At 29.3% G+C, this 70,497-nt stretch overlaps 10 protein-coding genes across 10 annotated transcripts; 3 read left to right on the top strand and 7 right to left on the bottom strand.

Annotated features, from left to right (window-relative positions):
- Window positions 1-1,943: 1,943 nt before the first annotated feature.
- LOC109814358 (Auxin-responsive family protein) lies at window positions 1,944-4,084 on the bottom strand. Its single transcript, XM_020378767.3, has 2 exons — window positions 2,970-4,084; window positions 1,944-2,767 (listed from the first exon to the last, which is right to left on the bottom strand). The coding sequence occupies exons 1-2, from the start codon at window positions 3,718-3,720 to the stop codon at window positions 2,313-2,315; spliced, it is 1,206 nt and encodes a 401-aa protein (XP_020234356.2). The 5' UTR covers window positions 3,721-4,084; the 3' UTR covers window positions 1,944-2,312.
- Window positions 4,085-5,646: 1,562 nt separating this feature from the next.
- On the bottom strand, window positions 5,647-8,806 carry LOC109814316 (putative MO25-like protein At5g47540). The gene is made up of 11 exons (XM_020378714.3): window positions 8,526-8,806; window positions 8,263-8,424; window positions 7,979-8,097; window positions 7,814-7,891; window positions 7,588-7,681; window positions 7,144-7,203; window positions 6,701-6,769; window positions 6,407-6,505; window positions 6,255-6,299; window positions 6,042-6,144; window positions 5,647-5,954 (listed from the first exon to the last, which is right to left on the bottom strand). Exons 1-11 carry the CDS (start codon window positions 8,646-8,648, stop codon window positions 5,845-5,847), a joined length of 1,062 nt encoding a protein of 353 aa, XP_020234303.1. The 5' UTR covers window positions 8,649-8,806; the 3' UTR covers window positions 5,647-5,844.
- A 2,460-nt stretch (window positions 8,807-11,266) lies between these two features.
- LOC109814376 (polygalacturonase) lies at window positions 11,267-13,156 on the bottom strand. Its single transcript, XM_020378793.3, has 4 exons — window positions 12,927-13,156; window positions 12,506-12,817; window positions 11,871-12,389; window positions 11,267-11,676 (listed from the first exon to the last, which is right to left on the bottom strand). The coding sequence occupies exons 1-4, from the start codon at window positions 13,050-13,052 to the stop codon at window positions 11,458-11,460; spliced, it is 1,176 nt and encodes a 391-aa protein (XP_020234382.2). The 5' UTR covers window positions 13,053-13,156; the 3' UTR covers window positions 11,267-11,457.
- A 744-nt stretch (window positions 13,157-13,900) lies between these two features.
- LOC109814381 (uncharacterized) lies at window positions 13,901-15,128 on the top strand. Its single transcript, XM_020378797.3, has 2 exons — window positions 13,901-14,051; window positions 14,615-15,128. Exon 2 carries the CDS (start codon window positions 14,618-14,620, stop codon window positions 14,960-14,962), a length of 345 nt encoding a protein of 114 aa, XP_020234386.2. The 5' UTR covers window positions 13,901-14,051; window positions 14,615-14,617; the 3' UTR covers window positions 14,963-15,128.
- Window positions 15,129-19,401: 4,273 nt separating this feature from the next.
- On the top strand, window positions 19,402-21,405 carry LOC109814372 (polygalacturonase). Its single transcript, XM_020378783.3, has 4 exons — window positions 19,402-19,583; window positions 19,694-20,005; window positions 20,214-20,732; window positions 20,922-21,405. The coding sequence occupies exons 1-4, from the start codon at window positions 19,458-19,460 to the stop codon at window positions 21,138-21,140; spliced, it is 1,176 nt and encodes a 391-aa protein (XP_020234372.2). The 5' UTR covers window positions 19,402-19,457; the 3' UTR covers window positions 21,141-21,405.
- Window positions 21,406-25,251: 3,846 nt separating this feature from the next.
- LOC109814338 (uncharacterized) lies at window positions 25,252-32,677 on the bottom strand. The gene is made up of 16 exons (XM_020378748.3): window positions 32,449-32,677; window positions 32,224-32,375; window positions 31,998-32,077; window positions 31,820-31,915; window positions 31,571-31,694; window positions 31,025-31,083; window positions 30,848-30,913; window positions 28,078-28,151; window positions 27,841-27,937; window positions 27,372-27,446; window positions 26,464-26,562; window positions 26,145-26,288; window positions 26,028-26,057; window positions 25,877-25,939; window positions 25,698-25,775; window positions 25,252-25,603 (listed from the first exon to the last, which is right to left on the bottom strand). The coding sequence occupies exons 1-16, from the start codon at window positions 32,562-32,564 to the stop codon at window positions 25,523-25,525; spliced, it is 1,434 nt and encodes a 477-aa protein (XP_020234337.1). The 5' UTR covers window positions 32,565-32,677; the 3' UTR covers window positions 25,252-25,522.
- A 124-nt stretch (window positions 32,678-32,801) lies between these two features.
- Window positions 32,802-38,409, top strand: SAR3 (SUPPRESSOR OF AUXIN RESISTANCE 3). The gene is made up of 5 exons (XM_083064020.1): window positions 32,802-35,423; window positions 36,088-36,211; window positions 36,872-37,020; window positions 37,563-37,660; window positions 38,028-38,409. The coding sequence occupies exons 1-5, from the start codon at window positions 33,021-33,023 to the stop codon at window positions 38,221-38,223; spliced, it is 2,970 nt and encodes a 989-aa protein (XP_082920146.1). The 5' UTR covers window positions 32,802-33,020; the 3' UTR covers window positions 38,224-38,409.
- Window positions 38,410-45,279: 6,870 nt separating this feature from the next.
- Window positions 45,280-46,909, bottom strand: LOC109814356 (NAD(P)H-dependent 6'-deoxychalcone synthase). The gene is made up of 3 exons (XM_020378765.3): window positions 46,507-46,909; window positions 45,943-46,186; window positions 45,280-45,787 (listed from the first exon to the last, which is right to left on the bottom strand). Exons 1-3 carry the CDS (start codon window positions 46,824-46,826, stop codon window positions 45,407-45,409), a joined length of 945 nt encoding a protein of 314 aa, XP_020234354.1. The 5' UTR covers window positions 46,827-46,909; the 3' UTR covers window positions 45,280-45,406.
- Window positions 46,910-61,414: 14,505 nt separating this feature from the next.
- Window positions 61,415-64,203, bottom strand: LOC109814355 (PTB domain engulfment adapter). The gene is made up of 4 exons (XM_020378764.3): window positions 63,869-64,203; window positions 63,531-63,612; window positions 62,685-62,843; window positions 61,415-61,849 (listed from the first exon to the last, which is right to left on the bottom strand). The coding sequence occupies exons 1-4, from the start codon at window positions 64,046-64,048 to the stop codon at window positions 61,785-61,787; spliced, it is 486 nt and encodes a 161-aa protein (XP_020234353.1). The 5' UTR covers window positions 64,049-64,203; the 3' UTR covers window positions 61,415-61,784.
- A 1,311-nt stretch (window positions 64,204-65,514) lies between these two features.
- Window positions 65,515-67,225, bottom strand: LOC109814346 (uncharacterized). Its single transcript, XM_020378754.3, has 2 exons — window positions 67,070-67,225; window positions 65,515-66,354 (listed from the first exon to the last, which is right to left on the bottom strand). The coding sequence occupies exons 1-2, from the start codon at window positions 67,082-67,084 to the stop codon at window positions 65,836-65,838; spliced, it is 534 nt and encodes a 177-aa protein (XP_020234343.1). The 5' UTR covers window positions 67,085-67,225; the 3' UTR covers window positions 65,515-65,835.
- Window positions 67,226-70,497: the final 3,272 nt, after the last annotated feature.

Genomic DNA, 70,497 nt, shown 5'->3' with positions numbered 1-70,497 from the left:
TTTTTTTAAAGGTGCTTTAGTCGATTAAGGAAGTATTTTATAGATTAACATCGGTAACGTATTTTTAATCAAAAATGGAGTTTTACATTGTAATATGCGTTAAATATTTGATAGAATCATTTATTATGTATATAATTGGATAAAATTTTAATTTTGATTGCAGAATTGGAGAATAGTACCTGTATTATTACATGTAAATTTTATCATTTATAAAGTATTCTTAACCTCTTTATTCCTAATCAATGCAGGACTTTTTGTAGAAACAAATGATTTTTTTTTATCAACATTTTTTATGGCTTATTTTATGGTTCAATTTTAGGATTTGTTTTTATCACATTTTAGAAAATTGTTTTGCTTTTTATTCAAAATACTTGAAAAGGTAGCCAATTGTTATTTTCTAAAATCTGCTTGTGCTTCCCTCTCTGGTTTTACTTTTTTGAAAAGATATTCTGAACATTTTATCTATCTCAAAAATTTTTTCAGTATATATTTTTTTCTCTTTCAAGTTCCAATTGTGAATATAAAAAAAAAAACTTATGAGAAAGTTAATTTTACCATGTTATAGATTTTTTTACTTAAACAATCTCTTGTAAAATATATTTATAATATAGATCAAGAAAGAGACAGATCGAAAGCAAAAAAGAATTTATAGTAAATTATACGAGATTCTAGTTGATTTAAATATTTGTCAAACAGAAGCATCATTCAAAACAAATATATATTTATTAAGAAAAAAAAAATGATTATGCTGCCATTTGTTTGTGTTGGCTGATTTTGGAAAGTAATATTGCATCCAGCAGGAGTCAGAAGATATGGAGTCGAATAAAGTGAAAACCTTCTATATTAGTAAATTTTCTTCTCCCTACCATTGTTTGAGCCCGTTTCTTTTCTCGTACTTGTTTAATCCAATTTTTATATTTTTATGCCATTTGTACACCACAAATGCAGACCATACCGATGCTGGGAAATTTAAAAAAAAATAAGGTGCGTAATTGGATAGTGGGGAGCAACGAATATCGAATAATATACAATTTCCAAGGGAAATGAATAAACATGGTATTTGCCTTTCTATTCTTCTTTTTCATGTGGTACCTGGCCCTTTAATCCATCTAATATGTTTTAGATTTTCAAAAGAGAAAAAAATAATTATCAACGTTTACGCTAAGTGTTTTTTTATTTAATAAAAGAATTTATTTTAGTAAATTTTATTTTTTTTTCAAAGAAATTAATCTCTAATTTTCTATTAGAAAATCTTTAGTATATACAACACACATATAATATGTGGAGGTCTATTTTATTTTGATCCCTTTCTTACCTGATATTAATGTTTTAATCACCCAATATTAAGGGTACATGCATAAGAAATAGAATATTGGGAAGGGGAGGGGGGGGGGGGGGTTCAAAATAATAGATATTTGGTTATTCTCTAGTCCTATTGCACGTCCCATGTGCATGAATTTTAGCCTATTTATGGGACGGTTGTTTCGGGTTTAAACCCATCTATATAAATCTCCCCTTAGCCAATTAGTTAATTTTTAATTCAGATTTAGTTCAATCATGGTTTAATTCTTGTTTGGATTATATATATAAGTTGCAACATTATATACATATAATATATAAAATTTTTGAAGTAAAAACAAATTAAAACTTAAAGAAGTTTTATAATATGTCTCAATTTTATCAATATTTATATTCATATTGTGCAACAATATTAATTTAAATTTAAGGAAAATAACTATTTATCACTAATATTTAATGCTTATAGATTCTAATTTTACTTTGATTGAAATAACTCAAATCCAAATAAAAAATTCAGTAAAATTGACTCAATATTTTTAATTAAGTAAGATGTCAAATTAGATTAGGATTTTAAGAATTATGGATTACATCCATTCTCAGGCAAAGAGTTGAGTCTCATATTTGATTATTATAGACAAAAAAAGTTACAATTAAAAGGAAAATTTTCATTAAATGTGATCAATGTGGATGAAAATTTTGCGTCAATAATACTAAATATACATTAAAACTTATTTATAAAACTGAAATCCATCGACATTCGGAGGAGAGATGTTTAAACTTGCAAGTTGCAACAGCATGTGATTTGATATGTCCAAAGGCATTAATGCTTCCCCAACAGCAACAGCAACACCAGAATTTACATCGATGAATACCATCCCTCTAAAATTGCTCTCATAAGTAAACCTCGTCTAGCAAGGGAATGTTAAGTACTATATGTTTTTTGAAAATCATAATTTTGACACACAGAAAAATGTAGTGAAAGAGAAATGAAGAGCAATTAAGATGTTACTGTACTAGTTATGAATGCCACTTGCACTTCCTTTATCAGAAGTTCCAATGAGTCCCTCTCTCCTCATTTTGTCTTCCTTAGCTTTCCTACAGAAAACGACCCAAGAGTTGACCTCCAAAGCAATGGAGACTCCGATGAGAGTAGAGAGGCCCAAGCAGTAAGTCAACTTAGCGTAGGACCTGCTGGCACCCATAACCTCGAACCCCTCGAAGACGTTGACGAAGCCAAGCACCACACACGAGTACCCTACAAAGTGGTGGTACGACTTCCAATACTTTCGGAACTTGTTCCTTGCGTTTGGTCTGAATAACAAAGCAAGAGTTTGCAACGCGCCAAGACTAAACACCGCTACTCCCAGCTTACGGTGGAGACTGTACTCCACTCCCGGTGAGAGTTGCCCCAACCGGATTCCGATGCCAAATCCAACGCTTCCCACAACGAAACCCAATAGTTGTATTCCTGCATGCATGCAACATGTTTTCACTACAAATTAATATCGTAATTAAAGTATGAAAAAAAAAAAAGAAAGTAATATTGATGAGTTAATCCCAAAGTTTTTTTAGTCAACTACAGTAATTATATGTTACTGTAAATACATTTATTTTTAACAGTGATATAACATAATTAAAATATATAATTAATTTAAAGATGATTAACTAACCTGCATGCGCATAGAACCATGCAGGTCCAAGTGTCTGAATGTGCCTAAGGTACCGCGCGCTGATGGCTCCCATCGGAAGCATAATCCCCCACGAGACGGCGTTAATGATGCCATGGATGACTCTCAACGCCGTCAGATCCGCGTGCTGTGGAGCGGAGGAACCCGACAACACGTCGAAAGTGGCAATCGAAGACAGATCGGTGGCAGTGGTTGGATGAATGGTGGGAGAGTATCCCTGAACGTACAATCCTCTGTTCCACACCAGGTGAATCTTCGTCTTGTTCGGTTGAAGCTTCACCGCGGCCGAGATCTGGATGGCGGCGCCGTTGTGCACGGTGGCCATCTTGCCGCCGTACATGGTGGCGGTGGAGGAGAGCAAGTGGATGTCGAGCGGGCGAGAGAGTAGGGGAGACTTTTGGAGCTTCACGGTGGGGTCCAGGATGTAAGGTAGGAGCACTATTTGGCCCGAGTTAGGGTCTGGAAACGCTATTAGGGCACGTGTTCCGGTCATCTCCGGCGATGTGGGATTTATGCCCCACCCGACCCAACCTGAAGGCGAGATGAAGCTTCCGAAGAAGGCTAGTTCTAAGGTCGAGTTGTGGGGGTGGAATGTCCACGCTATGGAGGCTTGTTGCGTTGGGAGGTTCATGCATTTTTCGAACGTTCTCGTGGTGGTTTCGGTGGTGCAATGGGAGGAGAGTGCGATGTGGGGGAGGGAACACAAGAAGGAGAGGTAAAGAAGATGAAGCATGGTGAATGGTGTGATCGATGGAGATGAATTCAAGTGATCAAGGATGGCAATGGTTGAATGCTTTGATGCTTGCTTTTGTTAACCAGAAATGATAACTAACTCTCTAAAGAGTTTTGTGTTTCATTTAATGAATCTCTTTTTTGATATGGTGATACAAGTGGTGATCATGGATGGAGAGTTGAAGTTGAGGATGGTTGATGCTTGCTTGTTTTTGTTAACAATGTTGTGTTTTGTAATGATGTGTTGAGGGGAGAGTGTAATGCGTGCCATTATGGACGTAATAATAAGTGAAGAACATAGTTTGGGGTTGGTGCTTGACTTTGAAGGAAAGACAATGTGGTTGTGTGTGCGTTTGGTGGGAATGGGAGAGTGTGGTTGGCTATAAAATTTGTATGATAGTAGAAGGCAATATAGTATCAAAGGAGATATTATTATGTCGAGTGCCACTACTTCTTTTGATTCTAGTCGTTATCGTCACGAGATACGGCTGATTCATCTTTGCATATTCTGCTTCGCTTTGAAGCTATGCCATAATCATTGTAATTCAGAAATCTTACAGTCAATTTTGTTTATAAGAAAATGAGATCAGTACTGTTTAATAGTCCTTTAATTATGTTCGTAGTTTGAATTCCAAACCAGAGAAAACAAGAGTGATCATATTTCGAAACATAAAATTATCAACCATCAAGGGATGATGACACTCCTTATATATTTCTTTTTATCTTCCTCTCTTTTTGTTATATTAAGTCTCCGATAATATAATTAATTATCTCTCTTTTCTTATTTTTTTTTTCTCAATATGTTTACACCTTATGGGTATTCAAGAATCATTTTGAAAAGAAAAAAAATTGTAATGTCAATATTGCCGCAACTTTGTGGGTATATAAAGAGACAATTCTATAGTGTGAATTTTCCGATTAATCTTTAGGATTAAAATCACGATTTTAATTGTAATATATGGACGTGAAGGAAATATATTCATGAATTTTGTCAATGACAAATTTTTATAAAAATTTTTAACTATTTTTTTTCATTTATAAATTTTTTACATATTAATTAATTTAAATTATTTCTAAAGTAATTTTTAAAATATTAAAAGTCAATCATTTCTGTTATTTGTAAAATTGTAAGATTAGATGATGGTATAATTTTTTTTTATACTACCAATGTATTATAATTAAATTCAAACAAATTAATTAATGATAGACAACATAACTTATTATTTAAACACTGTAAAAAGTTTATTATTTAAATGAGAATAAAATTTAGATATACTTTTTCAGAAAAGTAATAGTGCTGTTATATTTTCATGCAATAATAGCGCTGCTATATACAACTCATCAACAATTTTATCAAAATGATATCTAACTTTTGAATTATTTATTAAACTAGATTAAACGTAATTTCAGTTAACGACTTATTACATTAACCTTTTTATTTAAATCGTCATTAACATTTTGAAATCGTTGTCTTTGAAATTCCCGGTAAGAAATATTAAACAAATATATATTAATATTTTTTTATTGTGTTATATGATAATTTTCTTATAAGCCAATCATTTATATCATCATATGGTGATGTTATAAGTCATATTTTTTTAACCGCCGTTCCTAGATTATTCTATTTTTCTTGAACAATAAAAGGTTCATCAACTATATAACATCATAATTTGTCTTTGTGAAAAAAATATCAAATAAAAAAAAGTATAAATAGTTTGTTCATAGGGGCTATTTAAATATATCTTCGCGCGCTCTCAGCCCAAAAACTTACTCAAATCAAAATATTTAGTTTGGTTCCAGCCCAAAATCTAATTGAACATGCCCAATATAACCCAACTGAAACATTTTGGTAGGCCCAGTCCAAAACTAAAGTTTTACAGTAAACTACTAAAGTAAATATATGGACAAAAAAGGTAGAATATAAATATAATAGAAAATAATAATTAAACAATAAATAACCCAAATAATAAGTTAGTCAAAATCCGTTGCCTCTTCTATTTTCATTGAAGTTATATTCCCAATAATAACATATGCCAAAATAAAAGAACCATGAGGCAACTAGTCTTCACATAGCAAAGTGGGACTTAATTAGAGAAAGATAATTAAAAATTGTGGCGCCAAGTATTCAACATGGAACTTCACAGTTGTCCAAAGATGTGCATGGACGATCCTTGTGTTCAAGAGAGATTATCTCGCTAATTACTTGTTGTTTATCTGCTTGAAAATGCTCGTCCGCTGAAAAGTTAAAGAATTAAAAATTGAATAATTAGACATACATAATACATTAATTACAAGTGAAGCAAGATCTTAATTTAATCATACCTTTGTCGCTGTTGAATTTCTCCAAAAATTGCAAAAGCTTATGTTTGTTTGTAACAAGTATGCTAATAACTTCAGGAGGCTTGTTTTGATTTGCAACAAATAGCTGTCGATCACAGAAAATTACACCAATTCATTCAAACTAATTAATTAAGAATGCTCTATATAATTTAGAAGAATTCATAAATAAACATATATTTTCTCCATTCCACACACCTTGAAAACGTGGAAGGTGTCCAATTGAATTGTCTTATTTGAATCCTGAAAATTAAGGAAGAAGAAAAGAATGAACAAATAATAAGTATGTACTTTTTTTTTTTTTTAATGTTTTGCAGGTGTGAAAAATGTGAGTATAGGAGAAAACATACTCTTAGGAGATTCATGAGGATCCTCATATTATCTAATGAGCTCACATACCGGACCATCACAGCAGAATTCGAGCGATCCAATAGCATATTCCCCAATAACTGTAACATATTTTATTACTAAATATGATTAGGAAAGTCTTCTAAACACTAAATAACATGATATGACTATTGCAAAAGTGAAAATGGTATATATAGAATAGATGATGAAATAGAAACCTAAAAGGCAAAAGAGACTCAAAAGTGAAAATGTATTTGGGACTTGAAGAATAAAAAAAAGAAGAAATATTTTTATACCTTGATCGCGTAGCGTCTAGTGAAATAACTTGTAGATTCAAGCAACCGAGAGTTGTACTCACTGAAGAACTGTCAGACATATAGGGAAACGTTGTAGCAGATGATCGATATCTTAAAATATTGCTTAAACATAAAACATAAAAGCTATTTTAATTTTGTGCGAAAACAACCAAATTATAAAAATGTTAGAATTTGTGATTAATTCATGTTGCGTATGTTGACATCAATCATAATTTTTAGAAAGTCACGAATTCATGACAAGTGAAATACTTGTTAACCAAATTAAATATAATTTAACCTTTCACTAACATGGAAGATAAAACAATTAATTAATGATAGGAGAAAATTATATCCCTCTTCAATAAATACTTGTATATATAGCTTTGTTGCATGACATAGAAATATATACATCAAGTAGAGTAGACTTTGTATGGTGCACTTACCCAGTCATAATTTTTAGAAAGAAATTCAGCGACCGTAGATTTATGCCTTGTCAATAGCTCCTGTGTGCATCAATCAGGGGAATGTATCAGCATAGATTTGTAGTTTAAGGGTATTATTTGTTTGGATTTTTTAGGAAACGATGGATAAATAAAAGATGCAAAATAAAAATATATATATTGTCGGTATGGATATGTGATTTTTTTCACATTCATTATCGTTTACAGTCCTTTGATTTGCAGATTTTTATCTCTTTTCATTTCCCGTCACATATACTCCTTCATACCCTATATATGCTCCTTCTTAACCATTATACAATAACAAACTTAGACATGCATGCAATATATATTATAGATATGTCTTGGGCCTTATTATGTAGATAGTGAGAAGTGACGTAGATTTGTGAATGCAACTTAAAAGATATGGTATATCATAAGTATATATACTTTAAAAGTTGCAACGGCATCTGATGCTATTTCAAAATTTGGTAGTTGGATATAGTCAAAAAACTTCTTCATGTTCTCTGATTCCAACACATGCCTGAGAAACAAAAATTAAGCTCGTCAGAATCTATAAGAGGAAGAAAAAAAAGAGAGGAAGGAATTGCGTGTTGGATAACTCAATATTATGATTATTTAGTTAATTAAGAGATGATTGAAATTGCGTACGTACCTCGCTACGCACTGGTGGCGTATGCACTCCCTTGCAACCGCACCATACGTGAGAGCAATGTCACCCTCTAGTTCATACCTTTTATTAAATCAACTTTCCAACGTTAACCATTAATTTATGCAGACGGAAATGAAATTCGAAAATTGAATGTGAAATGTTACGTACCCACATACGAGCATATCCACGAGATCTAGGTTTTTTTCCAGATACTGAGAAGCAATTATCTGCGAATTAACTCGCTGCCTTTGCAAGTTCGCAATCACGTGGGTTACATCTTGGCGTGCCTAATTAAACACATAGATGAATTAATTGATTCTTCCATATGCGGGAAACTTGTTTGATTCACACTATTATTTGTTCGTTATAAAAATTTAAAAAAAAAAAAAAAAAAAAGTAGCGAAAATAGTAATAGTATATAAAACATTATACAAAGGGATAAGAATGATTACCCCGAGTTTGAGATTTGTGAGAAAGAGGATAAAGAGGCGAAATGTGTCGTCTCTGAAAAACTCGCGAGTGATCTGAGAACACGCATCGGGATTTGGCTCGGATTCGCCGTTTCCATAGAGAACAGTCCTTATTTCCAGTATGGTTTTGCATAGCTCAGATAGCTGCAACGCATGCATTTCAATTATGCATGCATATCAAAACATGGAAAAAGAGTAATTTAATAATCTCTTTAAAATTAGGGACTAATGAAAGAATTAATTACCTTCTCTTCGCGTTTACTTTCTCGAGTAATTGTTTTGGATTGGAGAAAGATGAGGAGTTCCCGGGCATGGCGCACGAGCTCGACGGGTGTTTTGGGCTTTTGCTTGAAAAGGGTTTTCTTCATGTTTGGTGTTAGGGCATTGGAGATGATGGTTAGGTTGTGTGTTTATTTGATGTGTGCTTACAATAATGGAAAAGGTTATTTTGGGAAAGAGAGAAAAGCAAGGTGAGTTGTTAAGAGATAGATAGATAAATGAAAATAGCAAGGGACTCCTGCATTCCCTCTCAACTTCTTCTTCCTGTTATTATTAACAAACAACTTACCTTCAAATAGTAGTGACACCATTCTTCCACCTTTTCTTAATCTAATATATATAGAATATGTTAGCAAATTTATAAAATTAGACTTCTCTATATTATGTTACATGTAAAAATTGAGGGTATTAAAGTCTTTTTTAATAATATTTTTATTTTTATTTTTTTTAAATTCTTTTTAATTTAAAAAATAAAATTTATTTGAAATCAATTATTATAAAAAGAGAATATTTTATTTTTTAATTGAATTTATAATCTAAATTTTTACTTTTTATTCCTTTTATCATCATTCTCAAAATATATTATCATTATCTAATTTGCATATATTTTATTTTATTTTTCTCTTACTTTCTCACATCGATTATAAATAAAATAATTAATTAAAAAAATAAGAAAATTAAATAATATATAAATAGATGACAACTCTTATCTCAAACTTTTAGTAATAATAACAAAAAAATATTAAATATTAGTAAAAAAATGTCACAAAAACTTGTACATTTTTTCCGGCCATAATAAAGGTCTTCACCAGCATGAAAAATAATTGTTGATATTCTAGTGACATTGCATACAATGATTAATGTGAAAATGTTGGTAAAAGATTTTGTAGTAATTTTTATTTTCACTAAAAATTATATTAAATATCACTAAAAATTTCTTTTATTGTAATGTGGCTCAAACATTCCTCATATCATATTACTCATCATTCATATTTATGTACTCGTATATAGATTAATAGGAAAATGAAGATATTAAAAATAATAAAAAAACATGGATCACATATTTTTTATTTTTTCACAATCTATACTGCAGTAATGAACAATACACATTTTGAAATTAATTTTTAATCGATTGAAAAGATATTGAAATCAATTAAATTGATATTTATACATAAAGTTGTAAATGTTATTTTTATTTAATTGATTAAATAAAATAAACAATTACGTGTACTCTTTTTTAAGAGAGTATATTACATCACCTTTTTTGAGAAATAAGAATATCCTTTATTATTATATAAAAATATATAATTTAATTTATTTAACTTAATGTTGTTAAAGTAAGTTATATTACCCTCCTTAAAAGACATATATTATATTATCATTTCTTCATATATTAAAAATATAGAATAAATTACATTTTTATTTTTTAGAGATATATATGAGTATTATATCATTACTCTCTTATTATATTAAAATATATAATTTAGAGTATTTAACTTAATATCCTAAAAAAATTCACCATAATTAACATTTTAAAATATATTTTTGATTAAAATATATGATAAAATATTTTTAATTTATTATCATCTATTCACTTGATAAAAAATCATAAAATATATAATTAAATTAAATTTTTTAAAATAATAAATAAAATAAATTACATATGCAGACTTATATATATATATATATATATATATATATATATATATATCATAAATTAACACATGCACGTATATATAAAATAAATTAACATATATATAAGTATTAAAATTTGTAACAATTATATTTTATTTCATAATAGATATGTAATATAAATATGTTCATAAAAATTTATAAATTTAATATACATATTTTTTACATTATATTTATTAATAAGATAAGTAATATTTTATCATAAACCACCAATTTATATTTATTGAGATGTTTTATTAGTATAATGAGTAGGAATTTATTTATTTTAAGAGTAAGTTTTGATAAATTTACTTTCATTCAGTAATTATATTTTATATCAAATTTTAATGATTTAAATCTTTAAATTAAATTTTTTTTATGTATAGATCAAATCTACATATTAATTTATTTTATTTTATGTGTACATATCTATAAAAATTATTTTGTCTTATCAAAAATATTGCTTAAATATTATTTATTAACTTTTATTTTTTTGTTTTAAAAAATATAATTTAACAAATATTAAATGTCACCTATAAATATTTATAAAATTTATGAAAAATATATGCTTCAAGAATACTATTTCAAATACGAGGTGAATTTTGATTCAAGGGGCAACTTGGCATCCCTTGACATGATTTACTCCTTCTCCTTCTAGTGGATTGATTATTTTATACACAACACAAAATATCATAAATTCTTATTCTTTACTAATTTATGTTAGTTTGTACAAATCTATGTGATTATTTTATATTAAAATTAGAACCCTTTTATCCCTCCCTTCTAGTCTTTTCTGTCACTGTCGTATCATTGCCGAATTGGCTTCACTCTAGTTAGTTTCAATGTCTTGTAAATTTTGTTTAGAAATATTATAAACAATCACTTTTTTATATATATATATATATAAACACACTCTAATACAAATAATATAGTATTATATAGAATATACTATTTACGTAGACTCGAAAGAAATTTTCACCGAAATTTTGGCTAATATGAATATTTTTTTATAATTTGAATGTCATTCTTAAGAATATACTCTTTAACAAGGCTTTCTTATTCAATAAACTTTGACATTGTTGATGCAACTAATACAATTGGTTATTCATTATAGATTTTAAATATTTCTAATCATCACTTTTCAAGGATGAATTATATATTTACAACAAAAAAAAGTAAACAAAAGAAAAATTTAATAAAGAAAAATGTTGTTTCATCTCAAATCTCTTAAGCTTTGCAAGCTGGTGCTTTTCCTGTGATTAAGGGCTTGACATTAGCACATTTAGCATCTATTGGAGCTCCATTGAATGTAAGATTAATATCACTTAATTCCACTCCATCACATGGTACACCGCTACTGCACATCAAAATCACCCCTTCCTTGGTTTTTGAAGTACCCTTAATATTCTTAAAGGTAACCTTACTTATCTTTATTTTTGATGGAGCCTGAATCATTGCAAACATCCACAAAATAGACAAAAATAAGGTATAAGAAACCTCATTGTATTGCATGTTAGGTTAATAAAACTAAAAGATTAGTTATTTAAGTATAATAGCGACTCTAGTATGATTATAAAAAAAAAAGTAATGAGAAAAAACAATCAAATTTAAGAATAAGTATTGATTAAATATACAAGTACCTTTTTATTGCATTGATTCCAAGGACAGTATTCTTGATCAATGATGACTGGGTTCTTGACATCAACCATGTTAATATCTTCAAAATGCATATCAGTAATAGGAGAAGTTCCCGGACCACTAGGCCAAGTTTTGATCCTGACACCATTGTCTGTATTTTTCAAAGTGCAATTTTTGACTATAAGATGTTCTACAGGCTCTTCTTCTGGGTACTTGCCAAGGCTTCCAACACTAATGCCATGGCCAGGTCCGCAAATCACATTCTGAACAGTTATTTGTTTGCTGCCATCTCCCAAGGAGACACAGTCATCTCCAGTAGCAATGTTGGTGTTTAAAATCTTCACATCAGTCGATCTTCCGATGTGAATCCCATCAGTATTGATGCTATCAGCAGGAGCACTGACATGGAAGCCATCAAATGTGAAGTTGGTGCATCCCAAAACATTCACGTGAAAGTTTTTGCTATCCTTAGTAGTTATGTCTCGAACAGTTGCATGTTTTAGGAAATTGAAACTAAGATTCTGTCCAAAAGAGATTCAACTCATTAGCAAGTTTTGTTAGATGTTGCTATTCTAGTAATGTGGGATTAAATGTATGTATATATATATATATATATATATATATAGTGTATATTTACCAAGGAGCGTTTTTTGCATTTCTGGTTTGTTCCACAATCATTTTCTTTCCAAGCTTTTGCGCCTTGACCATCAAAAACACCATGACCGGATATAGTTAAAAAGTCAACATGTTCGATCTTGATCCATTCATAAGCATCATTCATTGCATTGGGGTCAGGTGGTGCTTGAATTATGCCAGCAACATTAATTTCAATGGGAGCCTTACAAGGACCTTTTACTTGAATTGCATTCATCTTGTATGTCCCACCTGGAATCACAATTTTAGTTGCAGTTGTTGATGCACATGCTTCATCCCAGGCCTTTGTCAAAGCCTTCAGAAAACATATAAATTACAAATCAAGAACAATATAAGTAATAATAATAATCCATGGAATCTTCAATCACTTCTTTTCCTCTCAAGTGAATTCAATTGAATTTTACCTGTGTTATATCTGCATTTGGTGCTCCCCCAAATTTTTTTATATCTATGACAGCTGATTGAGTGGAACCTAAAATAGTCAATAGTAAGAATAAAACAAATGTTTCCATATTCAACTTCATATCCATGTTGTAATGGGTGAACTTTGTTTTCTCACACTCTTTAGCAATGAATGTTGCTTTCAAAATATTATGGATGACTTTGATTTCTCACACTCTTTAACAAAGAATGTTGCTTTCGAAATATGAAGGAATGTTATTTATACTAGAGTCACGAAGTCACAAAACCATTAATCATGTAAACAGATTTCTATATCAAATTAATTTAGTCCTTACAATTGTGTGATTGAACACGTAATTATAATAACCGTTCATTTGTTAACACTAATTTGTAAATAATATCCTATTTATATCCTTTCCTAAATTAAATTTAGGGAGTAAGTTGCACCAAATCATGATTTCAAACATCACTTTAGCACTATACTTAAGTTCTAAAACTCGAAAAAAATATCATCATTTGTCGCAATATCCCATAGTCTTATCAAATGAAAATATATTTCTTGAATCGGGAGATTTTTTTAATTCATTCTTCAACTATAGTATTGCTAATTATTTCTTTAATAACAATATATTAAAAAAATTCTTAATATTTTATCTCTTTTAATCAATATTTTATTATTTTTAAATTAGATTTAATATTTCTAAAAACGAATAATAATTCAAAATATTATTATATTATAATATAAATTATTATTATAATATTAAATATAATTTAATGATAAAATATTTAAATACAATTAATTTTTATAAATATACTTGTATAAAATAAAAATAAAATATTTTATACATGGTCTAATAGTTATGTTTTGTCGATATAAAGTTTTAATATAATTTTTAAAATAATTATTAAAAAGTCTACAAAACAAATTTATTGTATAAGTAGATAATAATATAAAATTGTGATTTCTATAATATACGAGGTTAAATAGTAATTAAACAAATATGAGAATAGAGACAATGCAACAGTATAAAAGAAATAAATAGGAGAAAGTGAGAGTGAGAGTGAGAAATATTTGTTTCACAAAGTGGGTGGTGAGTGCAGAATTGTGTTGTTTTGGATCAGATCAGGTAAGTTTCTCCTTCTCTCTCCAATCAATTTAAATTTTCCGTTACACCACCTCCTTCCATTTCTTATACTTGTTTCGTAACCCTTTGAGCAATGCCCACTATTTTGCATTTCAACTGTTTGATCAAAGTTGCCAATCAGATCTTTTCATTAAGAAGTGGGGTTTTTTCATTTTTAAGGTCTTACATGTTTTCGGCTTCACTTGTTGCTCATTTTTAGGTTTTTAGGGCTCTTACAGCACGCTCTTAACAAAACATGATAGATATATTCTCAAGTTATTTCACATTTTTACATGATAGATATGACCAGTGGAGGAATGTTGAATAGAGAAAGGGAGTATATTTAGTTGATATTTTGAAATTTGCATTTACCAGATAGTCAAAACATGAAATGAACTTATATTGGCTTATCGTTTGATATACAGTGTTCCAATAAATAGTTAGATATATGTTGGTTTCTTGAGTTATATGTGATTTGCCAAAAATGACACAAACAGTGAACTTTTTTATTTTATTTTTTATTTTAATTATATGCTTATATTAACGAGGATTATATTGTAAAACAGAATATGGTTATCCCACCCCCGGTGAGGCCTCCCAGGATTACAAAATTTCTCAAACCTTATGTTCTGAAGATGCATTTTACCAATAAGTATGTGAGTGCGCAGGTGATTCACACCCCAACTGCTACTGTATCCTCTTCTGCAAGCTCACAAGAGAAAGCCTTGAGATCAAGCTTGGAAACTAGTCGGGATGTGGCTGCAGCTGCAAAGATCGGGAAGATACTAGCAGAACGCCTTTTGCTTAAGGATATTCCTGCTGTTTCTGTTCACTTGAAAAGAGAACAGAAGTATCATGGTAAGGTCAAAGCGGTAATAGATTCTCTCAGGGAAGCTGGTGTTAAGCTGCTTTGAGTCATGACTTTGTTGGTGTTTATTTGTGCCTCAGAGAAATCATTCTTGTTGGATCTTGTCTTCATTTTCATTTCTAAGTTGTCATCATAATATGAAGTTACTCATTAAACATATTTCCCGTGTTCGGATAGAGAATTTAAATGGAGTAATTCATTTATTTGAAGAATTTTAAATTTTTTGAGGTAAAATATCTTGTTTGGATGGATAATTTATAAGGAATTTGAAATTCATGCATTTGTGAAATTCTTTAAAATAGTAGAATTTCAAATTCTCCCAAAAAAGCAAGAATTTGAAATTCCTCATAATTTTTTTTTCTTCTTATTTCACTTATATATTTTATCTTATCTCTTATCTCTTCATGTTTTAATTATTGAATATTCAAAAATATTTTTAAATTTATTAAATATTATCTAATATTAATTTTTAAAATTATTAAATATTTAAAAATTAGCTAATATTTATTTTTATAAAATTTAATTTAAAAATCTCAACATATAAATATATTTTTAAAACTAATTTTATCATGGTAGAATCAAATTATCATATCCAACCCAACAATTTAAAATTTGAGAAATTTGAATTGACTTATCCAAACAAAATATTTTAAAAATGATAGAAATTGAAATCAAAGTAATTCAAATACCAAGAATTTAAAATTCCTTGAATTTGTAAAATTCTTCATTCAAATACACCAAGACATTAGTTAATTTACGTTACGAGAAATAAGATTATTGTTGATGGATGCTTATAGGGTGTTTGTTTAACTCATTTTTTTCACTTTCTAATGTACTTCCAACACCAATCCATGTCTCTCTGATCATTGGTATTCAACTAAATTGGGTATTCAAACACACCCTTAAAATTGTTTAAAGGGATAGTTGGCTGATTGACCAAGGGTAGTTTCTAAAATTATTTACGTAAATGGAGTTGTTTCGAAACAATTTACACCTTTGGGATAATTTTGTACAGTGTCGCTGTGGCCCATAGTGACAACCCTGCCACGTGTTATTTTTTAAATTTTAAGAAGTCATGAAAGTCATATTATGAAAGTCGTTACAGCCGACAGCAACACAAAAGGGCTTCAATGAAGTCGCTATAACTTATAGCGCTAGCCATTAAATATTTTTTTATAAAATAATTTTTAACAAATATAATTTTTAAAAAAATAAAACTATAAATATTTAAAAATATAAATGAAATAAAATAGAAATTTAAAATTAAAATTTGAAAAAATTTGATAATATAAATGGAAATAAAAGAAAATAAAATAAATAAATTAAAAAACATGGTCGTTATGGCCTATAGCGACACACAGTCGCTATAACTATGGTCTATAGCGACATACAGTTGCTATGGCCTATAACGTCACTTCTTAAATATTTTTTTATAAACTAATTTTTAACAAATATAATTTTTAAAAAATAAAACTATAAATATTTAAAAATATAAATGAAATAAAACAGAATTTTAAAATTAAAATTTCAAAAAAATTGATAATATAAATGAGAATAAAAGAAAATAAAATAAATAATTGACTGAAATTAATTTGGAAAAAGACACAATTTATTTATATAAATAAAAATAGTATAAAATATAAAAATATTAAAAATAAAATAAATAATAAAATGAAGGAAAAAAATGTTAAAAAATATATTTAAAATATATAAATTAAATGAAGGATTTCAATATAAAAAAAAAAAGAAAAAAAAAACAGAAATATAAAATTAAAAATTAAAATAAAATGATAATATAATAATTATAAATAAAAAAATAATTGTTACACCCTATAGTGACTTTGTGATGCTATAGACCATACCGCCTTCTGTGGCAGTTGAAAATTGAATGCAAAGCCTATACAGGAAATGCTTACTTTTCGTTTATTATGTCCTGCAGATGTTAGAACCACATTTGTTTTCAACTGATGTTAGATGAATATTTGCAGCACCCAGATGATAGTGGTGCAAGAGGCTGTATTTCGTGTGCAAACTACAATAGTCAAGGCTATAAAAAAAATCTTGACTTAAACAAAAAATTTAATTAAAAGTACATAAATAAAAATTTGTTTATATTTTTTTTTCATTTAATTAAAATAAAAAACAACTACATAAATAAATATTTTTAATTAAATTTAAAAACAAATATATTAAAAATAAAATATAAATTAATAAACAATGTCGTTATGGTTTATAGCAACACAATGTCGCTATGGCCCATAACACCTTTAGATAAAATATTTTTCTAATAATAAAAGATATATATTAATTATATTTTTAAAATGGAATGAAGTTCATAGCAACTTTATAAAAATTGTCATAGTTTATAATGATTTTTATTGGCTAAATTTTAGTTGTTTGTAATTAAAAAAAAAGTACACGTGTCACTGATATCGCTATAGGTCATAATGACATTATAGTAAAATGTCTCAAAAATATAAATAATTTTAAAACAATTTTATTTACGTAAATAATTTTAAAAAATTGATCAATCAGATAGGATAATTACATAAGCTATCAACTATGATCTGCTAGGTAAAATGGTGGATAGACATTGACTTACGGGGCAGTACTGTCCTGTTTGGATCTTAGTACCAAGATGTTCTAGTGCAAGATGTTGCAGTGCTCCTGTTACTTGACCTACATAAACTCAAAGGCAAGTTTATTAGAAGACATTACAATGTATAATGTAAAAACAGATACTTGCCTATATTTTTTTTTTTGGGATGACTTAATAATAATGCTTGCAAAAGTGCAGTAGAATTTTGAGAATCTGTTTGAATAAAAGTTGTGTTTTTTGAAAAAAAAATCTTACGGAAAAAGTTCTTTATTTTTAATAAAAAGAAGTACTTTTTTAAACACGTATTCAACCAAACTTTTTAGTTTTAAACACTATTGACCGATAATAAGAAAAGTGTGTAACACCAGAAACTGGTAACCGATAAGAAAAGTGTACACACGAAGTAAGGAAAAGAAAGGAAATAAGCACGCAAATGCAGATCCCAAGACTGCTGTACGAGTCATGACCAACAAGGATCCTTCCTTCGATCAATTTTGCCACTTTCTATAAATCCTTTGCTATAAATTACATATTCAAATTATATTTAGATCAAGCATAATGGAATTAATGAATAATTAATACAAGGTCTGGAATATTGTCCTTTTTCCAAAAAGTTATTTTTATTTTATAATTTTTTTATACATTAATTTATTTACTTAAACTTTTTAATGTATGATTAGGATTATTACGGGTTTAAATAATTTCTATTTAGTGTTCAATATTTATCATTTTTTTTATATGTATCATATAAGAATTACCTTATATGAAGATAAAACGGTCACTTTTGATATTTAGATTAAAATAAATTATTAAATTAAAAAATTATTTAAAATTACAATTACAATCATAATTGTTATTCATTATTATTATCTTGTCACTATCACAACTTTCAAAAATAAAAATAAAGGTTACAATTTTTAGTAGTTCTTTTAATTTAAGGCTTATGTGCATTTTTAATTTCTCATATATTATAACTATAAGATTTAAATCTCCAAATTTTACCTATGTAATTTTAGTTCTTTGAACATCAAAATTGTCCTAACATATAGCTCTCCTTGTCCTAACATAAATATGTCATTCCAAAAATATCCACACATACACCACTAACATCAATGATTAGCTGCACTTCATACCTTCTTTTCATGGCTTCTATTTAACAAGTCCTCTCTTATACACACCAATAACGCCAAGAAATCACCCCATGACTGCTTTGTATGATATTTTCTCCATTCCACACCTTATGCTCCCCATTATGCATTATAAACTGTTACTCCCTAACCATATCCACACAAACTAAAATATTGTTCCAATACCATTGAGCAATTCAGTAATTTAAATATTTTATCGTTAAATTATATTTAATATTTATAATAATAATTTATATTATAATACAATATTATTTTAAATTATTAATAATTTTTAGATATATTAAATTTAATTTATAAATAATAAAATATTGATTAAAATAGATAAAATATTAAGAATATTTTTAATATATTGTTACTAAAGAAACAATTAGCAATAGTATAGTTGAAGAATGACTTAAAAAAATCTCCCAATTCAAGAAAAATATTTTTATTAGACAAAATTATGAAATATTGCTTAGGACAAATGAGGATGTTCTTTCGAGTTTTGGAACTCAAGTACAATGCTAAATATGATGTTTGAAATCATGATTTGGTGCAACTTACTTTCTAAATTTTATTTAGGAAAGGAAATAAATAGGATATTATTTACAATTAGTGTTAACAAATGAACGATTATTAGAGTTACGTGTTTAACCACACAATTGTAAGGACTAAATTAATTTGATCTAAAAGTCTGTTTACATGATTAATGGTTTTGTGACTTCGTGACTCTAGTATAAATAACATTCCTTCATATTTCAAAAGCAACATTCTTTGCTAAAGAGTGTGAGAAAACAAAGTTCACCTATTACAACATGGATATGAAGTTGAATATGGCAACATTTGTTTTATTCTTACTATTGGCTATTTTTGGTTCCACTCAATCAGTTGTCATAGATATAAAAAAATTTGGCGGAGCACCAAATGCAGATATAACACAGGTAAAATTCAATTGAATTCACTTGAGAGAAAAAAAAAGTGATTAAAGACTCCATGGATTATTATTATTACTTATATTGTTCTTGATTTGTAATTTATATGTTCTTTGAAGGCTTTGACAAAGGCCTGGGATGAAGCATGTGCATCAACAACTGCAACTAAAATTGTGATTCCAAGTGGGACATACAAGATGAATGCAATTCAGGTAAAAGGTCCTTGTAAGGCTCCCATTGAAATTAATGTTGAAGGCACAATTCAAGCACCGCCCGACTCTAATGCAATGAATGATGCTTATGAATGGATCAAGATCGAACATGTTGACTTTTTAACCGTATCCGGTCATGGTGTTTTTGATGGTCAAGGTGCAAAAGCTTGGAAAGAAAATGATTGTGGAAGTAACAAGAAATGCAAAAAGCGTTCCTTTGTAAATATACTCTCTCTCTCTCTCTCTCTCTCTCTCTCTCTCTCTCTCTCTCTCTCTCTCTCTCTCTCTCTCTCTCTCTCTCTCTCTCTCTCTCTCTCTATATATATATATATATATATATATATATATATATATACATTTAATCCCACATTACTAGAATAATAACATCTACCAAAACATGCTAATGAGTTGAATCTCTTATGAACAGAATCTTAGTTTCAATTTCCTAAAACATGCAACTGTTCGAGACATAACTACTAAGGATAGCAAAAACTTTCATGTGAATGTTTTGGGATGCACCAACTTCACATTTGATGGCTTTCATGTTAGTGCTCCTGCTGATAGCATCAATACTGATGGGATTCACATCGGAAGATCGACTGATGTGAAGATTTTAAACACCAACATTGCTACTGGAGATGACTGTATCTCCTTGGGAGATGGCAGCAAACAAATAACTGTTCAGAATGTGATTTGCGGACCTGGCCATGGCATTAGTGTTGGAAGCCTTGGCAAGTACCCAGAAGAAGAGCCCGTAGAACATCTTTTAGTCAAAAATTGCACTTTGAAAAATACAGACAATGGTGTCAGGATCAAGACTTGGCCTAGTGGTCCGGGAACTTCTCCTATTACTGATATGCATTTTGAAGATGTTAACATGGTTGATGTCATGAACCCAATCATCATTGATCAAGAATATTGTCCTTGGAATCAATGCGATAAAAAGGTACTTGTATATTTAATCAATACTTATTCTTAAATTTGACTATCTTTTCTCATTACTTTTTTTGTAATCATACTAGAGTTGTTATTACTTAAATAACTAATCTTTTGGTTTTATTAACCTAACATGCAATACAATGAGGTTTCTTATACCTTGTTTTTGTCCATTTTGTGGATGTTTGCAATGACACAGGCTCCTTCAAAAGTAAAGATAAGTAAGGTTACCTTCAAGAATATTAAGGGTACTTCAAAAACCAAGGAAGGGGTGATTTTGATGTGCAGTAGTGGTGTACCGTGTGATGGAGTGGAATTAAGTGATATTAATCTTACATTCAATGGAGCTCCAATAGATGCTAAATGTGCTAATGTCAAGCCCTTAATTACAGGAAAAGCACCTGCTTGCAAAGCTTAAGAGATTTGAGATAAAACAATGTTTTTCTTTATTAATTTTTTATTTTGTTTACTTTTTTCTTGTGCATATATATAAGTCATCCTTGAAAAGTGATGATGAGAACTATTTAAAGTTTGTAGTGAATAACCAATTGTATTTAATTGCATTGACAATGTCAAAGTGTATTGAATATGAAAACTTTAGAGAGTGATGTCCTTCACAATTTAGCTTTATTTTACTAGTAGACACTTGGATAGTGTCTTTTATATGAAGTTAATTTTCTTTCTTTGGGTTGTTCTTTAAGCTTTCTAAAAGATTAAAAAAAAATTCATTTGATAAATTAAAAAAAATGTGTATATTTGGATATAAACGAATAGTTACAAATTACCACAATTTTTAGGCATCAACCAATAATTTTTCTTGGACTTATTTAACTCTGTTTTTTTTATAAAAATTAATTTATAAAAATAAAATAATCTTAAAAAGACAACTAACTTATTATAACAACCATTTTGACTTAAGAACATAACTTTATATTAATAATTATTTCCATTAAAATGTTATTTTACTGTTGTTTAATTTGTTTACTTTAAAATAATTTTATTTTGTATCGCGTCAATTTAAAAATAGGAAGAAAAAAAAAACCGATATATCGTCAAAGTAGTAGAATACCAGTATAATATAAAGGTAAATATACACGTTCATTTCACTAGAATTGTTGTCTAATAAGATTATATACATGTTCATTTCACTAAAATTGCAGTCTAATAAGTTTTGGTACTTTTGCATGATCTCTCTCACACACAAGAATTCCTATCTATAAATAACAAATATGTCAGTTGAGAATATACATTAATTGAAATATATCATGTGTCTGATTTTCTTATTACCTTCAAGTTGGTCATTGAGATAGTGAATGCCAACTTTAAGTAATTGTCCAAGAGAAGAAATTGTGTGTTAGTGAAAAGTCAACAAATTATATATTAGTTGGCGCATATATAAGATAAATGTTAACTTTAAGTATTTCGTATGACAATTGATTTCATTGTGTTTAATCTATTTATTTGTAAATTATAGGAATTTGAGCTAAATAAAGAACGACTTAACTATCAAAATAAAGCAGCGTTAGTTGAACATGAGTCATGACACATACCTAGACTAGAGAGGTATTTTAGCCATTTTATCTCACAACCGGTAGTAGCCATGCATAGACCAATGCTCAACTTTGGCAAAAGATCAAGAATCGATGTCTTGTCTTTTGGACTTTTGGTTTTTCAAAAAAATTAGTGAATAAACTACCATTTGAACGATTCTTGGAGCAAAGAACAACTAGCCTAGTCCAAATCACCATTCAATGAAAAATTATCAAGTTTCATATAGGGGTTGAGCATATCGGGGGAAATATGTTTGAAGGTGTTCCACAGGGTGATGCCATGATGCTAAAGGTTAGTACTTAGTATAGAAAACATATATATTACCTAAGCTTCAGTTATTCTTTGTTGATAACTTGGTTAAATCTAACTAATAAAGTGCTAACCAATTTGTTTTTTCTAGGCTATATGCCATAATTGGTCGGATGAAAAAGCCATAGAAATTTTAAGCAATTGTTACAAAGCTTTGCCAGCAAAGGGAAGGTCATTGTTGAGGATTTCATACTGCAAGAAGATCCGGAACCTACAAATGATTATAAAGTGGTTTTAATTCTTGATAACATCATGTTTATTACACCTGGTGGAAGGGAAAGAACTGAGAAACAATTTGAGAGTTTGGGCAAGCGTTCTGGATTTTCTAGGTTTCAAGTTGTCTGTCGAGCTTTCTCTACTATGGCAGTGATGGAATTTTATAAGTAAATCATATCAGCAATAATTTGGCATTTCAACAAGAGCACATCAATTTTTCAAATAAGTAAATCATATCAGTAATAATTACATTTTATGTTGTTTAATGAAATTGTGCTGAAATGAAAGTTATACCGAATATGAGTACAAACACGAGTATATAATATGCGGCTATGTTGTGTTGGATATGGGGACAAATACATGCATGTGATACGTAAGTTTTCAAAAATTTAGAATGAGTACATTAACGTAATTTAAAACATTATATTTTTAATTACATAAACCAAAATAAATTATATAAATGGTAAAAAAAAATCACAAACAAATAGAATATTTGTCATTTGAACTATAATTCAATAAAAATTTTAACACTTAAAATTATATGATTATTATATCACTCTTTAACTATTATAGCATACTTTAATTGTGATATATCACACTTCAATAATTTTAATCTTATCATTCCTTATTTATCATCCGTGGAAATGATTATTTTTAACTCTGATTTATCAAGAAAAAAAGTAACAATTTTAAGAATGCATACCCCTTTAAATGGATCTTATTAATATTTCATATTTTACTTTCACCCTCTATATAACTTTATCTCTTTTTTGAAAGGAGACGAAAATCTGTATGTATAAAATTTAAATATTTACTCTCTAAGGATTGAGTCTATTTCTTTTTATAGAATGAATAAAAAAATATGTGTTTCAAATTCTCTCACAATAAGAAGATGATGATGGTTTAGAGAAATTTCAATGCAATACATTAAAATTTGGAGATTGTTAAATCATACTAAAATATAAAAATTGTATTGTGAAAACATCAATAATGAGTTCAATAGATTAATGTGAAAATATTAACAAAGAGTTAAATAGATTAATTTGAATATTAAAGATTAATTAAAAACTCTTATGGTGAATGATTAGGGAGATTAAGTCATGAAATTATACCCATTGAAATTTAATTTAATTATTAAATTCATTAAAATTTAATATACCTCATAAATTATTGAGTAAAATAATTTTTTTTTTGAGTTATCTAAATTTTTTTCTCAAATCAAAATTTGACAGATAATTGATATTTTATCTCAATAAATAATAATTAGAACATAGATTTTACCCATTAATTTAGTATGTTTATGCAAGGAATTGTTTACCTCTACATCAATTCTCGAACTAAAGAGAGAGAAGCATAGAGTGACGTAAAGTTATAACTCTAATTTATAATTTTGAATATTGAAATACCTAACAAATTATGGAAAATCCTTAAAATAGATGCTTAATTAGAAGTCAATTATGGGGCAATTACAATTTTAAATATTAAAACAATGTTAAATTCATTTTAAAAAAAACAGTTAAATTACTTCATTAAATGTCATTTTTTTTATAATAAAAAAAATATTATTAGTGTGAAAGTAAGTTAGTACAAGATATGCACCGATATCAAAAATAAAATTTGTATAAAATGCGCAAATCAAATCTAAATTATATAAAAGGAATAATCATGATTTGCATGATCCAATAATCATGATAAAAAATATTTCTACACACATTATCTCCTATTTCTTTTGGATATTCCATAACATTTCACTTAATACAACCAAACCGTTAAACTTTATCTTACTTAGCTCTCTCCATTCCCTAAGTAAATGTGAACATAAAACAAGAGTACTGAAACAAAATGTGAACACAACACAGAAGCACCGAAATAAAATGCGAACATAAAACAAGAGTACTGTTCTCATGAATCACATGTAGATAAAACAACTTACTATATATTGATATCTTATAGTGAAGTATGAAATTCTTCTACATTAAATAAGCCCAGTGGCAGTTCTACTTAAGAGTTATAAGAACATTTTTAGAACAAAGTCCAATTCCGATAATACTCCTGGAACATATTCCTTTTGACCACAAAAATCCCCATAAACAACTTTGCAATTTTTACATTTTGTGTATCTCTAAATCCTTAATATTCTCTTTGCTGGCTGATTGTGTTGGAATTATCAATTTATCATACCCCATTTAAGGTACTCTAGCCCTTTCCTTTTTATTTGCTATTTTTAGAAGATTTTTTGTCATTTTAAAACATCTGAAGAATGTTAATCACAATTTTTATTTTGCAACTCTAATTGATGTCAACCAACAATACATTAATTAGTAATTTTTATCATTTAAGTATTATTGTAATAAATAAAGGTATTTAAATCAGATAACGTTATTTTATCATAGGAATTTGCATAATTGGTTATTTTCTTAAGATGTGTACATCATCTTATACGACAAATAAAATAAAACGGAAGGAAAATGTCCATGTAATTTTCTTTTGGGCTTTGCCCCTAAACAAACAAGACATGCAAACTAAAACTTTGAACTGTTGGAACTTGGAATCTTACAAAACAATTATGTTCAACCCATTCAAATCTAAGGCTAGTACAAATCAGGTTATCAGGATGCATAAAAAAATAAAATAAAATAAAAAATCAAACACATATTTGCAGTGAATCCCAAAATTTTGATTTATGCAACACAACATGAGCGGTACGGGAAGGAAGACTAAAACTCAAGAGCCAGATTGAGATCTATTCCTGTTGTAGTTCCCGTATCTACGAGAGATTCCAGAATCAGATAAGGTGTCCCATACCTACAAATTATTAGTTACAACAGTCAATTTCACTCGAAGAATAATAGAACGATCAAGAGCACGGAAGTATTGTTCATCGGCCCTTTTCACTTACATGCAATTTTCCCTTTGAGCCTCCTATAGCCAACAAGAAGGGGTTGTCCTCTGAGAAAGAAACTTTAAAAATAGCCCCCTAATGAAAAAGAGAAGACATCAGTGTCAACTTAATAAATATATTATGATTCGTAAAAACTTTCACATTAGATATTCACGATTGACAAAAAAAAAACTTACTACTCTCGGAGATTTAGATGCTACACAAGAGGGCTGGTTGTTCGACAAATCCCAAAGCTTTATCTGTGACACATAATAGCTGCCAAATGAGATGAATTCCAATCTGCAAAGTACAGTATACAGGAAAATAATAAAATTGACTTCTTATTACCGTTTTGTCCATGGATCCAGTGGCAAGAAGCTGCATGAAGTCATGTCAACAAGGCACAGTTAAACTAAAATACATAATAAGTCGGTATTCCCACCAAAATGTTGAAGATACACATACATTAGGTGCCGATGGATTATAGGATACTGAGGTAACAGGTTTGTCATGTGCATGAAGTGTAAAAGTAGAACTCAGATCAGATGAGGAATCAGAATGGGCAGTCCGAATATCAAAACCCTTGACAATACCATCTTCAAGACTCACCTAACAGAATTAAAATCACTATTTGTTAACAAATATCTGTGAAGTCAGTAGCTAAAAAGAATGTTGGTAATTATTTATCAAAAATGTGCTAAAATGCTATTGTGTATTATTATAAAAAATGAAAGAAAAAAAAAGTAATGTTAGTTCTCAGGTCATAGAAATAACCATAACACACCACAAAAGAGTGCTCAGTGTGCGGATCCCATGCCAAGCTCTCCACATCAGCCGTGACTGACCACTTATAGCCAGAATGTGATGGCATCCTTCCATCCTTCTGCATAGTGTAATAGTTATGAACATTAGATCACTATAAATAAAAAATAAAAAAAGGAGATTTTCAAAGTTTAAATATATTGGTTTTTAAATGGAATGCCTCCTTTAGCACATGAATATTGTTAGAATAGTGGATTAAGCCTAACTCAATCCTACAAAACCGGCTTGTAAGGTAAGGGTTGCTTTCCACTTATATACTATTCAATTGCCTAATCTCTAGTCGATGTGGGACTTGGGTTTTTCCCAATACACCCCCTCACGTCCAGCACTATTGAGCTTGGTACATGAATAAATGGTGGATGGCCCTTTTTAATGATCTAGGATTGGCGGGACTTGGATTTTTCCCAATACACCCCCTCATGCCTGTGAGGCATGCATCAATGGTGGGTGGCCCATTTTTAAAGTGGATCTAAATGGCTCTGATACCATGTTAGAATAGTGGATTAAGCCTAACTCAACCCTACAAAACCGGCTTGTAAGGTAAGCGTTGCTTTCCACTTATATACTATTCAATTGCTTAATCTCTAGTCGATGTGGGACTTGGGTTTTTCCCTTTTTTTTTATTTTTTTTTTATAATAAAGCATAATACTTCCATTGCCTACAAGAATGTCTTACAACATGAAGTGTGTAACCCTTGACTCAATGGAACATATTACAACTTTTGATCTGTGATAATAAGCTAAACCCTCTTCAAGGTTGGGTTGGGTATATACCAACTAATGTTCCAATAACGAGTACACTATAAAAAATAATCAATGGCAAAATAAAATACAAAAACGCTGAGTAACCAAGGAATATTGGATCATTACCATGACAACAGTATGATCAAATGAACCACTAAGAAGAACCTGTGGTGCGTGATGATTCCAAGCAACTGCTTGAACCTGTGATGATGGATAGACAAGACATAAATCAGAAAGACATCAGGACGTGTATTGACTCTAACATTTTATAGTAACTGATGATAAAAAAAAATGAATCGAATGATTCAATTAAGGAAGAGTGAAATATTTTCCTTTATCAACAATGTGGAGCATTGCTCCCCCAAAATTTGTTTCAAGTATACATTATACATATTGAATAAAGAATTGAACACAGCTGAAGATTAAATATCATAATGTTCCATATTGGTTAATAATAGTGCAGTAAAAATCACCTCATTGTAATATAATAATACTAAAAAAAGCATGTCAACACAAAGAGAAAAAACACAGTTTCATCTAATAAAATAAATGACCTCATACTAAAAAATACATTATGCTCTAGCTAATTTCTTGCCTTGTCTGAGTGATGTTCCATTGTAATATCACACTTCCCTGCAACCACATCCCAGATCTTCACTTTCTTGTCGGCACTGGCACTTGCTAATATATTCCTTTTTTTTTTAAAGGATAGATGTCAATAGAGGTGTCAAGGAATAGAGTTCAAAAATAAAAAATACATATAGAACCTTTAGGTTCCAGAAAGCATCCAGCAGAGGAAATAAAAGCAGAGTCTAGTTTTAATTCAACAAACCTGTATTCCTTGTTCCAAGCAAGACCAAGTACTGAGTCAGTGTGACTATCATCTTTGTATTTTTTGATTGATTTCTGCAACAAAAAAATTTTGCGAAGTAAGAAAACCAGATGCATATAAAAGCTGTGATCAAATTTTAATAAGAAACAGCCAAACATATTTTGTTTAAAAATCTACGAGGATTAAAGACAATAATGATCAAGGGTATTTCTACTGGTTCCAATAACACTTTCCTGTCAGTTTACCTAGCTTTAAAAACTTCAATTGGGACATGTACAATTTCTAAAATAAGGAAGTCTAATAAAACAGTACAAGCAAATTATATGGATTTTCATAGTAGTAGCTTCAATCCTTGTATACATAAGACATCTGTAATTTCAGTTCCACTTAGTGCTATTCAAAATCCCAAATAGAAGTTACAAACTATCAGTTAGTTGAGTATAGTTAGATAAGATAAGACTAAGTTAGTTTAATTAGTTATTTATAATCACTAGTTAGTTTAATAGTTAAAAACTATCAGTGTAGTGTATATCACATGTGTAAAATAGAACAGATGAGAGAGCATCATAGCCTTTTGGCATTAGGAGGTGCAGACCCTCGATGTTCTGCAGTGCAGTAACAACCAGGGGAGATTTTCCCTAATTTTTTTTTATAATAAGAAATCAAGTTTCTATCAACTAGCTCAGAGTCCCACGATCCAGGAGCACTTCATTTTACAAAGCAGAATGAAGGTAAGATTGGAATCACTGGTAGCAAGAAAGAAAGTCCCTCTGTTCTCAAGTAAGGATGCCAATTGGTTTGCCATCGAAATTGAGAGACATTTTCAGATAGAAGGGGTACATGAAGAAGAAAAAATGCAGGTGGTGGCAGTGGCTATGGAGGAGCATGCATTGAGTTGGTTGCCGAGATGGAAATCCTGCACCCTGAATGTCACATGGACATCATTCCAAACTGCTTTAATCAGGAGGTTTCAGCCCTCCATGATTCAAAAGTCTATTGGAGTTAAAGCTAACTGACAATGTGGAAGATTACCTTCAGCAAGGAGCAGGATTACCTTCAAGAAGTCTTTTGAAGGGGCTCAAGGAGATCAAAACTGAACTAAAGATGTGCACTGCTGGGATTTTGTCTGGGGATGAGTCATTGTTTGAATGCATGGAGGTGGCACAGCCTATAGATGAAGATTCTTGGATGCAAGAAACCAAACAAGATGAATGTATGGAAAGCAAAAAATCAACTGCTAAGAGGCCATAGACACACAGAAACATGTGCAATGACTCATGCAGAAATGCAGAAGCTTGACTCAATGGTGGAGGAGCCATAAATCTTACAGTTAGAGACGAGGAAAGAAAGCAATACCCAAAGAGAGCAATAAGTCCATATTTTGAATCATGAACTATAAGTGAAATGGGTCAATGGATTGGGAAAAGAGGTTGAACTGGAGAGAATGGTGAATTTTTCTTGGTCTGAGGAAAGCTTGTTTTATGAAGGGGGACCATCTTCTGGGCTGTGAGAAGAAGAAAAAACTGCAGCTTTCAACTGGGTAATAAAGTCTGAGTGAAGATGGAGAAGGAAACTGATCCTGTGGATGGCACAATGGTGAAGGCGTGAAGCAAAGATGGAGAGAACATACAATTGCCATGGAAGCATGTATTCTGAGCAATCTGATCAATCCGCCACTCTAGCTAGAAATGCCAAGCTAGGAACTTCACGTAATGGCTGCTGGGAGGACAACTAAGTAGGAGCCAACAAAAATGATGCAACTAGGAGCAGTGAGCAAAGGAAAGACGAGAAAGAAGAGGCTGAGTTGGGAAGGGAGCTCAATTTGCTGGCCTAACGGGCCAAGACTGAAGGGGTAAAATGAAGAATTGGAATGCTGGAGATGGAAATGATTTCTTTTCAGAATTAGAGTACAGATCAACACAATGAAATGGAAAACTGAATTGTCTCAATGTCCTCATGCACAAGATCTAGTAATGGGAAACACTGTTTTGTGGCCAAAAGTGCCTCACAAGGAAGAACATTGGAGCATAATGCTGACACCTTCCAGTTTGTGTTTGACCCAATGGGTTGAGGATAGTGGTGGGGTTGGCTTGACGATCATGCTTCAATCAGTTGAACCCCAGTGGAAATTTGTTTGCAGCTTCCATAGCTATTCACCTCGAGGACAGGCGAATGTTTGGGAGAATGGAAGTATTGTTAGACAACTTATTAGTTAGTTACAATCATTGAAGAGGATTCACATTTACAAATAGTATAGATGAGAGGAAAGGAAAGCAACTTCTCATTTCTAAGAGGAAATTAGGGCGTTTTGGCATCAGAGGCTGCAGGCCCTCAAAGTTCTGCAGTGCCGTAATCAGGGGAGATTTTCCCTATTTCAATGAACAAAATTGTACATGGATTTACATAAATGATTAAGTTTCATAAGAAAGTATAAAGGTAGATATAGATATTTAAGGTAAATAATCCCAATTTTTTGGAAAAAGCTAAGTTAAGGGTATTGATTTAAGTGCACATGAATATATATATATATACACACACACACATGCACGTTTACAATGCAAAAGCTAAGACTTAATATCAACAATGATTTGCAACTTACTGCATTTAAATTTTCAAGGAGCACAAACCTTGCTGACAGCACAGCATACGGGATTTCCACAAATAAACCATAATTAAGGGGATCACGTGATTTGCTGCAACTTGCTGCCATTTGAGGTGATCACGTGATTCCAAGGGGATTGAAACTAATTAACAAGAATGTAGAACAAACCTTTTTTCCCTTTTTCTTTTTCTCTTCAAATCCACCCAGAACCAGACATGGCTGCACCTCATCAATCTGAGCACAAAGGAAAATTTACAAGGTATTCTGCAAAAAATATCTCTTTTTGTATATACACTTATACAGTTTCAGACAGCACAATTAGATTTATAAACTCAATCCACTTACAACATCAAGGTCCCAAATTTCTATGGAAGGCTCCATTGAACCAACAGCTATGAAGTTCCCTGTTATCATAATGAAATTATATTAAAGCTATGAAGCAAAGATATCAAGCCAGTATCAAGTAAAATTTTAAACACAAATTGCAATGGTGGAGATTTCAGGTATTCCAAACCTAGAAACCTTCAAACATTATAGAATATTTTTAGCGGTCTACAAAACAGAAGTTTTGACCAAGAGTAAATACTAACCTCTCTATGTTTTAATAAAATGTAACTTAACAACAGTTTTTTTTTTTCACTTTACCATTGAATGAAATGCAAATTGTTCATGTTTTTGGCATCCTATAATAAAGGTAGAAATCATCAGAGCATATATCATTATGACAGTTTACAAGTTTTTCTTCAGACTTTCTATTTTCACTTTTGAGAAGCCCTTCAATTACTTAGCGTGCACTGGGAAGGTTAAAAAGCTAAATTGCACAACAACAAAAAAAAAATCAACACAAATATATATGCTAGAGGTATCATGCAAAGAACCCATAGTATCAACCTCTTTCTCCTCCTTTAAGGGGGGAATCGAGCCAAGCTGTGCACAATGGAAATGCTGGAAGAATGATATTATGGTGAGAATACATGTTCATTTCACTAGAATCAGCATCCTCGAGTACCCAAACCTGGCAGTGCAGAAAGAAACAAGTCATAAGTAAACCTTTTCCAGATAAGAAAGAAAGTGGGGTATCTGTGTAATATACCATAAGTCCATGACTTGACTTCACACGTCACAAAACAATTAACTTACCTCAAGATAACTGACATCATCCTCGGTACAGGCATAAACAATGACAGAATCAGTTGGATTAATGATCATGTCTTCGAATTCTTCTGAATCATCACCCTGAAACATCATAAATAACAATGTAAGATAATAAGAAGACACAGTCCTGCTATAAAATGGCAAGCGATGGAACTTAACTTACTTTTCTATCTATGAGATATTCATCCATGTCGTTACTCTGATGATAAAGATCACCTTTCCCCGAACTAAATATCTCAAATCCTAAACGACAAGTGATTAATGATCATTACAATAGAGTTATGTGAAGATAGACCGAGAGATAGATGGACAAAACTTAAAGTGTCATGTAATAAATGTTTACATTAGGTACCTAAAAACTAAGTCTAAGTTTTGTCCTAGACGGATACCTTCATCTTCTTCATCATAATGGTCCATGTCGAGATCCTTCAACGCTAGAGCTATATCGTCACAGTTTCCAGTGGTTGATTTGCCGACTGCATCCGCCACGGCTAATGCTTGGGCAACTTCATCGCTGGCTTCTTCAATGTCACTGTCTCCACTGCACGCAAAAATAAAAAGAGGATGTTAGGGTTTTATTTGTTTGATAATAATTTTGTTGGAAGCTAAAGGACCTTGTGGTCGTGTGGTTGGCGATCAATTCTTCAATCTCCTCCGGAGGAGGAGGGTCAGCGACGGTGGGTGTGGACTTCGAAGCCCCTTTGGGCACCCACGAAATCGCAGAAATCATTTAAACGCAGCTGAATGAATGCAGTACGAGAAGTGGCAGCAGAGACGAAAGAGAGGGTTTAGGAAAAACAAAACTAAGAAGAAGAACCCTATATGGGCCTTTCTCCGATAAAGCCCAACCTTGTTCATGTTAATATGTTATCAAGACAGATAAGGGCATTTTCGTAAATAGACAAAAATGGAGCGCGGAAATATTTTCACGCAAAAAAAAACCTAGTGCAATTCTCCTCACTACTCACTCTAGCTTCCTCCTCCTTCATACTTTCAGCACACTGAACAAAGCGTTAAAGATCTTACAAGAGCTTCCAAGGCCCATTGCCACGTGCCCCACCCGCACAAACACCAGTAGCTCGCAAAACCCTAATCGCTGCACCGCTTCATCTCCTACCTCACCTCACCGCATGAATTGCATTTTCGTTGAAGTCCGCAACGCGATAGGCGCCATTTGGTAACACTGATGATGACAGTGACTGAAGCTTCCGTACCTATTTTGAACTCACCGGGTTATTATACCAAACCTTCTTTGAAGGAATTAGTGGCGCGGGAACTTGTTGAACCGGGTTATTGCGGTCGTGTGCCTGATTTCACTGTTGGGAGATTTGGCTATGGATATGTCAGGTATTTTACTGAAACTGATGTTAGGGGATTGCATATAGATGAAGTTGTTAATTTTCATAGGCATGAGATAGTTGTGTACAGTGATGAAAATGATAAGCCTGCGGTTGGTCAGGGTCTTAACAAGGCTGCTGAAGTAGTTTTGGTATTAGATAGTGAGATATTGAAGTCCAAGGAGGGGAAGGAAGGGGTTTTAGTGAACAAATTAAAACAAATTACTGAGAGACAGGAAGCACAATTTGTTTCCTTTGATCTTGCGACTGGTGAGTGGAAATTCTTAGTTAAACACTTCAGCAGATTTGGGTTTGGTGATGATGATGAGGAAGACATCGTTATGGATGATGCTGAGATATATGATGTTGAGAAAGAATCACCATCAAATGCCAGTGAGGTTGAGCTTTCTCATTCTCTTCCTTCTCATCTTAGGCTTGATCCCGTTAAAATGAAAGAAATGAAATTATTGATGTTTCCTGATGAAGAAGAGGTAGAGGACTTAAGTAGCAAATCGTCTTCTGGTAAGCAGTATGTTCGGCCTTTACAAAGTTCTGCTCAGGCAATCAACCATCGATCTACCCCACCAGTTGCTCGTAAAACTCCGTTTCCATTACTTGAGTATAAACATGGAAATTTTGATACAAAGTCTCCTGGAGGCATTTTGATGGTTCAGCAGCAAAAGGGCATGCCTCCTAGGACTATAAAATCGCAAGGTTTTAAACTAGATCTTAAACATGAAACTCCAGTATCTGGAAACTATGCTCGCAATATAGTTGATGCTGGTCTGTTTATGGGTAAGTCTTTCCGAGTTGGATGGGGACCAAATGGCATTCTTGTACACTCTGGTGCACCTGTAGGAAGCAGTGGTAATCACAAGATGTTATCATCTGTTGTCAATTTGGAGAAAGTTGCTTTTGACAATCTGGTCAGGGATGAAAATAAAAAAGTGAGTAAGGAACTTATTGACCATGCTCTGGTATCTCCTTTAAATTTTCACAAAGGAATTAACCATGTGATGAAAGAAGTTGAATTTGGTTCCTGCAAGTTGACACTTCAAAAGCTTGAAGCTAATCGTACAACCCTGTCTGAGATTTCTCAACAGTACTGTGATCTTATTGAGAGGCAATTGAGTGTTCCTGGGTTATCTTCCTCATCTCGTTTGGGTTTGACCCATCAAGTAATGACCTGGGAGATAATTAGAGTTCTTTTTTCTGATAGAGAACAAAAAGCTCAAGTAGAATCTTTGGGTGCTGACAACGAAGAAGATATGATGCAGGATATGAAGGAAAATTCTCTAGATGTTGACCAAGAAGCACTCCCTTTAATGAGGAGGGCAGAGTTTAGTTATTGGCTGCGGGAGAGTGTTTCCTATCATGTTCAAAATCAAATAAGCTCTCTAGATGATTCTCATCATCTGCAACATATTTTTGTTCTCCTAACTGGGCGGCAACTGGATGAAGCAGTGCAGCTGGCTGTGGCCAAAGGAGATGTGAGGTTGGCTTGTTTGTTAAGTCAGGCTGGTGGTTCTACTGTGAATCGCTCTGATATTGCAAGGCAACTTGATATTTGGAGAAATAAAGGGCTGGATTTTAGTTTCATTGAAAAGGACAGATTGAGACTCTATGAATTGCTTGCGGGGAATATTCATGGCGCATTGCATGATGTCAAAATTGACTGGAGGAGATTCTTAGGTTTATTAATGTGGTACAAATTACCTCCTAACACTTCATTACCCATTGCTTTCCAGACTTATAAACATTTTCTTGATGAGGGAACGGCTCCATATCCGGTTCCCCTTTTTATTGATGAAGGAACATCAGATGAGGCTATCAATAACACGGATAAGCACTTTGACATTTCATTTTATCTAATGCTTCTTCATGCTAATGAAAAGACAGAATTCAGCTTTCTGAAGGCTATGTTTAGTGCATTCGCTTCTACCCCTGATCCGCTTGATTATCATATGATTTGGCATCAACGTGCAGTCTTGGAAGCAGTGGGTGTTATCAATTCTAATGATCTTCATATTCTAGACATGGCATTTGTGTCTCAGCTATTGTGCTTAGGGAAATGTCATTGGGCCATATATGTGATCCTTCACCTGCCTCTTCGTGAAGATTATCCATATCTTCATGTAAATCTGATTCGGGAAATACTGTTCCAATACTGTGAAACTTGGAGTTCAGATGAATCTCAGCAACAGTTCATTGAGGATTTAGGCATCCCCACAGATTGGATGCATGAGGCTTTGGTAAGCATCATATTTGTTTATTTCTTTATTTTTTGATAAAAAGAATATCAATGACATGCATAATTTGTTGCAGTACACTTTTAAAATCTCGCTCTCATACTATGTATGATAGATAATGAAGGGAATGGCAAGGGAATTTGGGAAAAGGGATAAGTTCCATTGTTTGTGGGAATTTAAAAACATATTGGAGCAGAACAGAACAACAATTTTGTTTCCCCAACATTAGGGTGGAATGGGGGGAAACTCAAAAGGGTATTGAAGTTCCATTCTGTTCCAATGTTGATCCTCCAAACAAGCAGAGTGGTTGCTTTGTTCCATTCCTCCCTTTTCCTTTCTGGCCCGTTTTTCTTAATCCATTAATGAAAAAAACATACAAACACAATGTATATTTTGATGATACTATTCATTCAGTTTTATATAAATGATGTTTTCACTTTGCTTGAGCTTTAAAACCTATAAGATTTGTATTTGTCAAAGGAAAAAAATGCTTATTAGATTCATATGGGCACTAATCATGATCAATTTGTGACAAACTGAATTAAATTGTTGTCCCTATGTTCTTTACTTATTAATGAACTATGCTAATGCTTTATATGTCTATGTTTTTTATTTTTCTTTATGTGACTCTTATTGTTGTTCAAATGATTTTGTTTTGGTGGTGCAGGCTATTTATTATAATTATAACGGGAATCACTCAAAAGCCCTTGAGCAATTTCTTCAGTGTGCAAATTGGCAGAAAGCTCATACTATTTTTATAACTTCAGTTGCTCATAGGTTATTCTTGAAAGGTAAGTTGCATGTGTATAATACTTGGTAAAAATACTGCTAAATGCTTGTAAGAGAACATGCATTATCGTATTTGACTAATTGTTTTATTTTTGTGAATCATACATGGGCTAGATTTACGGAGTATCTAAACTTCTTTCATAAATACCCTATGTCGTTGCTGCATTGACAGTTCTTCCTAATTAATTGGAGAAAAAAAATGATACTCCAACTTGTTTTGTATGCTTTCCATTCCAAATGGTATGCTTTAAAGGAGCTCCAGCCTCTAAGGTCAATGACTTTCATAACTAAAGGTGCTAAACACATGTATCTCTTGTACATAGCTGGCCATTTATAGACATTTATAAAACTTGACTGGGCAAGTAAACAACCTCTTAGAACTTTCATGGTTCTTATAGTATCCTAACAGGGTCTTAATTTCATCACAATTACAATGAAAACATCCATAAAGTAACCCAGTAAATCACCTAAAGAAACTATGTGGAAATTCAAAAGCTATTGTTGACTCCCTTCCCAAATTTTGCCTTGTACCATCACTAGTTTAGATAGCTGAAAATTGTTTTATTGCTATCTATTTCTTTTTAATTGCAGAAAATTAATAGGTTTATTCTTCATTCCAAATAAGTGCATCATAGGTGACTCTTATTTAATATTTTGTGCAGCAAAACATGCTGAGATATGGAGGATAGCAACTTCCATGGAGGACCATAAATCTGAAATTGAAAATTGGGAATTGGGAGCTGGAATTTATATTTCATTTTATTTGATGAGAAACTCGCTTCAAGGTGATGCTGATGCCATGACCGAATTGGTATGTGTGAATTTATGAAAGAGGATCACCCCTCTTATCATGATTTATGAGAAGAATGGTTGTTACTAGATTCTGTCATGTCATTGTTTTATTATTAGTGTAACTATAAGTTGAACAAGTTTGCTCCTGAGCTTGAAATATGGAATTGCAGTGTTATGATTTTATTGCTCCAAGTGATGACATTTTGCGTGCACAACCGCACATGCAGTGGTGCAGAAGCCACTAATGCCCATTACTCAGTCATTTGAAATATTTCTAGTTGCTTCACAGTCTTTACATGAGATAATCTATTAATAGGCTAAAAACATATGATTTATGAGGTTAGGCGTTAAGTTGTGATTTTTTTCTGTGGTATGTTTTTATTAAACAAAATTGTTCTGAAAATTTTTGACATCCGTGACATTTTCTATTTGTATTTTGTAATGGTTGTTTGCTAGAACAGGAGTGAATACTCACCTTGTGATTTCAACTTTTAGAGATTAGGACACTACTCCTTTTTTCATTTAATTGCTAAATTAAAATCTTATAATTTATTGTTTCAGGATTCTCTTCAAAGTAAAAATGCTGCTTGTCAGGGTTTTGTCAGTCAGCTAAATGAATCCCTGGCTGTTTGGGGTTGCAGATTACCAGTTGATGCAAGGTATATGTTGTCCTTTGCGATTCCTGGAAAAATGTTTGCAATAACTGCTTGTTGACACCGGTTTATAGGTTGTACAGCTCGTATTCTGATTTTACAGGCTGGCTAAATATACTTGTCCAAAACCATCAGGCACCGAACTTATAATTATAGATAGAAGGAATCAAAATGTGATAATACTGTAATATACTTTATAGTGTTATTGAATCTGGTTTGGCAGTTTGTTTACTACAACAAAACCACACATAGTATTTCAGCATCTGTATGTTTTGACATGTTATTTCATTTGATGGCCATATTTACTATGTGATAGATCATCCATTTATGGAATTTTTATTTGGCATATTCACGTTTACTACTGATTTTGCAGGGTGGTGTATTCAAAAATGGCAGGCGAGATATGTGATTTGCTGCTATCAGCTATAGATGAGGGTGCTACCCGTGATGAACAGCTTAACTGTTTTGATACTGCGTTCGGTGCTCCCATTCCAGAAGACCTACGCTCCGGTCATCTTCAGGATGCTGTGTCTCTTTTTACCAGCTTTCTCACGGAGATTGCAACGTAATTCCATAATCTGCCTTGTACTATCAGATATGAAAGTCAAATCAGAATAGAATTTCAATGTGTTTAAAAGGCAGGATTTTGATCTGCTATGAGATTTGTGCGATTTATTTTCTCTTGGTCTTGTATGATATGTATGAGATGTCGCTAAGTAAAATTAATTAGTTTTGCCTGTCGCAAAATTGTTGGATTTTGCCTGTCATTTTAACACTCCTTTTCTCTATTGACAGAGCAAAACTTTATCGTTTTGACGGAAACATATTTTCGTTGATAACTCGACATAACCGAAACACGTCTTTGTTATAAGCTGAGATGAGGGTATCTCATAAAAATACACAATGAAAATTTGTTATTATGTATTGTAATACAATATACAATGGAAACTTATTGACACGAAAAAGTGAAAGAGAAGAGGCGCCGGAGGAGTATGAAGAAAAGAAGAGACAAAGAGGGTATTTTAGAGAGGAAGACACGGTGGAGAATGGAGATGGGAGGGAGAAGAGAGTGGGGGTGGGAGATTTCTGGTTGTAAGAAATAAGAATAGAGAAAAAGGTGTTGAAAATAACATGCCTCCCTTGTCAATATACTTGTATTGTGTCGAATAATGGCACTAATAGCTGAATGAATTAGTGATTGACCTATATCGCCAAGAAATTATTCAATGTTGTTGACTATCATTGTTCTCATCTATCTCCAAACAAAAATAGTAGTATAATTGAATATAATTAAATCTTTCTCGAAAGCTAAAAAAATTTGACTACGTTAATAATTTTAAATCATTTAATAATTTTCATATCAAAAACATAAAATTATTTTGTGACCTAGATTATCAATTAATAACTCTCAGCAAAAACATGTAATCCCTATTCTCTATTATTAAAAAAAATTAATTTTACGTCCATTAAAAAAATTACTTATTTAAATTAAATTTTACTAATTTTATAATGTTCTTCTTAAATTATTCTTATAATAAATGTCAAAGGAATAATGTAACTAAAAATTTATGTATTAAAAGATGAATATTTTAAAAGGAGTGTTACTAAATGAAGCAAAAATAAAAGATAGATATTTTAAAGAGAGTATCACTAAATGAAGAAAAAGTAGTTGAAACTATTCTCAATTTTATTTGAAACTATTATCATTTTATTTATATTAATAAATTGAATTTGAATAGTTCTTTTATAAAAAATATTAATAGTCAAAATTATACTCCTTATCATATTTTCTCACATTACTTGTACACATTAATCATTAATTAATTAGATTAAAAAAATTATGGATTTAGTCTAATATAATGTCTTAAAACTGACAATTAATAATTGATTTATATTTGTATGTGATTTTCGTTGGTCAATCATTATTTTATTCATTTTTAACTGTATTTTTTTATTCGTCCTTTAAGATTTTACTTACGAACTAAAAAATGTAATAGATTTTATTGATCTTAATAAAATTGTTAAAAATTTTCTAATTTAATTTTTTTTTAATTTCAATTTCACAATAATTACATATTAGTTATTTTCATTTTCATTATCATGATAAATGTATAAATTAATTAAAAATTAGGTTTCTTAACAAATTTAAAGTTACTAACTAAACAAGTTAACTTTCGAGTGTAAATCAGTTAAAAGAGTATTATAATATGGGTTTGAACAAATTTTAATATTACTAACTACACTAGTTAATTACTTTTGCAAGATACTTTCGCAATTTCATAAGTATACGTAAGATAGTTGTTTCTTTTTATAAGATTTATTTTTAAATTAATTATTTATTGTATTAATTATTTTTTATTAAAATATCCTAAATACTATATAATACATATTATAAATTAATAAGATAAATTCAGTCTCTTTTACGAGAATTCAAGACCGTGACTTGCACACATTGAATGGTTAAGTAAAAAAATAACTAAGCAGAAAAAGTGAGATGATAATTTCTAATAAATTTAAAGATAATTTTAAAAAATAATGTCCTTTAAAAATTCAATATTATTAACTAAAAAAATTAGTTTTTTTTTCACGAGTATAAATTAACTAAAAGAGTATTATAGACTGGGACAAAAAGGGTAGGTGACAGCAAAGGCTTTATTGCCGACTTTGGTTTCATATAGAAAAAAGATTAGTTATCCATAATTGATGAGTAGGGATGGCAAATAAACCCGTACCCGTGGGTAATACCCGAACCCGTCCCGACTTTGACGGGGAATACCTGCTTTGACCGGGTACGGGTACGGGTAAAACCCGATAAATTAAATCGGGTACGGGTACGGGTACGGGTATATACTTACCCGCCCCGTCCCCGTCCCCGTCCTCGTCCCCGTCCCCATCCCCGTCCCCGGTTAAATACCCGTCCCCGGTTTAATTATTTAAAAAAAATTAAAATTTTAAAAATAATGTCTCTAGTCTAAAGTGACTCACTCCAGCAACACGATTATAGCAAGTTTAGCAACACGAATCACACGATTACACTCCAGCCTCCACGAGTTAGGGTTTCACACTGCGCACTCCAGCCTCCGACGGACGAGCCACTCCAGCCTCCGACGGACCAGCCACTCCAGCCTCCGACGGACCAGCCACTCCAGCCTACATTTTCTCCCTCCGAGCGGCTCCCTCACCACACTGGTACGTCTCTCTCTCGCTCAATCTCTCTAGGATCTCCTTTCGCACAAGCACTCCGTAGTTGGTATCTTGAGCCTTCCGACTCAAGTATATAATCTGATTATCTGGGTTTCTCTCTGTTTAAATAGGGGAACTGGAAAGAAGTGTACTTTTGTTTCCCTCTCTTTCTTCAGTTTGTCTTGCCCTTTCATGTGAACTGTTAAGTGATATAACCTGTTTCACAATTTCTCACTTGGACAGTGAGAAGGATATGGTTCCAGTTTGGTTTGGTTAAAATGAAATATCAAATTCGAACTAAACTGACCTTTGTAGTTTGGTTTGGATTGGTTATCTCGGTGTTTTGAATTTTTAAATATATTTTATATGACTTTTAATTTTTTAAATAACTAAGGAAATAAATTGACACAATGCTGAATCTAATAAACACATGAAAGTTTTAGTTTGCTGAATCACGGCCGTGACTGAGAATCACGACCGTGATCTTCTCTGGAGCACATCTATGAAGGGTCAGTGGCGTTCACGGGTGTGATTGGGAGTCACGGCCGTGATTTTCTCTGGTGAATCACGGGCGTGATTTAGAATCGCGGCCGTGATTTTCCCTGTAGCTCAGCATTTCCTCTTGATTAAAATATGAGATAGACAAACAACCCAATTATCATTGTAATATAACATAAAAATAAGTTAAAAAAATTTTTGTAAAAAAAATTATTTTTTTTACGGGTACGGGTACGGGTACGGGTATACCCGATACCCGACGGGGACGGGGATGGGACAAAAATCCCATACCCGACGGGTATGGGGACGGGGACGGGTATGGGTTTTAGTCGCGGGGACGGGGACGGGTATCATCAAACCCGTACCCGCCCCGCCCCGTTGCCATGCCTATTGATGAGTCATTTTGTTATTTAATTATGTATTTTTTTTTAATATATGAAAATCAAGCTAAATATATATATAAAAAAAATATAATATATATATATATAGTAATTGACACACTTTATTTAACCAACTTATATAAATCCTCCTTTGATTGTTGAATTATGCACAAACAGGATTTTTTCATACATTTGGAGCTTATTCGCGTCCGTACTAGTTTTCTTTATTTTATAAACTTGTCACTCAAAGACTAAATTTAACTTCAAAGTCGTTACAGGTAGTATTATTAAAAGTTCACAAAATTCAACATTGATTATAAGTACTAGACAGAAAATTCATGGTGAGACCTGGAGACACCATTGACAACGATGAAGGGTCAGCAGAAACCCATTTTCCTATTCACCTCACAACTATTTGATTTAATTTAGAATGATTGTAGTGATGCACTGAACTGAAGAGTCGTGTGTGAGAATGGGCTGCATGGCATGGCCCAATGCGATATCATGTGAGCAAGAGTCAAACAAAATCCCAAGTCAAGTCCGGCAGGCAAATCAATCATATTGAAGACTATAGAGCCAACTACCCTACTATATGAAAGAAAAATAAAAACACATTCCACATGATCAAATTAACATTTAGACATATTATGGTATTTTAATGTTTTATATAAAAATATTATTTAAACCGTAAAATACCTTTATCTCATCTTCCATGCTATAAATAATAGTTCTAATTTTAGGATGATAAAGAATAAATAAATAAAAATTTAGTGCTGTTAAAGTAGATTTCGACTCGTGAATTAATTCGATCCACCTTAAAAACGGGTTGAATTTAGTAAAAAAATGAAAAAAATTATAATAGATTAAAAAATATGACCTGACCCTCCCGGACTAAACACGTGGTGGGCTGAACTACTCACCTGACCTACGTATATCTCTATCAACCAAACTCATTAACAATTCACTTAATCATTTATTATTATATATGTATTATTTTAACAAGATACCATTATTTTTGTAGATAAAGACAAAGTTAATGTTAAACAACATGAAATTGTTATAAATTTATCTACTCAAGTAGGGATGGAAAAAATATATATCCACACTCGTAGGTATCTGTAGGTAAAATTCGCTACAGATAATAAATGGGTAAGCTAATTGGGTACCCGCGGATAATGAGGATGGATAATTTTTTAACCATTTATAAACAGGGCGGGGGCGGGTATGATGGTATTCATACCCGCGGGTACCTGTTTAATAACATTTCTTAAATATCTTAATTATCCTTGTACCACATAATCCTAAAACTACACTTTCATCTTCTTCTTTTTTTCACAGTCGCACAGTCCACTCATTAGTCATCACACATTATGAAATTGAATTATTGTAACTTTGTAATATGTGACTTTCACTTACTTGTTGTGAGATTGATGTATTTTAAGTTATTGATTATCTTATTTTTTTTATTATTATTTCAACAAAATTAACATTAATTACAAGTTCAAAATTAACATTAAATTTTTATTTTTAATATTACAATGACATTAAATATAAACTTAAAATTATTTATAATATAATTTTTTTAATTTCTTAAAAAATTTATAAATATCCATGGATATCCACGGATATTCAAGAAATTCATGGGTACCCGCTTAACGGATACCTGCGCGGGTATGGGGCGAATATGGGCCAATTTTCATCCAGCAGGGTGGGGACGAGTTTACTATTACCCACCCTCATGGGACCCCATTGCCATCCCTATACTCAAGCATCCAATGAAATTTAATATTGATGAATAATCACTCTCAAGAAAAGATTTTTATTTTTATTTTTGATTATTTAAAGTTATACACTTTTTAATTTAAATTTAATGTAGTATGCATGATACTTAGTTTGACAATTTTTTATTTTAGATTAGAGATTATTTTAGATTAAAATTTATTTAAAAAAAATAGGTGGATTGGTGAGTCGACCCATATGACACACCAATCCATGGTGGGCTAGATCGAGTTAAAAAAATTTGAATTTTAAGATTGGTGGGCCAAATTAGGTCAACCCACTTAAAAAGTTGATTGAGGTGGGCTGAGCCGAATGGATTAGACTGACCCATTTTGACATCTCTAATTTTTTAACAGAGATCAAAATTAAAATTTATTAATTTTATATTAATTAAAAATATTACTGATCAAATTTTCTGATAGAAATAATAATTAATAAAGTTAATAAATGCACTGCACTTACAAGTTACAACATTTTTTTTTATCATTACTTATAAGTTATAACATGATAAGTCAATAAAAAAGATATTGAAAGAGAAGAAAAAAAAAAGAAAAAAAAGGAAGAAAAAAAAAGGGAGTTGTTCACAATATATTTCTCTTGCATAACTCAAATAATACACCAATTGATTAACTTATTTAACGGGAATAATAAATTTTACATCACACGTAATTAACGTGTTTTATAGAGAACATTAATTAAAGTCAGATTCAAATTTCAAAGGTGACAAACAATTTCACGAAAAGAGTAATGTTGAATTGGAATAATTGTTATGTGACAAAGAATTTTACGGAAATAGAAATAATTGATGTGTATTTTTATGGGGGAAAACATTCTTGGCCTTTTCTTTTTCTGATTGTTAGAACTTAACAATAATGGACGAGTTTTAAAATTTATATAATAATAAACATTTAAAATCAATATGAACTTATAAATATTCAATAATTTGTTTGAGTATTTGATAATAATTTTTATTTAAAAATACAAAATAAATTAATCAAGAATAACAATCGAGAAACATTTGATACACTTCATTAAATATTTTTAATTAGAGTAAATATTTAAAAAAACTATAATTTGATATAATAAAAGAATGTTTTAATTAGTAAATATTTTTAAGTATTTTACTAAAATAATGTTTTAATTAATATTTTAAGAACATTTGCTAATATTAATATTTTTTAAAAATAATAGTGGATTAAAAGTAGACAAATTTATGTGGTATAGTTGAGTTCGATGGTGGCCGTGATGATACCTGTCTTGCATAGCATCGTTGGGTTAATAGTCATCATTTACATGCATGTAAGTTTAATACAGTAGTCGTCATTTATTTAAGGAAAAATAATTCACTTAATAATATATAAGTAGCCTTAAGTTGAAATTCTTCTTTCAGCATCTTAGTTTTTCAATTAAGAAAAGACTCTATTGATATATCTTTATTATATAATGATTTAAGCTAATAAAATTGTTTATACAATAAATGAGTGTTATTTTCTTAAAGTAACTTTCTTTTAATTTAGTTAATTTATTTTATCTTGGTGAAAATAAGTATAATTTGATAGTAAAAATATTAAGAAGGTATTTGTATGATTTGTTGAGTGAGAATATGATAAGATTGTCATTAGAATACATGGCAATAATTAAAGAGTTAATCATCTATATATCGTTAATATAAAGTTTTTTATTCTAGTAACCAATCATATCTTTTAAATTATTTTTTTTTATTAAATAAATAACTTACATGGTATTATTAAAAAATATAACTAGTTTTCGATGTAGATTAACTCATAATTAAATTCCTTATTTCATTTCTTTGGAATTACATGAAGACAACGTTCATGGAAAGGTGTATAAGGAACATTGATAATAAACTGCTATCCGAGGCAAATTATTGAGGTACTAGGTAGCATATAGTTCATATTTCATCATCCCAAAGATCACTGAGTTGGGGCTTGGTGGGTCCACCGATTAAACGGCTCTGATATATTTGATTTATTTTGTGATGATCTTCCTTTGTGAGTGCCCAATCAAAGATGTGGAGATTTTGGTTCATTCTCTCCTTATCGTAGCTCTTAGGCACGAATGTCACTCCTTCTTCATACAGCCATCTCAGACTAACCTGAGCTATAGACTTTCCATGACTCTCTGCAATCTCTTTCAACATATCATTCTCCATCACTTCATTTTTTCCCCTGCTCGCACCTTTCCTCAGAGGAGAGAACGCTGTTATGACTATCCCATTTGCTTTGCAGAACTCTCTTAGCTTCTTTTGTTGCCATGCAAGGTTCATCTCCACCTATAGTGCGTAGTTAGTAATTAAATAATAAATATTAGTTAGTCTCATCATCATTCATATAAATAAAGCAAAACAACTAATGTATACGTGTTTTAGCTAGTGAATTGAATTCGACTTCAATTCATAAAAAGAAGCAACACGAAGAAGACTATTACTTGATTCACCGCAGGAGGGATGGTAGCAACAGAAAGCAGATTCTGAAGCTTCTTGACAGAGAAGTTGCTCACTCCAATGGCTCTGGTGAGGCCAAGTTTCTGGCACTCTTCCATGGCTTCCCACACACCCTTCATGTCGAAAGGCAAGAGATCTTCTACCTCGATTGGAAATGAGAACTTCCCTGGCTGAGAACTGAGGGGCCAGTGAATGAGATAGAGATCCAAATACTCCAGTTGAAGACTTCTGCAAGTTGGTGTCGTATTTAGAGGAAAGTAAAAAATATCAAAACCTATAAGTTTATATATTTACAACGTAACCTAGTTACGTAAGCATATTGATATTAATTTAGAGAAGTATGATTCGTTATATTTAATTTATTTTATATTGAGAAAATAAACTCAAGTCTCATATATGGAATCGACCTTGACCAAGTGTAATAATAGCATTGGATAAGGGAAAACACTTAAGTATATTAATATATATGTTTTAGTTATTTCAAAGATTGTATGATCCGATTTTATTGTGAAATTTAACCAAAATTAGTGTTAAAGTATGTTGCTGACCTAAGTGATTTGCGCAAAGCGGAAAGAACAAGATGAGGATGATTGTCAGTGACCCAAAGCTTGGAAGTGACAAAGAGTTGTTGACGGGTGACAAGGCGAAGGTGAATTGCTTGGTTCAAAGCTTCACCAAGAGCCTGTTCTGAGCCATAAGCAGCAGCAGTGTCAAAGTGTCTATAGCCTTGCTTTATGGCCTCAATGACTGCTTCCTTTGTATCCTTCTTGCATGTGAAGTCAGGGGCTGACCCCATGCCAATCACTGGCACTCTCTGTTCACCACAAGAGTTTGGAAGCACCATTGTGGGGATTTCAATACTAGCCATTGTGGTTAAAACTCGCTTCTCAAAGTGCTACGTACTGTAGTGTGAGTGTTACTGTGAAGGAATGTGTTGGGGGTGGCCAGCATTTTATAGTATTCCAAATGTTTGGGCAGATTAAGAATGGGTTTGAAATGTCTAGAATGGGATGTTAGGTGAGCTACTACCCTCCACACACATCATATTCTTTTATGCATCCCACGCCACTAACTAGGAACCTTGCACTGTCATCACTCTTTGACTCTCTCTCTCTTTAAGCCTGCCAATTTTGACTTTTTTTTTAATATATTATTTTTTTATTTCTATAAATAACCTAAGTCACCATTTTTTTTTTGTCTAAGTGAAAAATTAGTTAGGGAAAAATCGATTTCTCAACTTCCGCCCCTTTTTTTTTCTTTTTTTTTTAAGTCTAGCAAGAAATTGGTTGTACAGTAATCTATTTTTCTATCGGTTATTTTTTCATATTTTTTTATATTTTATATTTTAAAAATTTTAAAAATTATGTAATTTAATTCAAAATTCAAAATTTAAAAATTATTTTGAATACTTAAATTTTATATTTTAATTTTTATATATTTAATATTATAATTATATAATAATTTAAAATTTATATTCAATATTTAAGTTTTATGTTAAAAATTATTTATTTTATAAAAATAGGATTATTTTTAAAAATTAGTTGAGTTTAACTTAAAATTCAAAATTTAAATTTAAATAATAATATATTTTTAATATTTAAATTATATTTTAAATATAGATAATTTAATATTTTAACTTAGTAAATCATTTGTTAAAATTTTAAATATGTAAAATTGATTTTATTTTTTTATTTTCCTTTAATAATTATAGATAAATAATTAGAAATGAAAAAATTTTGAAAAATATTTTAAATTAATTTTAATTAATTGATATAAAACTTTGAAGCTATATAACAAGAAAAAAGGCAATTGAAGACTTACATGGCAAAGCAATCTCCTACCAGAAAGCATGGATAGCAAAGGAAAAAGCAATTGAGAACTTACATGGCAATTGAGAACAATCATATTATGATTTACTCTAGTTGTTGAATGTCATGAAAATATCTCTTAATGGATTTGTTGTTGAGAAACAGAGGTCACTATACAACCAACCAGATGAAATGGTTTCTAATTATGTTTAATTTCATTGAGTATTTTGGACATTTAAACATTGTATCGATGGATTCAAATACTGCAAGCCCGTTATTCAAGTTGAAGGCACATTTCTTGTATGGAAAATACAAAGGAACTCTCCTCGTGGCTATGGCACAAGATGACAACAACAAAATATTTTCAATTGTTTTTGCCATTATTGAAGGTGAAACACCAGATGCATATGGTATTTCTTTCTACATTATCTAAAAAGATATGTTTGCCCTCAAGATGGCCTTTGCTTAACCTCCGATAGGCATGAGTCCATAAAAAATGTCTACCCTAGACCAGGTAGTGGTTGCACATCGGAGAACTTAGTGCATGTCTTTTGCCTTCTCCACATTGCCCAAAACTTCATGAGGCATTTCAGAAATGCAGAAAAAGAAAAAGTAATCATCAACATGGGTATGTATTTCTTTTTTTTATTTTATTTTATCAATTAAATATTTATTCATATTTGTTTTACTATATTTCAACAATAATAAATTAATGATTTATTGCTCTTCAAAATTCATAGTTTATGGGATGACTAAGCCTAGGTTCAATTACTTCTTTAATATATTGAGAAACGAACCAGAAACTTAAGGTGTAATTGATTGGCTTAGCATTATTCCTAGAGAACAATGGACTTTTGCATGGGACGGTGACCGACAATGGGGACACATGACTACCAACTTAGCAAAGACAATAAATTCCATTCTTAGAAAAACAAGAAATTTGCCAATATATGCAATTATATGTTGACTTCTAAGAGATGTAATTCATTATTCATCCAGAGAGGGAAGAAATTCGATGCTAAACTCAGAGTTGACCAAGTTTATACAAAAATAATAAATAGGGTCATGAGCGACTAATTAGATTTTTCACGATTAGACTAGTTAAGCAATGGTGTGACTGTGACAAATTTTAGAAGTTGCACATGTCATGCTTACATGTTCTTACTGCATGTAAACATGTTTACCACCATTACACATCTTACAAATCCGGTATACACATTAGAATATGTTTCCAATAAGTATAACTAAATATTTGGTGAACTGTCCAACGAATATTACTGGCCGGAGTGTGATGAACCACAAATCATACCAAATTCGAAAAAGATCAAAAATAAAAAAGGTTGTCCGAAGTCATCAGAATACGCATGAAATGGATATGATTGAACCAGGATAAGCAAAAAGATGTTCTCTGTGTAGGAATATAGGTCACTCTGAGAAAAAATGTCCTTACTATCAAAGGAGTTCAAGTCAAAATGCTCAATAGACATTTCTCACGACCTACATCTCAATTTCGGTTGATTTTATTGTATCTTTCACAAATACCATGTTCTATAATTTTAATTTGTATTTTTATACCAACATTTTTTTTTATTTTGTAATTCCAATTTTAATATATAATAAGAAATATTACAATTTTTTAATAACAAATTTAACTATCTATAATTATTAATGAAAAATAAATATATTAAATAAATTATACATATTTACAAATATAAATTAATTATTAGATAACATTATTAAATTTTCTATATTTTTAAATTTTCATTTAAATAATAAATATAATTTTTAAATTTTAAATATAATTATACTATTATATATTTTCTTAAAAATATTAAATTTAAATATTAAAAATAATATTCAAATTTTTATATTTTAAATTAAATAAAAATTATTTTTTAAATTTAAAGAAAAATGAAAAATGAAAAAAATGAAGAAAAAAAATACCGTAGTTGAGAAATTGGTTAGGGAAATGAGTCATTCAAGTAAATAATAACTTACCCAAGTTATTTAAATAAATAAAAAAAAACAAATATATTATAAAAAAAGTCTTTCAATTTGTGTTTCTTCACTAACTATAAATATATAAGAATAATAATACAAACACAAATGGTTATGTTATAAAATTATTTTTGTACACATTATTTGAAGGAAAATGAACATTACAAACAAAAAATATGAAATTTGTTAAAATATTTTTAACATTAATGTATTTTAATAAAAATTGTATTATTTCTTTAATCTTTATCATAAAACATTTTTAATTGAATCAAACAGATCAATATAACTAATTATGTTAATTAATTTATTTATTGAGTTCGTAAAATAAAATCATATTATATCAAATTTACTCTTCTCATTTATCATTAAATTTTTATGAAAGGTAAAAATATTACTTCATATAAAAATGTATGAACTAATATGAATAAGATTAATAAATAACAATTGGGGAGTTTAATAAATAAGAGGAAAAATATTTATTATATCTCAAATTCTCTCACTAATATTACCGATAATAATAAACACACATCTTCACAATCTTTAATAAACACAAAAGATAAAAAAAATATTTTTATAAAATAATAAATATTGAATAAAACAAGTATCATTTTCCTTATAAAACAATAAGGAGAAAAGGGATTAGAAAATAATAAAAATCTAAGATATTATTGAACCCTTTCTATGCATTTTTAAATTATGAAAAATTAATGGAGAAGCATCATTATCACATTGACTCTAATAGTGTTGAATATGAGACAATGATTAGAAAAATCTTAAATCTTACATTAATTAAAGATAAAGTAAATAAAGAATTTATAAGTAAGGGAACAACTACCACCTTACAAGTTATTTTTATAAGGTTTAGTAAAACTCGTAACTCACATTCTAAGAAAGTTCCCGACTAATAGTTACTCAATTGTTCAATCATGATATATTTTTTAATAGTTTAAAGGAAAGAGATAATCCAATATATGTGAAAAACTAAGATTTGAATATATATTGAGAAAAGTGTGAGTTATAGGGTGGAATAGGTGTTGTGAGGAGGGGCATATGGTTGGAGTAATAAAGAGGAAATGAATTTGAATATCTATGATTAACATAATTCATTAATAACTATCATTTGTTGGTAAAAAAGAGTGAGAAAAATGTTTATAATAAATATTTAATTAAATTTCAATCGATCAAAAATAATTATTCATTTTATTAGAATTGTACTTTTCATAATTTTTTTAAAATTTTTAATAAGCTTAAATATGTTTTTAATCTCTCAAATTCAAAACTATTATCTTTTGTTCCTTATTTTTAAAATCTTGTTTTAATCTCTTAAGTCATCAATAATATATTTGAAAGTAACAGATTAAAACTGTTATATATCATTAATTAGATTTAATGTAATTTTTTATATTAATAAACATACCAATAAATAGTTTTTCATGCGATAATGTTTAACATATTTTTAAATAAGATTTGAGTTTTTTTTTTGTTTGTCCCTGGAGTATTCATCGTCGATAGCACGTCAAAGGGTAGGATAGTTGGCCCCAAGATTTAACGCGACTGCATACATAAGATAGGATTCGAACCCTTGACCTTACTTAAACGTGGATCAACCCCTACTGCTGAACCACACGCTTGAAGTTAATAAGATTTGAGTATAAAGATTAGATTAATATTTTTTAAAATTATAAAAATCAAAAAGACTAATTTTAAATTTAAAAAATTAAAAATAAATTTATCATAAACTTAAAAGATTAAAAAAAATATTTAATATCAAATTTGAATGAATAGTGAATTAAGAAAATATGTTGTTTTTTAAAATAATATAAAACAAATTTTTTTAATTAACGGAAAATTTTCTTCTTATATTCTGATATTGGAAGGAGTAGTTGTGAAGCAAAGACTTATTAGGAACCGTGAAGAGATGTCATCATCGTTAACTCTTGGATGGATAAATAACAGTTATCACTCTTAACTTATTCAACCATCGTGTTTTGTTACTTTTGAAAAGTATTCGTTTTCTATATCCACACAACGCACAGGGGCTGCGTCACGACTTTCTGGTTTCTGCTGCTGCCAATTAAATGATAAAAGACAAAAAGACATTTTTTTCATGATTTTGTCATAAATATTCTTTTTAAGTAAAGTTATAACAACGACAATATAATTTTAAACATTTTACGCATTCTAGTCCAATATTCATGAATTAGGACACTCCATTGAAGTTTAATTACATAAATTTAAATACAATTAGATATTTGAAATTAAGTAAATTCAGTTGTACATAAACGTGACAATTATAAATGGATCGAGAAGTATAATAACCGATAAAATGAACTCGCCATTGTCTCAGCTCAATCTAAATCTAAAGAGAATTAATTAATATGATACTCCACTGAAGCTTCAATATTAAAATTACTTTAATTTTAAGACATGTTCGAATCTTATTAAAAATCTTTAAAGAAATTGATAGTTAATTCTAATTATATATAAAATATGTCTTGCATGTTCTAATCTAAATTTTTTTATAAAAGATTAAAAAAAAAAAAAAAGTTATTGACTTGTTAATTATGAGATGAAGACCGACAATAAAATACGTTGCACATGCAGTATACCTGCACCAAAATTATTAAATACTTTTAAAATATGAAAATGAAATTGATTTAATTTAATTTTAGTGTAAATATACATATTAATATTATTTATTTTTAGTATAAATATATTACCAAATTATTTTTAATATAAGTATGTACTTTAAATTATTTTTTTAGTTTTATTTAAAAATTTATATTTTGACAAATATATTTACATCCACCCGAAAATACTTAAAAAAAAATACATAAAATTTGTAGATATTCTTTACACAAATACTCATACTATATAAAATAGGAAACCGGAGAGTGTGATCTACACTTTATCATCCTTAGTCGAGACTAATGAATGCTCCATCTAGATTACGCCTTTAAATATCAAGAGATCTTTCTAGAGAGACATGTTCTTCAAGCAGCATTTTGAATTATTTTATTTTGTAAAAAACCCAATTCATAGCCATATATAATTCTTAAAGAAGGCAATAATTTTCTTCCTAATTAAGAAATTATATTATTTTTGAGAAAATTTGAAATTATACTATTTTAAGAAATTTCACAAATACTTAGATTTCAAATTCTTTGTAAATTCCTCGTTCAACAAAATATTTTATCTCAAAAATTTTAAAATTTTTTAAATAAATAAATTATCCTATATAAATTCCTCATCCAAACACACTATTAAGTTAATATTTAAAGATTTGATCATTTTTCTAATTCTCTTATAGTGTGTTTGGATGAGAAATTTTATAAATTTAAGGAATTTTAAATTCTTGGTATTTGAATTACTTTGATTTCAATTTCTATCATTTTTTAAATATTTTGTTTGGGTGAGTCAATTCAAATTTCTTAAATTTTAAATTGTTAGGTTGAATATGATAATTTGATTCAATCATAGTAAAATTGATTTTAAAAATATATTTATATGTTGAGATTTTTAAATTAAATTTTATAAAAATAAATATTAATTCATTTTAAATATTTAATAATTTTAAAAATTAATATTAGATAATATTTAATAATTTTAAAAATTAATATAAGATAATATTTAATAATTTTAAAAATATTTTTGAATATCCAATAATTAAAAGAATGAAGAGATAAGATAAAATATATAGGTGAAATAAGAAAAATAAATATGAGGAATTTCAAATTCTCCCATTTTTGGGAAAATTTGAAATTCTACTATTTTAAAAAATTTTACAAATGCTTGGATTTTAAATTCTTTGTAAATTCCTCATCCAAACAAATCATTTCACCTCAAGGAATTTGAAATTCTTCAAATAAATGAATTACCCTATATAAATTCCTCATCCAAACATACCATTAATGCATATATATCCACCCCGCAATAAAACTGATACGATGAGGGGTGCACCCCTAAAATCAGAGCTTATTGGACTATATATTATAATAAATTATTCTATATTTAAAAAAAGTCTTAACAATAGTTACCTAATAATATGGTAAGCACGTAGAACATTTTTTATATCTAAAAATAGATTAGTCCAAGGCAATATATCCATGTGAGATATTGTAGTGTGAAATTCTAAGCTCAAGTGAAGTCATTTCTCTCGTAGCCAATATCCCTCCTTGATTTTCAATATCTTAATGGATGGTAAGCTATAGCGTAGAATAAACAAACAAGTTAGAAGAGTTACCTAACTTTCTAGTCCTTCAAATGCATTTTCATGCATTTCTTCATTCTTGAATATATTGACACACTGACACCTATAGATAGAAGTTGTCCCCTCAATTGTATTACTTTCTTAGAGATCACTCTCACGATTTATATATATATATATATATATATATATATATATAAAAGATAATACTCTTTTTTTAAATTAATTTTGTGAAGTTAAATTATATCCAAATAACTCACGTTATATATAGTAGTAAAATCTATACTAATAATTATTGTTATCCAACAGATTGTTATTAGACTATTTACAATTAATTAGTCTTTAACATAAAAGATATATGTGTTAATAATTTTATATTAATTTTTTTATAAGTTGATTTTTTGAAGTTAAGTTTAAAATCATGTTTGAAGAGATTTTAGTCCAATCTGAAAAAAGGAAAAAAGTGCTTTTGAATTAATGAAAGCATACATGTCAGCTCATCAACATTAATTGTAAACGTAATTGTATATCTTTTCCAACCTAAATTATTACATGGAAAATAATGCAATTCTTACGCAAACATTTCTGTAATGTCAATAAGATAAAAATTAATCAATTATATTTGTTGAGGGGACATAAGTGATTGATTATTTAAGGTAACTGGTATTTTAATATTTGCATTTCACATGTTAAATATTTATTATATATAACTAAATTTTATAATAAAATTATATATATATATATATATAAATTATATCTAAAATTTGTATAAATATATATTTTTAAATATATAATTTAAGATAAATAATTTATATTGGGATATAAGATTTTTTTAATTATTAATAATTTCTTTTAATAATATTAAATTTTAATTCATAAATAAATATGATAAATAAATTAGATCAAAATGTTAAAAGATTATTGAATAATAACTCTTAAAAATATTTTCACAAAAATAATCATAATATAAAAGTTGATTGCAATTAATAATTGTATTTGAAAATTAAGTAGAATTTTTCTAGTCGGTAATCGTTATTACTTTTGTTCTAATTGTAAGAAACACATGTTTATTTTCAAATGTATTAATTGATAATTTTTTGAACTCTTAATTTATTATAAATTTATTAATGAGTCATCTACTTATTTTTCATGGAAGTGAATGTATTTATTAAGCAACTAACACTATATATAAATCATTCTCATTGGTTAAAAAACTATTTCTCAACTTTTGAGTAGTTACTTACTTCATTAAATTCTATGAGTGTTTTTGGAATAAAATTTTAAATTATGATATTATTAATTATAATTCTAATTCTAATTAATTTAACTATTTTTAGTGATCTTAATAAATTAAGTATTTATTCCTTATATACAAGAACGAATGTAGTATTATTTATAATTACATACTTAATTTTGCGACATAGATGAGATAATCTATAATTTATGTAATTATATATGACAATTCGACTATAAATGTTTTATAATGTGTGTATTTCATTTTATAAGAGATTTGTGTTAGAATTATTGTCATGCATGTGTAGTTTTTATTTTATTTTTTATTGTTTATAGTTATGTAAATGTCTTTTTTCAAAGGTTGATCTCGACTCAAGCAGCTTTTTGAATTATGTAGTGTGAAATTATTTTATTATAACTGTCAAATTAAAAACAACTTTAAAAGTGATATAAAAAATAAAAGAATTTAAAAATCTGTTAACCCATACTGCAAAATCTCCAAGTTTTGTTTCATGTCCTCTCTTTGTCGTAGCTTTTAACAACAAAAGTGAGCCCTTGATCATATATCCAGCGAAGGCAAATCTGTATAAGAAGGATCAAAAGCAGTGAAGGTTATAGCATTTGGCTTGCATAAATCAGTGAGTGATGAAGAGTTGCTCTCTGCTGGAAGCAAGGAGACCAATTAAGTTGAAGACATGGCTTCATCAACTGAGGGATCCATGTTATTATTATAATCTTCTAACATTATTTTTAATTGTTCATCGGAATTTCTTTGGTGTCATAATTTTTTTTTTTAAGTCTCTCATATCTCGTTTAATATTCTTTTTTAATGTCCAGACTTAATTACTAAAATTTATTTTTTAATCATATTATTAATACAAAATATTATTTTGTTCATAATTAATATCCGAAGGAAATTTAATTGATTGATATTTTTAATAGAATTTTTTTTCTTAATTATGTGTTTTTAATAAGAATTATCAAGAGAGTTTTGGAAAGATTTCTCTTGATATTATATGAGTTAATCACCTATATACTGTCAGTGTAAAACTTTTTTATACTGACAACCAATCAGATTTGTTAATAGTGTCGTTTTTATTTTAATTTAATTAAATAAACAAATGACATGGCACTATTAACAGATCTGATTGGCTGTCAGTATAAAAAAAACTTTACACTGATAGTGTATAAGTGATTAAGTTATATTGTATTGCTTTTTCTTGCAACAACTAATAATGAATGGCAGAAGATTGATCCTGCTGGAAAATGGTTGTGGTACGTCAATTTTTCACCTCTATCATCCCGTTCAGGAAGAAATTAAACTATTATCAACTTGACTATTCAAACAAATATTTTATAATTCAAAATATATTAAGAATAATATAATTTAGATAAGTGAAATCAGTATGGACATTAATTCTTATATACTATTTTAATTGTTGTTGTTTTTAGTGAATCAGTGAGATGAATATAAATAATCGTCTTAGTTAATTTCGTTGAGTTTGTAAAATAAAATTCTGATATATTAAATTTATTTTTTATTTATCATTAAATTTTTATGAGAGGTGAATATATTATTTATGTCAAAGTTAATGTAATAATATTGATAAAACTAAAAAATGACAATTGAAAAAATTAAGAGGTGAAAGAGAATATCTATTTTTTAAATTCTCTTCTTATTATCTAAAAAAAAAACACATGTTCTCACAACTTTTATTAGCTAGAGAGTTAAAAATGAAAAATTAAATTAATACTTTATACAAATTGTAAATTACTTTATAAAAAAAGACCATTATTTTTAAAGACGAGAGGGAGTATATATCATTTAATTTTTGACGTAGTAGTGAGAATTAAGACAGTTCTAAGTATTGACATTATTGTAATTTCAAGAAACAAAAAAATTAAACTATCATTACATATAAAATTTTTATTAATTTTAGAAAAATCATTTATAACATAATTTGTAATTAGTTGATAATATTAAATAATAATGTAAGCAAAAATCAATAATGTGATTAGTTGATAATTTTATGTTATCATCGGTATATAATTGTTAAACTCTTTATTTTTTTAATATTATTATTTGCTTGTAATTTTGGTCCTCATCTTTTAGTTACAGTAAAAAAAAAATATCACATTCACTTTATATTTAAAATTAATATTTTAATTTTATATTATGTAGAAGATAAATACTTTATATAATTAAAGTTTATGATAAAAAAATATGTTTGAACATAAAAATTATATTTAAAATTTATATATTTTTTGTGGAATTTTTGTTTTTGTTTTAATTATTAGATATCTTGACGGGAGTTGACCACACTTATATTGTACACTTTCTTTTATATATATATATATATATATAAAACACGGAGATTTGAGAATAAAAAATAAGATACAAGTATGTTGAGATATAAATAAGTTTCATATTGATAAGATAAAAGAAAAATTAATAATTTATAAAACACACACATACTCCAATAATTGGAAGGTTATTTGAGTGATGACTAAAAATAAAATCATGAAAGTTTAGGCCTAAAACAAACAATTTGTAAAATTGTGTGTGAAATAATCTTTATAAAATATCTCCTCACACAGATACTAGAAAATAATCTCATTAAAGCAATCAATATGTATAATATGGAAGCATTAATTCTCTTGATAAATCAAAAATGAAATATTTCTTCTTAAAGAATAATTTTAAGTAAGGAATGAAATTGACAGTAATATTTTTATATATATTAGTAGGATTGAGATATTTTATGTCTCTATATTTTATTTAATAAAAGTATTTAAAAATTATAAATATTTATTATATCAATCAATGTTATACTTGATCTTCAAATCTCAAGATCACAGGTTTAAGTCTTGTAATTTTAAGGATAGTTAATTTTAATATTATTTTTTATTATTTAAAAATTAAAGAGTAAAATCGTCTAAAATATATATATGTAATCAAGTTATCGCCTTTATATGTTATAAATAAATGATATAATATAATTTATGTTGACCATAATATATGCAATATATAATCTATAATAACATAGAGGATTTATCATTTTTTTACACAAGTTTTAAGATGTTTTTATCCTTTATTTATTATGATAATTTCACTTAATTGATTTAAATAAAAAAAATTATAATTTTCTAAGAATAAATTGCAACATAATCACTTCGTAACTTCTGCATCTCATAATATTAACTAAACATGGAATCCCTTTTTTCACTAATTTGAAAATATGAAGTATTGTTTATAAATAAAAATGAAAGTTGTTTTTTTTTTAAATGATTTGAAGAAAATAATGAAATTGATAGTACTTTTTATGCATAAATGATAGTGTGTAATTTATGATGACAATAATATAAGTAATATATAATATGGAACTGTGAAAACATTGTTTTTCAAGAAACTAAAAATGAAAGTTATCTTATTTAAAAATAATTTTAAGAAAAAGAATGATATGTATAGTACTATTTTTATATACAAATAATAGAACTTAATTTATAATCACAATCTATGACGGGTCAACACATGATAAAAAAAATTCACTTTTTATAACACATAGCCAATGTTTATCATGATATGAGTATTCAAATATTATGTTTTAATCATATTGTATTGTATTGATACAATAAAAAGTAAATAATTTTGGTCTAGCCTCAATAAATTTTTACTCAAATATAATCTCTCATAATTTTTAATTATTATAGTGATTAAGATAAATAAATAAAAAAATTACTTTATATATAAAATTAGTATTTTAATTTGTACATTGAAGTCACAAGAAAAATATTTATTTTTATATAATTAAATTTATGATAATAAGTGTTATTAATATATAAATTAAATTATTAAAATTCATAATAAATAAAGAAATAAATTTCTTATATAAGTCTCCGAGTGTTTAATTCAAGCTTTTGACAACTTTGAATTGTTGACAGTTGATAATGAAAGCTTGTGAAGGGAGCAATGAAATTCACATATGCATATATGACTACGAGGGCACAAATTGCTTACACACATTTTTTGAAAATTATAGTCCATGCACCCACCCGTGACGGCTGAAATATGTATCACAAGTATAATTGCATTTTACTTCTAGAATAATTATTTAAATTAGAGGTTTTTTTTAATGTAATGTAAAAGTTTAAATTAAGAAAGTACAATCTCATGAAAGGTTAGAGTCAATCATCATTTTTTTTAATATTTTTAGAAAAATTATAAATTATCTACCTCATCTCAATACAAATTTACATGAAAGAATATAAAAAAATAAAAACAAAATGTTAGATTCAAACTCAAATCTCAACTAGTAAAAATGTAATTAGAGTTAGTATTTAACATAGTTACAAAATCATTAAAAATATTTAAAACAACTAATTCTAATTTCAAACATTTTTTTTCATGTAAAATAAGTATAAATATACATATTTAACTTTTATATCTTTAACATTTTAAATTATCATAATATATTTAATAGATATATGCATTAAAAATATAAGTTGATAGTAATACATTGTTGGTATAAAATAATTTTATACAATTATTTAATTACAATTCACTATTATAAATGATAAGTTTGTTGATTTTTATAATAATAATCTTAAAATTTATACAAATTATAATTTTTGATTAATTAAAAAAATATTTTTTACACTACAGTAGATAACTTGTAAAATATTAGTAAGACTAGGAGAAGTGGACTAATTTTCCTTTTGATTATTCAACTAAAAGTGATATAAAAAATGAGTTTGTAGGAAACTCCGCGGTTGTGTTTTTTTGGGTAAAAGTGGATAATGATGACCTTGTTCTAGAAACAGAGACAAACGCATGTTTCCGAAACAAAAGTTTATTTCTCATTAAATAACTATATTTTCAAAATATCCTTTTAAAATTTAATCAAAACTAATTAATTCAAATAATAAATTATAGGAATAATTATTTTTTTCAATATATTTTTTTTATTTTTACCCTTAGTTTTTCAAAAGTTTGACCAAATTTAATTCCACAACTTTTTAATTTTAAAAAGGGAACTGCTATGGTATTCATGAAAATTGAAAGGTTTTGATACATCAAATTATGTGAACAAATAAATTTTTAAAAATAAATTCAAAATAACATAAATTTTAGATTAAAAATTTGTATAAGTTGAATCAATAAAAAAGACTAATTCAAAAGAAAAATAATGAAAAGGTCAATTTCCATAACAAATTTTGTTTATATGTGACAAAATTAAAAAATAAAAAATAAAAAATTATAATAATATTATAAAAACATTAAAATAAAAAAAACAAATAATACAACTGAAAAACTAATTTATACTATAAATTCAAAAAAATTATCATCAAAGAAAAACTAAAACATATTAACAAAATATTAATATTAAACTTTTTAATTATAATAGATGCTACATTAAGATATAAACTAAAAAATATAAAAATAATATAAAGATATAAAAAAAAATTTAGACAGATAAATTATTAAAAATATTAAATTAAAATAAAAATAAAACAAGTAAGTACAATAAAAAGAAATAAAAATAAAATGACTGTTCTGGTACCCCACAATTATAGTAGGTACCGTATCGACTAGAGATTAGACAATTGAATAGTATATAATTGGAAAGTAACCCTTACCTTACAAGCGGGTTTTGTAGGGTAGAGTTAGGTTTAATCCACTATTATAAGATGGTATCAAAGTCATTTAGATCCACTTTAATGGGTCACCCACCATTGATGCATGCGCCATAGGCATGGGGGGTGTATTGGAAAAAATTCAAGTCCCGCCAATCCTAGATCATTAAAAAGACCACCCACCATTTATCCACGTACCAAGCCCAATAGTGCTGGACGTGAGGGGGTGTATTGAAAAAAACTCAAGTCTCACATCGACTAGAGATTAGGCAATTGAATAGTATATAAGTGGAAAGCAACTCTCACCTTACAAGCCGGTTTTGTAGGATAGAATTAGGCTTAATCCATTATTCTAAGAAAAATATAAATGACATATCACTTAAATAATAACTTTAAAATTTAATAATCAACGATTGGCGAATCATTGATAAAATTAAAATTTTATATTTTTAAAATGAGAAGATCGAATGTATTTAATTTAAAATAAGAAGACTAAAAGTAAGAATTTAGCTGAAAAAAATATTTTGATAAATTGCACAGAAGCTTATTAAAGTAAGTTAAAAAAGAGCACGCGAGAGGGATAAATTATTTTATTTCCGTAAGTTGACATAAACTCACTTTAGAATTTAACATGATATGATACGGACATGAACTGCACATTGTTTTGGAGAGTATTAATATATTACACAATGAGGTACCAAACTTTCTCGTAATCTTTTTATTATCATTTATAGCTCCGTAATATAATAAAAGAACAAAAAGAGATTCAGAGGCTATATAGAAGCAAAGAAAAGAGCGTCACAAAAGGGGAAAGTCTTCAGAACCCCATGAAGGTGATGATGTTTATAGTTCACATCCAAGTGAAGCGTTGAAGGTGCTCAACAATGATCAAAGCATCATAGAACTCTTCAATAGGGTCATCATCTGGCACGAAAATGGATTCCCTCTAACTAACAAGTTTTCTCAATCGTTTCAGCACTTCTTTTTCGCCAGTCAGTTGCTTGACCAAACCTTTAAGTTGACCAAAAAAATCCAATATCTCATTATCAACTAAAGCAAAACCAATACAGTAAAAAGTAGCTGAAGCCAAATACTGTATCGGAGGTTTCATGAGATTGCAGATATATAAATTCCCTACTTTATCTATCTCTACATTAACTCTTCTTAATTGTTTAAAAACAAGATACCGACATCCTTTATATATTTACATGAACTCTCTTATTTGTTTGAAAAACATTGCATTCTGTCCCTGTAAAACGAATGATGTTTCAAAGGAGCAAAGAGATTATGTGTAATCCCATAAAACCTGAGGAATAATAGTATAATTTACTCTAGAATTTCTAAATCAACCATCTAAGTTTCTTTAGTATGAATAACACAATTTCAGAGAGCCATGGCAGTGTGGAACATTAGAGCTTATTGAATTATGATCCTAGAAATCAATAATTCATGATTTTCCAATTATGTATATCATAAGGTACTATATCGATTAGTGATATAATCAAAATAATATGTATAAGTAGTGGACAGGAGGGACAACCTTTACTTTATTAGTCAATTTTGTTAGGTTAATTTAGAACCAAATTCCCGTTTTTAAGATAGTATTAAAGCCTATCTTAGAAACTTTGCTGAGTTCATCATACCACCCACATGAAGGGTTGAAGATCATACTTTGATTAGTGATATAACTAAAACAATATATATAAGTGAATTGTGGAGTTAAGCAAGGCCTAAATCCACATTTTAACAGCTAAGAGTAGTAACACACAAACATAAAGGGGGCTAAGAATTCTTTCCATAAAAGGGCATATGCAACATGAGGTCCATCACTGAAATAAATTCTTACTATTGGTATAATCGCGACAATCATTAAGGCCGATCCTCAAATCTGTTTCCCATTTTTGGTTGAATTCTCTTGCTATTTCCACAGCATTCTCTTTTGAATATCCAACAAACCAGCATTTGTTTGTTGGCAACTTTTTTAACTTTCTCACGAGAGCAGCTCCTAGGAATATATAAACAGAGGTTATGATTTGATTAAGGTAAATGTATAGAAAATTTGAGGAGAGAAAATACAATTGGAAAGTTCAAAAGTTGTCACAAATAAATAAATCAGTCCAAAATGGTCAACAAAGAATCAAATTCATGATGCTGAAGCTCCTACTCCTCCAATAACAACAACACAGAAAAAAAATTTCCTCTGGCATATAATGAGAGCAGACTGCATCATATACTCTAGTGATGATAACAGAGGGCTAGAAGGAAATTATATAAACAACATAAAAGCTCATGAAGCAAATTATTTGTGACATCCACGGAGAGCATCTTTATGCATAAAGATGTTCATATTGTGATTTGTGATATGGTTTATGTCCAACTGCAATCACAATCTTGTACAACAGGCAAAGGTATAATTGATAATTCCATAAGGTATGGAAACTTATAAATCCATGTTTTTGTATTTATCATTTTGCATGTGAATGTGATTGTGAAAGAGATCAATAGCATTAATATACTGCCTGTGGTAAATAAATCTCCAGTACCTTTTATTTCAAGATTTTGTATATAATAGCAGTTTACACTTTTGCACTGTCTAGGATAATGCATGCATAACCTTGGTAATTGATATTCAATATCATAAGCATTTAGAAGTTAACTTTCTGCAAATGTCAGACTAGTAATCTCGGCTCACCTGGCACTGATCTACCATATAGAGCTGCTAGTGCCACATATATATCTTCGGGGTCTTTTGGTTGAAAGTCAAAAACCAGAACCTGAAGAAGCATTGTCATCATGATTTAATTTTAGAACTCGAGCTTGAACATGAGAAGAACCAAGTCACAGTCATAGGTCATATGAAATTACTGAAACAAAAAAGTGCCACTATCCTATTCCCAACAATCAGAATATTAAATTAAACAAAATACGAAAGTCTCGATTAATTATTTAAAAGAATATGATGGATTAATGCAATGAAGGTGGTAGCTAATTTACTGAAAATAATAAAGGAGAGCTAGGAAGAATGGAAACCTGGGAAGGTGAAGAGGGTTTGATGATGACCATGAAATGCTGGAAATCCCAGAAATTGAGGGAATAGGCAGCAGACATAAGCAACTGGGGTGGTCCCTTTGTAGCCCTTAGAGCCATTGCTGCCACATACACTTCATCTCTTCCTCTTACCATTGCTGAGTTCGCCAACAACGATATCATTTTTCTCTCACAATAACTAACAAACCCAAATTCTAAGTAGATTATAAATTACAGACACAACACACCGCTAAACTCAACTCAACTCAACTCTATCCGCTTCAGCTTTTGTAAGACTTCCTCAAATTTATGGGGATTGGTCCTAGATTCTGTATGAGGAATTTTCTAATTTCAAATATCAGATATTTATAATTTTAAATTTTATTTCAGTTAAAAAATACCCATATGATAACAATATTTCTTAGTTTATTATTTAAATTCTAAAATTCTTATCAAGGAATATTGTCATTGTCCTAAATAACAACAGGGCCTAGGTCTGCATATGACTTCATGACTGGTACTTTTTTTAATCCATATAAATTACATTAATTAGGGTAATAAGATTCAAATTTCAAATTTAATATTATATTAACATCGATCCTAATGATTCTAACTAATAGTCTTCGTATATTTCTTTAACTTTGTCTTCTATATTTAATAGTATTTTAGCCTATATATTTTATATAAATAAAATTTATAATAAATAAATACTTTTAAATATCTAAATAATAAATTTTATCGGATAAATATTTTTAACATATAAATTATGCTATTTTATATTTACAATAAACAATGTATATTGTGATATAACATTATTGGTATTTTTTTAAATGGAGAAATTAATTTGTAAATAGAAAAAGACAATGATAGATTGAAAAAATTAAAATTAAAAAATCCTAAAAAATTTCTTATTGAAAAAAAAAGGTTCATAAAATTTTTACCATTAAATAATAGTTTCTAAAAATGTTCTCAAGATATTTATTTTGATTTTCGTCAAAAATATATAATTGTTTTAATTTAAACACTATTAAATATAAAAGACTAAGGTAAATTTATCAATTATTTTAAGTATGTCATGCTGCATTGTTAGTTAAATATGTCAAAGTCTTTAGAACTGATCACTTGAGTTGCGGCTGGCACAAGGCCAATAAGGTACCTTAGGTCTCATTCGAGTTCCTGTTTATATATATATATGATGTTGTAGATTATTTGAGAAATTTTATTACTCATTAACAAAGTTGTAGGAAAAAAATGACATTGAAATGAACATAAAGTTTAAATTTCATAAAAATAATATGATCTAAAAAAATATTTTAATGAAAATGGTATTAATGATTGCGGATTCAATTAATTTGATTCTTATAAGAAAAATATTTATTTTAGTTTTGCTTATTCTATAAACAAATTAATCAATCAATTTATTTTCTTTATTAATCCACAGCTTATTGAACATATTTTAAAATATACACTTTCGTCTTTTTTTATTTTCATTACAATAGTTGAAATTTAAAAGAAAATAAAGTAAAAATAATAATATTATATATGGTCATGGAATAAAACTCCTCAGTTGCGCACGGCATGGAAGTCGACAAAGTTGGCAAATATCATACTACTAATAATATATTTATTTGAATTGAAGAAACATAGGATACTCATATAATAATCTACATATTTATTTGAAGAAACAAAGTTATCCTGCATGCAGAATCACACAAGGACCATAAACATAACATACTTCATTCGTACAACCTTGGATGGAGAGTACATACAACTCATGTATACTATATGGTATGCCACGTGGTTGAGTACTTAGTGGTTGGAATTCATAAACTCAAGTGGGTCATCATTCATCTCTCCTTCATATTTAGCTACTAGCAATTTTATTAGAAACAAAGAAAAGAAAAGAAAAGACATGCATATGATGATGCAACTGAAAAATAATACCCTCTCAACACAGTCACATTTCCTCTTCACTCAGTCTTCTCAGCTTCTGTGATCACTTCCTCCTCTTTCTTCTCATCTGACCCTTCTGTCTCAACCTTCTCTTCACCACTTTTCTCTTCCTTGGCTTCTGTGTTAACCACTTCCTTGGCTTCAGCCTCAGCTTCTTTCTCTTCTTTAACAGCATCTTCTGTCACTGGTTCTGTAGCTTCTGGTGTCTTGACCTCAACAGGTTCAGCATTTTCTTTTGCTTCCTCGGCAACTTCTGTCACAGCTTCTTCCTTCGAAGTTTCCTCTTCTGCTGGCTTTTCTTCAGTGACAGTCTCAGACACAACTTCTTCTGCCACCTCTTTGGTTTCAACTTCAACCGAGGGCTTATCTTCTGAAGCTGCAGGTTGTGGTGCCTCAGTTCCCTCCTTGGTTTCCTCAGTGACAGGCTCTGTTGCTGGTGTTGGAGTCTCAACAACTTCTTCTGTGGTTTTCTTCTCATCACCCTTCAATGATACATCTGTTGTGTCCTCCGGGAGGGCAGCCTTTGCTGATACAACCTACAAATTCCAATTTCAACAGACAAAGACACACTCAGATGAAAATTCATTTGTTGTTTATTAGAATCCTAACTTGAATTCTGCTGAAAAAAAAACATAATAAGTCGGTGGACATGCAGTTTTAACAATTCTTAATTATTCTTCTTTACTTTGGTTAACTATTGGTTAATGCAGCCCTTCTCATAATAGCTGCAATATACATTAGTAATATTGAGTTTCAAAGTTTTCCGATTAATATAGATTCAATGTTTCTTTTAATACTCGGAAGTTATGACAGATAGAGAAAGCACATGATTCAAGTGACTTCTGTCTGAGATGACAAACTAATTGAAATTTACATTTTAGTAACTTCATTTATACTTCCTGTATAATTTTCTGAGCAAAATTATGTATATGAAGGGAGTTCAATCTTTTTGACAGAGTTATATATTAAAAAGATACCAAGTGGTTGTATCAAACCGATTCATGCTGCTGTCATTTTTTTCGCTTTATCTGACAAGAATTTCAGAAGAAGAAAAAATTGCCAGTTGGACTACACGGCTAAAGAAAATGAATAATTTTCTGTCTAAGACAAGATATAGAAGCAAGGATATGCTTAATATTAAACCGAAAATGAAAATAAAAGAAAGTAATCAGAAACAACATAAAGCCAGGAAATTTGACGAAACATGTGAATTAGATAGAGTATTATTTATCAAGTATGTAATAGAGTTACCTCAACAGTGGCCATTGGAATACCAAGGAATATGCAAGTGATTTGAAAAGGAAAGTTGAGAGTGATATAGAAAACTATGCTTTTGATGAAAAGAAATGAGCATTAAGAGTGGTTTATATAGAGGTAAAGGCCTCAAGTTGATCAAAGAAAAAAAAAGGTGGGGACAGTTCAAGAATCTTGGGATTTGACACCCCTTCACTGAATGTTAATAAGCATATGTTTGGCGATAATGGTGACAAAGGCTTAGAGATGAGGTTATATTATTATTTTATAATGCTTGTTTCGGATCACTCTACTGGGAGCCTGAATAATGGAGCACGATTTTTCATTGAAATCATCATTCTTTTGGTTCTAAGATTATGTGCTTTGTGCAGTCGGATTTTCAGGGAGAATTACCAAATTCATGGTTATTCAATTATGATTTAATGGTAAAAAAACAAAAACCTCAATGTGCTAAACAAATGCCTCTGTTAACTACTTTTCTTAGGTAAAACTTTAAATTCATCTTTGAGAAATTTAATGACATACATTAACATTTAATGATATACAAATCTTACATTAGCTCCTAGACCTAACCTAAACACCATAAATATCAATTTTATTAATAATACTGTACAAAGTCACTTTTTACTTCCGTAAATTATTTTTTAAAAAAATAAATAAATAAATAAATATAATAGTGGATGATTATTAAAAATATTAATGGTTATAAAGTGAAATATACAAAAATAAAATAAAATATTTTGTAATTTATAAAAGAGTAGTTATAAGAATAAAATTACCTAAAAATGTGAGCATCAAATGGAAGAATTAATCTCCTTTATTTAATATAGATAAATACAAAATATATTATTATAATTACTCATTATTTTTAAGAATTAAGGTAGGATTTTTATAATTTTTAAAAACGAGTATGTTTGTCTGTTCAATACTATCTAAATGGAATTCTCTCGAGTTTGCACGAGACAAATTTTGGTAGTATATATATGCAGAACTCAAATCAGTATTTAGAAAAAGAAAACGAGGGTGTATGAGCTAGAAATTGTTCTTAAGGATTTGGTGGTGTTTCTTGCATGATAAAAAGCCTTAAAAACGCCTCTATAGGAGATAATCTTGTAAATTTATGTCTACTTAAGTTGTATTACAGTTGATGTAGTATCAAAAGGTTTCCCGTTTTGGATCTTATGGGTCATTTATTAAGCTCAACAGTGTTGCTCAATATATTGACTTTATTCTTAACTATGGGTACGCTCTTTTGGGAAGAAGTTTAAAATTAGGGATACTAAATAAATTTGTATTTGTAGGTAATATATGACTTTATTCTTTTTCATCTCATTAGAGAGTGACAGCCGTTTTTCATTTTAAGCCGAGTGACATTCAATATATATATATATATAACGTGGAACAATTTTAAAAACAAGGCAAAATTTTTATTCGGAAGCTAATTTTATAATTTTTTAAATAACCAAACCTACCTTATCAAAATAGATTAACAAATCTTTCTTTATATGTACAAGTTATTTATTAGTAACACTAATACAGAATATATATTCTACCTCGCTTATTTTAGGCGTTTTACGTTGGAAAATCTCCCGATGTAGAAGCGAGAGATGTAAATTTACGTCAGTGATAAAAAACTGACGTAAATTTATGTCGCACATAACAAGTCCGACGTAAAAAATTGTAAAAAAATTAAATTAAAAAAAAGAAGGAAAAATGACTGCAAGCAGAACGGGCCGTTCTGCTTTGGAGAACGGCCCGTTCTGCAACCCAGACTTGGCTTTTCTTTTGGCTTTTCCTCCTCCTTATTTTCCTCTGCTAGTTTTTCCTCTGGCTTCTCTCTGTTCTCCTCAGGCTTGGCTTCAGCAAGAAAAGGAACACACATATCAGTAAGAAAAAAAGTTTCACTAGGAAATCACAATGTCAACAGAAAGGTTATATCACCTGTTTTGCTTCCTCACTCATTTGCCGTATGAATGGAGACTGAAATGTCAGAAAAATTATAAGGAAGAAAGGAGTAGGATTGCAAATTTCCTGAACTTGCAATCTGGAAAGGAAGGAGTAGGAAGAAGTATCCTTTAGGTTTCAACGCGCGGGAGAAGAAGTTTTTGAAATCTCCAAAATGTTCAGCTAGTGACAAGATTTTAAGGGGTGCACGGTCTTGTGGATTATTTACGTCGGACAAGGGAGGTCCGACGTAAATTATGCAATCTACGTCGGAGCATAATTGTGTCTGATGGAGATTGTTTAATTTACGTCGGACCTCTCTTGTCCGACGTAAATTAGTTAGCTTTATTTACGACAATGCCACCGCGTATTTATAACGTCGTATTTTGAGAGTTCTGACGTAAATGGGGCGACGTAAAATTCTATTTTTGTACTAGTGTAAACCTTAATCGGGACACAAGTTAAATTAAGGATTTGGAGAAAATATAAAATAGAGAATAATGTTAAACCTCTATGATGAATATAATAAAATATTTATTATTTTGTTATTAATTTTTAATGCATATCAATGAATAAAAACAAATAATATAGAAGATAATATGAAAACATACATCTACTTATAGTCATTATTATCACAAAAAGTTCAGATAAATATTAGAAGAAAAAAGAAAATAGATAAGACTTCTAATATTTATCTTTTTTGAATGTGTGAATAACAAATTTTTTATAAGAAAGATGAGGAATCTCTTCATAAACTCAAAAATGTAATGGTCCCTTTAATTTAACTCCTCTATTAAAAGTCAATAATATAAAAATTTAAAATTTATTATGAGTCATTTAATTTTTATATTCTAACAAATAAGGAATATGTGTAATTATGTATAAAATGAGATTTTTTTATTATAAAAAAAATTATATTAGGATAAGATACAATTTCATACTTAAAAAGTTAAAATTAATTATTAATCTCTTTTAAAAAAATTTAATAATCATCTATCTCAACATGATGTAAATTTATATGAAAGAATATAAAATATAATTAATTATTCTTAAAATAATTTAAGCTTCTTATGTAGAGATTTTTTTTTCTTATCATTATTGAATTTGTAACGAAAATTTTAAGCAGAATTAAGAATGATAACATTCTTAATGTTATCATTAAGAATGATGATATGAGTGACAAAGTGACAATATGAACGAAAATCTTCAAAGAAGACAGATGACGGGGGAAAATTGTTGCTAAAATATAGTGCGAATCATGTGTAAATAAGATTTGATTTGAGACCAATTTTTAACTTTCACCCACATTATGTGACATCCATCATACTCATTCACTGGTGAAATTACAAGGGTCGTGACGTTGTGTATTATGGGAAGGACTTCGTACCAAACAATTATTATGCTTTTAAAATATAATTATACAAGAACTATAATTATAATTATAATAATTATAAAGCAATGATAATCGAGTTTAATTTTTA

This window comes from Cajanus cajan, chromosome 9, assembly GCF_000230855.2.
Source record: "Cajanus cajan strain Asha chromosome 9, NIPB_CcT2T_4, whole genome shotgun sequence".
Classification (NCBI taxonomy): domain Eukaryota; kingdom Viridiplantae; phylum Streptophyta; class Magnoliopsida; order Fabales; family Fabaceae; genus Cajanus; species Cajanus cajan.
Note: the sequence above shows the minus strand (reverse complement) of the source record. Positions and strands in the feature narration are given on the sequence as shown.

Excerpts from the sequence above, each read along its gene's own strand:
- LOC109814376 (XM_020378793.3), bottom strand. The coding sequence starts at position 13,052 with ATGGATATGAAGTTGAATATGGAAACATTTGTTTTATTCTTACTATTG. Across the intron at positions 12,818-12,926 it reads CAAATGCAGATATAACACAG|GCTTTGACAAAGGCCTGGGA; the intron begins GTAAAATTCAAT and ends TGTTTTCTGAAG. Across the intron at positions 11,677-11,870 it reads GGAATCAATGCAATAAAAAG|GCTCCATCAAAAATAAAGAT; the intron begins GTACTTGTATAT and ends GCAATGATTCAG.
- LOC109814358 (XM_020378767.3), bottom strand. The coding sequence starts at position 3,720 with ATGCTTCATCTTCTTTACCTCTCCTTCTTGTGTTCCCTCCCCCACATC. Across the intron at positions 2,768-2,969 it reads ATGGTTCTATGCGCATGCAG|GAATACAACTATTGGGTTTC; the intron begins GTTAGTTAATCA and ends GCATGCATGCAG.
- LOC109814338 (XM_020378748.3), bottom strand. The coding sequence starts at position 32,564 with ATGATTTCTGCGATTTCGTGGGTGCCCAAAGGGGCTTCGAAGTCCACA. Across the intron at positions 26,563-27,371 it reads TTGATCATACTGTTGTCATG|AAGGATGGAAGGATGCCATC; the intron begins GTAATGATCCAA and ends TACACTATGCAG. Across the intron at positions 25,776-25,876 it reads CATCTAAATCTCCGAGAGTA|GGGGCTATTTTTAAAGTTTC; the intron begins GTAAGTTTTTTT and ends CTTTTTCATTAG.
- LOC109814356 (XM_020378765.3), bottom strand. The coding sequence starts at position 46,826 with ATGGCTAGTATTGAAATCCCCACAATGGTGCTTCCAAACTCTTGTGGT. Across the intron at positions 46,187-46,506 it reads GCTTTGCGCAAATCACTTAG|AAGTCTTCAACTGGAGTATT; the intron begins GTCAGCAACATA and ends ACCAACTTGCAG. Across the intron at positions 45,788-45,942 it reads TCCCTCCTGCGGTGAATCAA|GTGGAGATGAACCTTGCATG; the intron begins GTAATAGTCTTC and ends TACGCACTATAG.
- LOC109814372 (XM_020378783.3), top strand. The coding sequence starts at position 19,458 with ATGGATATGAAGTTGAATATGGCAACATTTGTTTTATTCTTACTATTG. Across the intron at positions 19,584-19,693 it reads CAAATGCAGATATAACACAG|GCTTTGACAAAGGCCTGGGA; the intron begins GTAAAATTCAAT and ends TGTTCTTTGAAG. Across the intron at positions 20,006-20,213 it reads AATGCAAAAAGCGTTCCTTT|AATCTTAGTTTCAATTTCCT; the intron begins GTAAATATACTC and ends TCTTATGAACAG.
- LOC109814381 (XM_020378797.3), top strand. The coding sequence starts at position 14,618 with ATGGTTATCCCACCCCCGGTGAGGCCTCCCAGGATTACAAAATTTCTC.
- SAR3 (XM_083064020.1), top strand. The coding sequence starts at position 33,021 with ATGATGACAGTGACTGAAGCTTCCGTACCTATTTTGAACTCACCGGGT. Across the intron at positions 37,021-37,562 it reads CTGATGCCATGACCGAATTG|GATTCTCTTCAAAGTAAAAA; the intron begins GTATGTGTGAAT and ends TTATTGTTTCAG. Across the intron at positions 37,661-38,027 it reads AGATTACCAGTTGATGCAAG|GGTGGTGTATTCAAAAATGG; the intron begins GTATATGTTGTC and ends CTGATTTTGCAG.
- LOC109814355 (XM_020378764.3), bottom strand. The coding sequence starts at position 64,048 with ATGATATCGTTGTTGGCGAACTCAGCAATGGTAAGAGGAAGAGATGAA. Across the intron at positions 62,844-63,530 it reads ATATGGTAGATCAGTGCCAG|GAGCTGCTCTCGTGAGAAAG; the intron begins GTGAGCCGAGAT and ends ATATATTCCTAG. Across the intron at positions 61,850-62,684 it reads TTGTCGCGATTATACCAATA|GTTTGGTCAAGCAACTGACT; the intron begins GTAAGAATTTAT and ends GTCAACTTAAAG.
- LOC109814316 (XM_020378714.3), bottom strand. The coding sequence starts at position 8,648 with ATGAAGAAAACCCTTTTCAAGCAAAAGCCCAAAACACCCGTCGAGCTC. Across the intron at positions 6,506-6,700 it reads CTAGACGCTACGCGATCAAG|TTATTGGGGAATATGCTATT; the intron begins GTATAAAAATAT and ends AATATGTTACAG. Across the intron at positions 5,955-6,041 it reads GAAATTCAACAGCGACAAAG|CGGACGAGCATTTTCAAGCA; the intron begins GTATGATTAAAT and ends TTAACTTTTCAG.